At 39.6% G+C, this 65,960-nt stretch overlaps 1 protein-coding gene and 1 long non-coding RNA gene across 3 annotated transcripts; one reads left to right on the top strand and one right to left on the bottom strand.

The window, feature by feature from the left end:
• Positions 1–14,064: 14,064 nt before the first annotated feature.
• IL23R (interleukin 23 receptor) lies at positions 14,065–55,260 on the bottom strand. 2 transcript variants are annotated; one of them, XM_072419439.1, is made up of 16 exons: positions 55,161–55,260; positions 48,242–48,353; positions 44,773–45,048; positions 44,374–44,497; positions 37,569–37,729; positions 36,036–36,181; positions 32,572–32,713; positions 31,667–31,749; positions 30,429–30,639; positions 28,863–29,051; positions 27,567–27,653; positions 26,029–26,187; positions 24,993–25,115; positions 24,081–24,180; positions 18,374–18,464; positions 14,065–17,139 (listed from the first exon to the last, which is right to left on the bottom strand). In XM_072419439.1, the coding sequence occupies exons 2-16, from the start codon at positions 48,324–48,326 to the stop codon at positions 16,510–16,512; spliced, it is 2,607 nt and encodes an 868-aa protein (XP_072275540.1). In that variant the 5' UTR covers positions 48,327–48,353; positions 55,161–55,260; the 3' UTR covers positions 14,065–16,509. The 2 variants fall into 2 exon arrangements, with proteins under 2 accessions (XP_072275540.1, XP_072275541.1); XM_072419440.1 differs by lacking the exon at positions 55,161–55,260 and adding an exon at positions 48,451–49,037.
• A 2,420-nt stretch (positions 55,261–57,680) lies between these two features.
• On the top strand, positions 57,681–63,640 carry LOC140336190 (uncharacterized). Its single transcript, XR_011921826.1, has 3 exons — positions 57,681–57,731; positions 60,206–60,285; positions 63,503–63,640. It is a non-coding gene; the product is annotated as an uncharacterized lncRNA (long non-coding RNA).
• The last annotated feature ends 2,320 nt before the right edge of the window (positions 63,641–65,960 follow it).

Below are 65,960 nucleotides of genomic sequence, written 5' to 3'. Positions count from 1 at the left end.
GCTGTTTTGTCTTACTGTGCAGGGTGACTGGTCATGTCTCCGCCCCTCCTTTAGTTTTCTGCAGACAGCCTGCAGTGGGAGGAGCTGCTAGGCCCCTCCCACAGCTCTTCTCTGTGCATAGGCAACATACAGCACAGTGATGATGTCACAAGTAGATGGTAACTGGGTTTGCAAAGGTGTTTGGTGCATACAAACTGAATTTTTATCCTTGAGGATTTTATATATAAATGAACAATCTAAAGCCCAAACCTTTTTTTTGGCTAGACCTTTTTTTCCTGCTCATGATATCCCTGATGAGAAGATCGCTCTTTCTATTTGTCTATGTTGCCTTGTCCTTTCTGGAACAGGAATAAAGGGAAAATCTTCCAAATGAGGGTGCTGGTCCATGTGGCAAATAAAAGCAGAAGCACCTCTGTATAGAGAGACTTCCTTTCATTTTCTGTTGTGTCTACATGAAAGAAACAAAAGGAAGTCTCCCCAGTAGGACACAGGAAAAAAAAAAAGAACCTGACAAAGGTTTAACCCTTTCCTGCTCTATCCAAACTTACGACAAAATACAGCTTTAGAAAGACTTTAAAATGAAGCTGTGAAAGATTTTGAATTGAATTATTTTCCCAATTTATAAACAGATATTTGAAATTTTTGTTTAATCCATATTTCACTATTAGGCATTTAAATAGGGTGCTTACAGGATACATTGTTTGCATAGAATGCTGGGCTCTCTGTAAAGCAAGCCCAGCTCTAGCTCTGCACTTATTGATATGGTTATGATGGAGAATCCAGAGGGATCCTTGGTAGGTAGGAGAGGGGTAGGAAGTGTGAAAGGCAGCAGTTAAGCTTCGTACACGCGTCCAATGGTTCTCGCTCGTTAATCGTCTCAAGACCGATATCAGACAAGAATCTGGCGTGTGTACAGCGCCCGTCGTCCATTGTCCGAATGACCATCCTGAATGGACGATGAACAATCCTAATGCAAGGGAAGGGGGAGAGTGCGCAGCAGGGTGCCGCTCTGTCGTTCGCCCCCTCTCTTTTCCATAGGGCAGAAAGGTGCTGTATGTAGAGCACTCATTCATGCATCGTGCAGTCCTTAGTCATTAGAAAGGATCGTGAAAGATCCTTTCCAACAACAATAATTGCACGTGTGTGTGCAGGGGTAATTATTGCCACACAATGCCCAGTTACCAGCTGTGAGTGGTAATATTGAGAGTAAAAATTAGATAACATTTTTCATATCTCATATTTCATATCTCCAATGCTGTCCATGTCATCACTAGAAAGAGTTTCTTATAAATTGTTGGCCATACAGCACAGCGGTGGGGAATCTTAAAAGGGTCCAAAGGAAACCGAAGGTTTATGGGCATCACACTTACATGAGCTCATTGTATTACATGAGCTCATTGTCCTATTACAGCGTTTCTCAACTGGGGTTCTTTCAGTGGTTGCTGGGGGTTCAAAAGGCAATTAGCAATTTGTGCCACTCATGTCAGTTTAATTTACACCACATTCTTTCCACTGGCCAGAAATGTAAGATCCATTCTTCCCACTTACCACCACATGTGTTATTAGTAGAAGCAGCAAATACAATTAAGCCACCACACCCAAGGACTTTTGCATTTCTGTTTTTCGTTTTGGCAGTTTTTTTGGTTGCAACCACGCAATTGTTTGTACTGCAATGCATACACAATAAAGCAGTCTGGGGCATGCAAATGAATGGGATGCTAAATGGAATCATGCTCATGTGTTAATGACCCAACCATTGGTCTCAGTCAGGGGTTTTGTACTAAGAACCAGATCCCTTGTTTATGGACAGATAAGAGGAAATACAACCAGGTGAGGAACAGCACAATACACCTAGAAAGGTGCTGATTTATTACAAAACCATGGTCATTAATATGGGGGGTGTAATAGCCTCCACTCTTCTAGCAAAGCTTCCCATACAATTCTGGTGTGTCACTGGTAATTTTCATATTTTTTGAGCCTGTTGTTGTTTGTTGGATGAAGGATTGAGCGGAAACCATGATGAATATTAACACCTCATGAGAGATTTCCTTGTTGCATCAGATAACAAAGCATTATCACTTTCTTTGGAATTACAAATATTCAGCTGACTAGTCATCAGGCTATTTTTGATAGCTGTTTCCTCTCTCTTATCATTGGAACTCAGTGATTACTTTTCAAACAATTCCCTGTGGCAGAAATTATGGAATTAATACTTTTGGAGGATGTTCATTCAGATGTTTAACTGTTGCAAAACACAAATATTTTTTTTTCATAATATTTATTGATTTTTTAATAAGGGAAATTATTGCAGCATTTATAACAACATGAAAATGATACAGAGAATAGAGGTATACCATAAATTACACACTATGGGATGAATTATTTAACAGAATTTTTTGAACATGGGGAAAATAACAAAGTATAAATACATTGAAATTCCAGATTATTTGAGACAGGTATAGATTTATTTATTGTCATTCAAAGAAAGAAAAACGTTTAATTTAAACAAATAGCACACAGAAACAAACATGTTATTGGGAACGATAATGGCATACTGTAGTAACCTTCAGTGAGGCAATTGTTGTATTAAATTTGGTAATATCCACCAATTAGTATAAATTGACAATTAGCATACAATTGGGAGATCATTATCTAGAAGAAGATAGACATACCATGTATTCTGTTCAAAGGTTGAAAGGACTCATCTTCTTGTGTCTAATGGCAATGGGGCTATATTTGATTCCCACACTTCAAAAAAACCCTGGACACATGATTTCTTGGCTAAAGAAGCCTTAACCCACTCCATCTGGAATACAAATCAGAGTTTTTCCAGAAATGGTGTGAGTGAGGGATGATTTGCAGCAATCCACTTATGCAAAATGGTCTACCAGAGGGCTACCAGAGAAATTATCATCAGAAATTTACTTGGTATTTTGTTGCACCTCCTCAGGATTTTATGACAGCTTTTACCTTCTCTTTATTATCCCAAAATAAATAGATGTGTTTCCTGGACCTTAGCACTAGAAAAACACCTCTCTTCCCTAAAGGACAACCCCATCTAAACCCCAGTTAACGGTTTGACCTCACAAGGAACGCAATTTGTGATTGCCAGAACTTCTGTTCTCCACTCCTTCTCTTTCATTCTCCTTCTCCTCCGTTTCTTCTTCTTCTCTTTCTCTTATCTACTTTTCTCTTCCTCTTCTCTTCTCATCTCTTCTGCTTCACTTCTTCTCCTTCTCTTCTTCTTTTCTCCTCCTCTTCTCATTCCCTTCTCCTCCTCTTCCTATTCTCTTCTCTTCTTTCCTATTCTCTTCTTCTTCTCTTCTTTTTCTCTTCCTTTCTCTTCTCTTCTCATCTCTTCTGCTTCACTTCTTCTCCTTCTCTTCTTCTTTTCCCCTCCTCTTCTCATTCCCTTCTGCTCCTCTTCCTATTCTCTTCTCTTCTTTTCTATTCTCTTCTTCTTCTCTTCTTTTTCTCTTCCTTTCTCTTCTCTTCTCTTCTTTTCTCCTTCTCTTTTCTTTTCTTCTTTTCTAATTCTCTTCCCATCTTTTCTGCTCTTATCCTCTCCTTCACTTCTCCTTTCTTCTCTTTTTTTTCTCTTCTTCTTTTCTCTTGTTATCTCTTTTCCGCCTTCTTTTTTCCTTATCTTCTCCTTTTCTCTTTCTCTTCTCTTCTCCTTTTCTCATTCTCTTCTTCTTCTCTTCTCCTTTCTTTCTCTTTTCTCTTTTCTTCTCTTTCTCCTCTTCCTTATTCTCTTTATACCTCTCCTTTTCCTTTATACCCTATTTCACTATTAGAGTGCAACCTCTCCTCGTCTCTCCTGATGCAACTGATCCTCTTGGACATTAGCCCCAGTTTGGGATTTTTGGGCCATTGTTAGATCCCTTTTTTTACCTACCCTTGTATCATCCAGTGTCTTTAATATCTATGGATATATCATCTCCTTTGTCTCCCTTTTGATTGTTCAGATTTATTCTTCATCATTCAGCTTCCAATTTCTTCTATAGTTTTTAACAGATCAGCTTTGCAGGATGAAGCCTTGGCATGGTAGTAAAGTAAAAAGTAAAATAGCCGAAGGAACATTCTTCAAACGTAACAATTTTATCATTTTTTGCCAGTAGTTGTATATTTAAAATTTGATGGGGATAATTAATCATCCAACAACATTGGTTGCTCTGAGGTTTATTTTAAGTTTTTTTGGGTGGACTCTATGGTGCCATTGTACAATTTGCATTCAATGCTATATATTTGGGCAGGGAAAGAGAGAAGAGAGTGAATAATTTTATTAGGCTTGATTTATTAAAGCTCTCCACGGCTGGAGAGGATACACTTTTATCATTAATGCTTGGTAATCCTTGAAATCTGGAATGGACTTCTTCAAAGTCATTTGCTAGCAAATGTTTTTAATCCTGGACCAAATCCATTACAGGTTAACTGGATCACCCAGCTTTACTGATGAAACTGTATCATCTCCAGCCTTTTGAGACCTCTTTCTGTTTAACTGTTTTCTGTATTTAATATATTTATCTGTGATGACATAAAAAGGCTTTGCAAACCTCACAATTAAGAGAACCAGTGCCCAGAACTAAACCAAGTCTGTACTCACCTGATCCTGTTCCATTGCAGGTGCCGCCAACTTCCTTCTTCTTCTTTTCCTTGTTACAATCTTTGGCCAACTTTATTGGCCGGGCTGGGGTAACTCCCTCACAGGTGCAGGGGGGTTTATTCAGCCCTGACAGCTGCAGGGGAAGCCGGTATGTCCTGGGTATCCTGCATCCTCCTGGTATGTGCAGCTAAGCAAATCTGACAGTTGAAGGCAGCAATCAGGAAGGTAAGGACGGATATTGCAGAGGGGACATTGCCCATCACTTTCTGCTTTAAAGCCCAGCCTGAGTGCAATTTTTTTAAAGTGGAACTTTAGTTTTGATTTAGGTATTTGCAAATTTTAAACCAAGCTTTTTAAAATCAAACCCTTATTTCCCCTGTAGCTATATGCATTGTGGACATATTTGTCTTCAAGTTTCCCAACAGAAAGCTTAGTTTGTTTCCTATTTTATTGGATCAGAATCTTGACAGTCTGCCCGCCCTGCAAACACACAGAGGATGTTTCTACTCTATTAGAAACCACCTGACACCAATCTAGAGTCTTTTTGTCACTATTAACATTACAATGGAGGTGGCTTGTAAACTTTTTGTACTGCTTGTTAGGAATATGTGTAATAGCTTAATGTCCATGGTCTGGGCGAATATGAACTTTAGTTTCTGTTTCATAAAATAGGAACTCTGCACACAGGTTTGACGCAAACAAAGGTTCACTTCACTAAGAATGAAAGCTGCTCCTAAAAAGTGTATGTAAACACTAACAATGAACTTCTCTTATTTGCTGCTTTTTGGTCCAGTAAATATACATTTGAAAGTGTTGTTCTCTCAGCTGGATAGGTGAAAAAGCAAAGCAATACTCCTTGATCCTGCCAGAAATCTGGTGAGCTCTGTACTCCCTGTAGTTAGCTGACAACATTGCAGTAACATCCTAAATTTTGCAATGATCCTTAATAGACCTTAATAGACCTTAAACACCGTTTCCCTCAATATTACAAAGACAACCTGCTTGTGTAGTTGTAGAACACCTTCCCCCTTTTGGTAGGAATGATAAGAAGGGAAGGTGTTCTGCAGTCCTAGCATACTTCCTGTCCTGGAGTGGCAACATTCTTCCTGTATAGATATAATGCAATTGGGCTGATTTACAAACCTAATATAGATAATTCACTTAGCAAAATGAATGATGCAAGGGACATTTCACTTAGCTTACAGAATGAGACAAAGCTCTGCAAGGAAAAATTCTGTCTCTTTGCACAATCATGTGCAAGATTTCCTTGCAAATGATTGGGTATTCTTTGCAAAGTGAATTTTCCCCACGTTCACTAAGCTAAGTGAAAAACCCTTTGCTAGAGCAGTATTTCTCAACCAGCGTGCCTCAATTTGTTCCTCTCGGGTACAGGTAGTTTATTCCGACTGGCAAGCAATGTAAGAGAAATTCTTCCTACTGGCCATCACACTAGTATACTGTGATCTGTAGATAAAGAAATTATAGAAGGGGGTCCCTAAAGACCTGAAAGTTATTTCAAGGGTTCCCCCATGTTCAAAAAGCTTAATAAACACTAGAATAGACGCAATTTCCTTGCTAAATCAGCCCCAGTGGGTGAGCTTTGTCACCATAGGAAAGGAAATGTGTTAATAGTTAGGACAGCAAGTAAAAATTAAGCTAAAAAAAGCCTAAAAAAAAATAACTAGTGCAGCCACCACACCCAAGGACTTACATGCAACAATTTACATTTCTGTTTTTCGTTTTGGCTGTTTTTTTTTTTGTTGCAACCACACAAATGTTTTACAGCATGGTACTGCAATGCATAGGAATTGAAGAAAATTGGGCCATGCAAATGAATGGGCTGCTAAATGCAATGCATGTCAATGTGTTAATGCCCCAACCGCTATAAAGGGAGCCTAAGATACCCTTTAGGTTGCTCAGTAAGGAGTTTTGTACTAAGACTCAGATCCCTTGTTTATGGACAGATAAGAGGAAATACATCCAGGTGAGGAACTGCACAATACACCTAGAAAGGGTACTGAAACCATAGGGTGGTTAGCAGATGAAAGAGAACAATTTGTTCACATGGATACTTTGTGACAGGAAGGATGAAAATGTTGGTTCCATACAAAATATTTTTTATTAGAACTTCTACCTTTTTCTGGTTTATATTGCTGTTAAAATGCCAGGATTCTTCCCATGTGAGAATGAGCCTTCAAAGTGGGGTAAATAGACATGGGGCAAGGGAAAGAACAAGGGAAAGAACAAGAGGACTGGCCCAGAAGAATTACAAATATCTCTAAGGGAATTGTAAACTATAAAGTATTTTCTAGATCAGTCTTTCCCAACCTTTTTAATATTGAAATAACTTTGAAATAACTTTCCGGAACCCCTTCTATAACACTGGGGAACAAATTTTTTGTTGAGTTAGATCTTACATTTGTTGTTTACTAATTTTTAATTGGTGAATCCAGAAATGACCCCAGTTTTTTGCTATCACATCCAGTTTTTACGATACAGGGTACCCTCCATTTTTGTCAAAAACATACAAATTTTACATATAATGAAAAACTTATGAAATTCTAACTTGAATGTACCCTGATAACGTCCTTCCATGACCTTCAGATCTTGGTGGAATCGTTCACCTTGCTCATCACTGACTGCACCAAGGTTTTCTGGGAAGTTAGAAAGATGGCTATGCAGAAAATGCACCTTGATGCTCATATTGCAGCCAAGCATTTTGTAGCTCTCCAAGAGTTTCTTGACATTATCTGTGTAATTATTTGCTTGTGTGTTTATAAGAAAGTCCTTGACAATGGCTTTGAATGATAACCAAACATTCTTTTTGACTTCTGACATTGTCCTGTAGAAATGTTCATCTTTGATCATCTGTGGACCATCAAACACGCCCGCCTTTATTTTTTCGAATGACAGGTTAGGAAATGCCAAAATTAGGTACTTAAAACAGTCTCCTTCAGCTGGCAAAGCTTTAATGAACTGCTTCATCAGACCCAGTTTCATGTGCAGAGGCGGAAATATATTATTCTTTCTATCAACAAGTGGCTCATGTTGAATGTTTGGATCACCTGGTTTTAGGGCAGATTTTGGTGGCCATTTCCTTTCCACCCAATGCCTCTCACGAGCTCTGCTGTCCCACATGCACAGATAAAAGGGATACTTGGTGTATCCGCGTTGCTGACCAAGAAGGAAGTATTCCATTTTAAGGTCAACAGAGATGACCCAATTGTGTTGGTGATATTGTAACAACTCAATGACTCTCTTTATGTCTGCATATTCTTCACAAAGAGAAACTGAATGGCCAATTGGGACTGACCCAAATATATTGCTATTGTGAAGGAGGACACACTGTAAGCTCTGCTTAGAGCTATCGATGAATAGTTGCCATTCAGTTGAGTTAAAGATTGGAATTCCCAATTCCTCTATTAAACTAGGTGTGTTATGGCAATACACAAAGCCACTGTCAGTTCTAAAGTACTGCAGAAATGCAATTTCTCTGGTTCGAAAGTATAATACCTTTGTTCCTTTTTCAAGTATGTTTTTCTTACGCAGTCTTGATGCTAGGAGTTCTGAAACCTTCTTCGATAGTCCCAAATCACGTGCCAAATCACTCAACTCATGCTGATCAAATCCCTTATGAACAGAGTCCTCTTCAATTTCAAACTCTTCATCATTGTTGTGACCTAGTTCATCACCATAATCATGTTCTTCAATAGAAGGTAGTTTAACGAAAACCGGCACTGGGATTTCATATGAATAAGCCACTGGGCGTATAGCCGATGGTAGACTAGGATACTCTATGTTACATTTATTTTTCTTGTTATATCCTGAAGTTTTCAACTTTTCACTATACAAAAGTAACAGTCACTGAAATGATCTCCTGGCTCTCGCCAAACCATAGGTATACCAAATGGCATCTTATCACGTGTTCCCTTTGTCCACATCCGTAAACCCTCGACACATTGTTTGCACGCCTTATGAGGGGCCCAAGACTTATCTTGATCACCAAGTTTAACTTTGAAATATGCCAAATAGGCTTGCACTACAAATGTGCTGATGTTCGCCCCTTGACTGGGAATCATGAAACTGCCACAGATATAACAAAATGAATCAGGGTTGTTTAGGCACTTACGATGAGAAACAGCAGAGCCAGACATGATCTGAAAGAAAGGACATACGTGTGTGAGTAGAAAAATACATTTTGCCCATTCACTACGTAGAGCAGAGCAGAACATCAGACCACAATGTCTTGCGTGTAAATGAAAAGCCTATACAAATCCACGCTACAGTAATCACATTAATATAAGCAGTGGAGAAAGACCTGACGCCATAGAAGAAAACTAACTGCACTTTTAGAATTAGCATACCTATTTTAGTGTAAATAAGCTTAAAAATTGAAGTCAACAAAAGATTTGTTCAAAATTGTTCCCCAGTGTAATTTCTTTTCTATCTACAGCTTACAGTCCATTCATGTAAACGGACCTAAGAGGTCAAAATTGCTGATGGCTCAAGGAACCCCTTGTGATCTCTGAAGGAACCCTATGGTTCCATAAACCCTGCATGGGAAACACTGGTTTAAAAGATTACCACTGAAGGTTCCTCTGTCACTTCCTCCACTCCCTTTCCGGACAGAGGGAAGAATGTCACCCTTACAGATAGCCAAAAAGATCATTGGTGTCAGTGAAACTGGCCTGAGAGTCACAAATTGTTCATTGCTCAAGGAACCCCCAGCAATCTCTGGAGGGACCATGGATGAGAAATAGTGTTGTAGATGATACTCAGTACCAAACAAACTCACCAAAACACTATCACAAACTATGTGTCATACCTGGTGCCAATGGCCAAAAACTAATTGTTTCTGGACCATATATTGTTTTCTGGATCATATATTGATGTCTCCAAGAATTTCAACTGTGCTAAAAAGGCAAAACACGGAGTCCTGAGACATTCTCAGAGACGCAAATAATTTATCCTCCTAGCTGCTAATATTTCAAGTGTTAGATATTGGAAGTCTGCAAGAATTAGGCTTCAATTTGCTAAAAACAAACTAACCTGGAATTATAATCCATGAAACGATCTGCCAGCAAAAGTAATGACAAGGCAGACTTCTTGGACTTGCAATGCCTGGATCAATTACTCACAAAACTAAACCTTCTCTAAGGTTCCGGAGTTTGCAATTTCCTGGGAACAATTCCACAAAGAGATTCATGTAATATTACTTGTCCATGCTACTTCATTTGATATAATCATTTTTTAACCATCTCAAGCACTATCGCTGTCTAAAACAGTGTTTCTCAGCCTTTATATCATCAAAGAACCCTTGAAATAACTTTCAGGTCTTTAGGGAACCTCTGCTATAATTACTATATCCACAGCTCACAGTACATTAGTGTGGTGGTCAGTAGGAAGAATTCCTCTTACATTGCTGGCCAATGGGAAGAATGTCACCCTTACAGATAGCCAAAAAGATCATTGGTAACTAACCTGACAGGCACAAATTCGTCATAGCTCAAGGAACCCTTAAGAACCTTTGGAGGAACCGTAGGGTGCCAAGGAACCCTGATTGAGAAACACTGGTGTCTGAACACTAGAGGGCAGCAGAATAGCTGCAATATCTTTTAGGAAAACTCCTTGTCCCATGTGTGTCATGGATCGGGGAGGTTACACTTGTAGTCTAAGGCTACGTACACATGTCCAATGGTTATCAACCAATAATCAGCTAAGGGCCGACTTTACCTACTTACCTTCAGTGCTTCAGGGGCACTTTACTGTAATATCATTGTGTTGGGTAGTGGGGTGCAGTAAGTCATTGGTATTCTATTTTTGTATATTAAAAATATCCAACGTGGGTCAGAGGGTTCTAATTGACTAATACATATTTTGGGGGTGTAGCCCTTTCTGACTCTGAAACAAATAAGTTTTGATTTTGCATACAATTTAAAGTGTATTCACAGCCAGAACTTTTTTTTTTTAAATGTAGGAAGTTAGGGAATGTAGGGAATGTTAAATCCCAATGAGGCTATTTTTGCTGTTGAAAGAGATGCCATGGTTTCATGTCCTGGAGCTACAATAAGAAATAAAAGGAAACTTTCCCAAAGTGAGGGAAATGTATTTCTTAAAAGCCAAACTTTGGAGAAAAGTCTAACCAATTGCGCACATTTTTTTCATGTGGCCTACGTTGTGAAGCAAGATTTGCCATTCAGGTCTATTGCCTAAGCCATTTCTAGGTGCAGGTGACTACTAATCCAGCAGATGGGCCCGACACTCCCTTTACATTTTTGGCACTGACTCATCTTCTCGAAATTAAGAGAACCCCACAAATGGAAATCCAATAAAAAGTTTTTATGTCAAGTGAAACACCCACAGAAAAACACAACCGCTGCAAATTACAGATGACTCTGAACTGGATCACAACTCCATTACAACTTTAGGTAAGTAGAAAGGGCATTTAGATCTTTTTTTAATGCCAATGATTAGTTAAAGGGAGTGGTAAAAAAAAGAACCCCAGACATTAAATTTAGGCAGCTGGTACTGGCATATTTGTCCCCACTGAATGATTTCCCCTCACCTCTTGCATTAGTGACAACTTTGACATTTTGGAATTTCCCATACGTTCTTCAGTGCAATGGTCAAAATAAAAAAGTGATGAATCTCCCCAACTGGTACACAGACACCAATAAATGGTAACCCCTCACCACTCTATCCAAAAGGTGATGATTATACATACACCTACAAATGATAAAACAGACAGCGTGAATCCAACCTGAGCCTACAGCTCTGCCGCGAATCAGAAGCGCCCCTCACTAAATAAAATATTTTAGAATATTCTTATTTGTGTATGTTATATACCATGAATAGGTTGCATTGTTGCAGCTTTTTGCATCTCAGTTGTTAGGTGTACCACTTCCTTCCTGAGCTGCCCAAAAAAAGACTCTCAGATAAAAGACCTTTCTTACAATGCATGTCTCTTCTAATTCAGCTACCTTTCGTAACCGCAAAACATTCGTTTTCACTTGCGTATTTACTTTGGGTTTCACTGTAGTTGCTATTCTCTGGTTTCTTGTAAAAGACTTGCACGTCTACACACTCATTAATAAAACAGGAGAGGGTTTGTCATAATCATGAAATTTAAAGACAGATCCTGGAAATATTATTCCTTCTAAAATCATACAATCGTTATCAATAGCAAGAGTAATTTATTAAAAGTGATCTGCACACCAGGTAAAAGAATAAAGTGTGGGGAAAGTGTTCATGGGGGAAAGAGTTCTGCGTGGGTGTTGTCCATTTGGAGCTGTTCAATGGGCATACTCCAAAAGGCAGGGGGTGGGGCAGTGGCACAGAAACTGCAGGGTTTCATATATAGTCTAAATATTTTTTTGGTAGTATTTGGGTGGGGTAATTATTGTACATGCCACAAATTATTATTGTAAATATCATATCCCCTATAGAACAACATAATATAAAGAACAAGCACAACAATGGGACTTTTAAGGCATAATTAATCAATCAAACTTCACAATTGCAATGTTTTTATATATAAACTTCAATGCATTTTTTTAACACTTATCAATATAAAAACTATTTACAAAAATGAATGCCCCCAAATGTTAATCTCAGTGGAGGTTCGACGCGTTTCGTAGATAGAGTCCACTTCATCAGGAACTTTGCAGATTTACAAACTGTATATATACAAGATAATACATGTTTCATATTTATACATATAAATAAAAATATTAAAAAAGTACTATATTTAAAACATGTATTATCTTGTGTATATATACAATCTGTAGATCTCAGTCCAAAGTTCCTGATGAAATAGATTCTATCTAAGAAAACGTGTCGAACATCCACTGAGAATAACATTTAGAGGAATTGTTTTTTTGTAAATTGTTTGTTTTGTAAAATGTTAATAAAATGCATTGAATTTTCTATATAAAAATTACAGTTCTGATGTTTAATTGATGAGCAATGCCTTAATATTGTTATAGTTATACTTGTTTTTTATATTATTAATTTTATCTATCTATATATATATATATATATATATATATATATATATATATATATATATATTGTGACAGGGTCTTGCAGGTGTTGTATGGGGTATATGTAGCACTCAGACTAAGGCATTTTTTATAAAGGGCTTTGTGAAAGCCTGTTTAAGGGACCTGGAAAAAAGGAAGGATGGGTTTCTCTGGCCAATGGATTCACGTCCTGGGTTTTCACCTGTGTCTAAGGTTCACAGGTGTACTATTTAGCAAGCCAGCAAGAAGCTGGAGGAGCTCAATGGGTATAGAGCCCTGCCATGTACAACCAGGCATTTCATGTGAGTGGAACATGTTTCTTTGTTTTTACATAATGACTGCCGCGTATTGTTTCCTGAAAACTGCTGTACTTTGCTGTTAGTCAGACAGGGACTATCAAAGTGAATGTATATGGTTGCTCAGCCGAGCCATTCATATTTGTGTTAATAAACAATCAGGCCGGAGCCTGCTCTAAACTGTATTTTCAAACCTACTGTCTGTTCACTGCTACATTCTGACCCCCCGTTGCTACGAGCGATCCCACAATATCCTGTAGTGACATAGAGGTTGGTGGTAGGAAATACTAGGCGCAGCAGAGGACACAAGGAATTTCATCTTCTATAAAGATTTATTTTAATGGGTTTGCTTGAATACAGCTATGTCCAACCAATTCCTGTCACTTTCACAACATCCCCAAAATTCGCCCCTACCTGTCCCCAGAGATGACCAAACTCCTTGTAAACACACTCTTATCATCTCTCGTCTGGACTACTGTAACCTCCTTCTCTCTGGTATTCCACTAACCGGACTCTCTCCTCTACAATCTATTATGAATGCTGCAGCCAGACTCATCCATCCTTCCCTCCGCTCCTCTTCTGCTGCCTCTCTTTGTAGTTCTCTTCATTGGCTTCCATTTCACTTGAGAATTAAATTCATCTCCTGTGCTTTACCTTCAAATCCCTCCACAGTTTGTGTCCTACTTACATTTGTGACCTGATAGAAAAATACCCCCCTAGCCGTTCTCTTTGCTCCTCCAATGACCTACTTATGACTTCCTCACTCATAACCTCATCACACGCACGGCTCCAAGATTTTTCTAGAACTGCCCCGACTATCTGGAATGGTCTTCCTCGTCCTATTCGGCTTGCTCCTACTTTCTGCACATTTGAAAGAGCACTCAAAACCCATCTTTTCAAACTTGCCTACCCGGCTTCTTCTGTCTCCTAAAACCCTCACTACTTACCCACCATTCCATATGCCCCCCCTATTGTGTTCTGCTTTTGCCATCTCTTAGAGCTTTTCTAGCCAGGGTCCTCTCCTTCTCCAGTCACTGTCTGTATCTGTCTGTCATTTGCAACACCTATTTAATGTACAGTGCTACGTAATATGCTGGTACTGTATAAATACCGTTTATTAATAATATTAATAAAAAGTTGGTAGTGGAAGAGGTAGATATTTATTATCATCAACATTTGATTTTAGTGACAGAGTTGCTTTCATTGTGTTAATGTATTGTTACATTTTAAAAGTTACCACTCACAATCACCAGCTCTATGCAAGTATATGAGTATTCCATGGCAAGCTACTTTCTAGAACAGACTTGAATAGTAGTATTAATAATCAGATAGCACACATTGTACAATGGGGAATGCACTCTCTCCCCTCTTCTATTTACCACTTAAAGCTTGACTTTTACCAAAACTGTAAGGAAAAGTGTAAGGATTAGCGGTGCTACTGAGCAATAAAAAATCTCCCAAATAGAGACACATACATAATCATAAAATGAACAGGAGATTAAAACATTCCATATCCCATTCCAAATGATGGGCACATCTTGGCTTAAAATGAACCAAAAAAACATTATACTTTCCCAGCCGGTATTCTATACTTCCAAAAGTAAAAAATACTTGCACAATGTGGTACTTCCACTACTGGATGTATGAACCCAAGAGAGAAACCATGGCATCCTGCAGGGGTAACAGGTACTCAACCCACCTAAAATGTTGAACAATATCTTAGAATGGGAAGAAGTAAAGCAGCTGCATTTGCAACACAAAGGTCACCAGTATGGTAAGCATGCAACCTTTTAATGGATGTTCTTGACCTTGGGTGCTCTGGGTGTTATTGGGTGTTCTTCGCCCTGCAGTGACAGAATCATATTAATGTGAACCCAGGCAAAGAAAACAAAGCAAAAGGTTCAATTGAAGTCTATTTCTGGGCAGGTGAAAATAATAAAAGTTGTGCCCCCCTCATTTTTTTCTAAGCTGATGAAGAATCTAGTTCATGTTTTATCTAGAGGATGAGTTATCACTTAATAAAATTGTACATTAATCCACAGACCCACACAAACTGAAAATTGGATGGACACTCCTTGGTACACCCTAATTAATGCTGCATTTTGTGTTTCATTTAAAGAAAACATGTACAGAAAAATACATGAAAGCTGCCAACCCCGACCTCCTGAAATTGTGATTTGTTAGGCTCAGGATGAGAGAAATCATTTTGGCGAAACCAATTTTAGCATCAGGTTACAGTTGGACAGACAAAACAGATCCAGAATGGAAAAAAAAATATGTAAAACCTTAGGAGCCATTAAAGATCAATGTAACCTCCACCCAAAAACCTCCCAAAATAACCATTTAGAGGTCAATTTATAAATGATTTACTGACAACTCACCCAGAGCTTATCCAGAGTTCAAACAATTTACTCCACTGGATTAAAAAAAATGTAATTCAACAATTACTCACGATTAATCGATGGCGGTCTAAATAGTAAGTATTTTTAATGTCTAAAAGGTACATTTAAAACTACTTATTTTTTTAAATTTCCCGCCTGGTCCTGTCCTTTAGCCGCACGCTCACACTGCCTGACCGGCAGGCATCTACGTCACCTGCAGATGCCGGGCACAATATCCAGGGGAAGTAGATGTCGGGCATCGCTGGAGTATGACGCAGGCACGTGGGGACCAGGTAAGACTTGAGAAATCCCTGGCAAGTCTACCCGAGTGTGCCTCGGGGTTACTGATTTTGGTAGGGATAATTCAATTCAAGCCACACTCGGGATTACCGCTAGGGAGGTTAATACATTAAGTGAAAAATGTAAATGTCTTAGGCAAAAGCTGGGTGAATCTTGGATGAAAACATTTATATATAGACTCCGTTAGTGCATATCAAGCCAATTTTTATTTCTCGCCATAGTGGGAAGGGTTTGGAATACTGGTCGTGTTTTGTGGTTTCTTGTCTTGCTGACAATGGTTTCACCAAATAAAAAGTGAGGGGAATCTGCAACATTAACACAGACAGAAATAATAATCTGCCAGGGTAAAACAAGTGAATTCTGTGTTACTGTTGAGTTCCCCTCACTTCCTGTCTGGTAAAATATTGTCAGAAGGACAGGAAATTACGTGAAATTTGATATCTGGGGTAAAAACCTTGAGTAGGGACTTGGTATGCAAGGAGTAGCAAAAGCAGAATACTAAAAGTCTAAAAGCAATTTTATTCAGACTTTTGTATCATAAAAGACCCAGCACTTTATTGGGGTTTAAAGGTTTCCCTTCATCAGGGCTTACTGATAAACCATTGGAGGATCATTGAGATCCAGACTGAATGCTCCAGATGAAGGTAAAAACCTGAAAAAGGTTCTAACCCTCCCCCATTAAAATTATATATTTTGTTGGGAATAAGTTATCATCTCTGTTGACTGAAATCTCCTAATTTCAAAATGAGATAAAAATTCTAAATTTGCAAAGTAATGAAGCAAAAGGATCAGCATGGAAGCCAAAAAATGAGCATTTGAAAGAAGTCGGCATTGGCAGTCTCCATAGCTCCTCCACCTTTAAAGTCTCCCTAAAACTGTCCAATGAGAACCCCACATCACAGATATCAAGGTCCTCTTGCAAACATTTGCGGAAAATACGGATTTGTATCTTGTATTTCCCCCCTATCCAGCTGTAAATTGCAGATTGGTTGACCACCGAGAATATCCGCCATTTCTGTGATTTCGCTGCACTTCTGACCCTGCAAGGAAGCAGCTCCATCCTCCAATAATCTATCATTTTCTACTAGCAGGTTCATCCTTTGGAACAAACTGAAGTCCATGTGGAAGGCGTTGTTCCTATCTGGTCTATCAATTGGGACTTCCAGTCTTAGAGATTCTCTGTGAATGTCTAACAATTGGGAAGGGCTGCAGTAGGGGTCCTGGCTCTGGAGGTTCGATTGGGTGATCTGTGGCCGATAGCCAGACATGTGCTCTATGTCATCTGTTGTGGTCTGAAGAGATGGGCCAACCTCAACCATGGTCTCCACCAGATCGTTATCTGTTGTGGTCATTAGTGGGTCGGCTTCGGCCACGTGTTCCAGTCTATATTCTGTTGTGGTCATAAAAAGCTGGCGAGCCTCGGGTGCCCCCCTGTTTACAGGGGCGTATTTAGGCTGTATGGCTTCCTGTACATCTGTGATTTCAGGGTCACTGTATGATGGGTTGAGAAGCAATCCAGAGTCCTCAGGCTTCTCCTGCACAAATATATAATAAATATTATTTCAGAGTGTGACAAGTGTGATATGGATTTCATAATGAGTTTCTAAAAACTTCTTCCTTCAACTGTTCAACATTCAAGTGTTAGGGTCGCTCAGCTATAATTACTATATCCACAGCTCACAGTATATTAGTGTGGTGGTCAGTGGGAAGAATTCCTCTTACATTGCCGGCCAGGGGGAAGAATGTCACTCTTACAGATAGCCAAAAAGATCATTGGTAACTAACCTGAGAGGGACAAATTTGTCATAGCTCAAGGAACCCTTAAGAACCTTTGAAGGAACTGTAGGGTGCCAAGGATCCCTGATTGCAAAACACTGGTGTCTGAACACTAGAGGGCAGCAGAATAGCTGCAATATCTTATAGGAAACCTCCTTGTCCCGTGATTCCTTTCATTGTGTGTCATGGATCAGGGAAGTTACACTTGTAGTCTAAGGCTACGTACACACGTCCAATGGTTTTCGTACGATAATCAGCTAGGGGCCGATATCGGACGAGAATATGGCGTGTGTACAGTGCCTGTCATCCATCGTCCGAACGGCCGTCCTGGCAAGTCCACCGACAATAGATGATGAACGATCTTAATGGAAGCAAAGGGGGAGAGAGTGCAGCAGGGTGCCGCTCCGTCATTCTCCCCTCTCCATAGAGCAGAACAGTGCTGTACATACAGCGCTCATTCATGCATCGTGCAGTCCCTAGTCGCTGGAAAGGATCGTTAAAGATCCTTTCCATTGACAATTATTGCACGCATGTACACAGCCTAAGCTCTCCACAGCACAATGGGGTGGCTACAAATGAAGGCATTCTGAAGGGAGCAAGGAAAGTTTCATTAGACATAAAACAAATGTAAATGTGTTTTTTTTTTTTTTCTTAACTTTTGTTTAATGACATGCATGTTTCTCCATTTGATACCTCTCTGCATAAACAGACAAATACCTGACTTTTTGCTGCTCTGAAATCACAAGCAGTTTTAAATATTTCCTGCTGGACTACAGACCTCATTATATGAAAATAAGGAAAGTTGAGGTGCTCTGTAGTTTACAGGGGAGCATTTGGCAGGGCTGACAACTCTACATAGGAATTTCTTTGCAGCATAGGCAGCATTGTCAGCACACTAAGTAGTCAGATATCACACATCAGGATATACAATTTCTGGCAGTTTTGTACATACCAAATAAAGAAGGTTAAAGCAATTGAATAAAGCGCACTTACCTGTAGGGACTTCACAACCACACTGTTCTTAACATTAGGATATTCTTCACATAGATATTTAGGTAACCAGAACTTTAGTGCAGCTTTTATTCTAAAAGAGAGAATACCAAGTGACATGTTAAAGGTTTGTGATATTCACCAAGAAACACCAAAGCCTCATTCCATTCAAACACAGCAGGTGAATCTTACAGGTGCATGTGTTTTACAATTCAGAGATTGATTCACTACCAGTGAACATTCACCAATTTTAAAAGGGCAATAAATGTATTTTCAATGAACACACATTTCGAGATTTCATTGTTGTCATTTTTTTTGTGTTTTGTATTTTTAGTCATTGGGGATTTGCAAACATTAAGGTGAAAAATCGGAATGTTTGAGTTAAACTATACAGGAGATTTTTTTTATTGCAGAATCTGCAGTAACACATACTTACCTGACTTTTTTGGAAGCTGTTGTACATGCATAGCTTAGTGTATGATGCTGAGTATCCTTGTATTTTCTCTGGCTGCCAGGAAGTATTAATATTACAAAGTATTTTATAGCACCAACATATTACACAGTGCTGTACAAAGTCCATAGTCATGACACTAGCTGTTCCTCAAAGTTCCACAATGTCCCTACCATAGCCATATGTCATTATTACAGTCTAAGGCCAATTTTGGGGGAAGCCAATTAACCTAACTGCATGTTTTTGGAATGTGGGAGGAAACCCACACAAACATGGGAGGACCTGCAAACTCCATGCAGATAGTGTCCTGGCCAAGATTTGAACCTGGGACCCAGCACTGCAAAGGCCAGAGTGCTAACCACTGAGCCACCATGCCTCCCAATATAAATATAAAGTTTCATCATTTCAGAAAACTGTTTGAAGGTGGCCGCCCCGAGGAAGGAGCCAAGAACAGGTGTGTGTAATTTAAAAAGTTGTGATCAGGCAAGTAAGGATATTTTATTGCAGAAGGGACATTACCTGTATCTTCTGCAATAAAAGACCCATCTGGTCACAACTAGGCAATGTTTTCCATATTCAAGACGTAGATTGAAGTCAATGGGAAAAACAAAAATAAAGTTTATCCATAGTCATTGGGACACCAATGAGATCCAGATGAGGGTTCCAACCCTTTCTTGGCTCTATCCACAGGTAAGAAAATAAAATGTTTGGGCTATAAAAACATTTACATGTAACATTGGGCGATTTACCAGGGGTAAAGCAACCTGCAAACTTTTTACATTTGGGATTCTTATGAAAAATGTACTTTGAAATAGTTTGTGGTGCAGATAATAAATCTTAAATGTAAAAAATAAATAAAAAAAAAAGTGAATTGATGAGAGATAACAAGAGTTTCAGCATTACCAATACAATTTTATAAGCACCAAATTTAACTGACTTGCCCAGGAAATAGCTAGAAGTGTGAAAATGCTGTGGGTGAACAAATTCTGAGGAATTGCATTTTATTGCTTTTGGTAAAGCTGTGGTTTGGCTTGTGCCAGCCATTAAACAAATAAAATATATTTGGCGCAGGAAATCTCCGCTGATTCCTTAATTTGGAGTAGGTGGTCCTGGGGTCGAGCTGTATGGAACATAACTTCATGAGGCTGAAGGTCATGTCTAGAAATGACTGTATGATGTGTTGTTCCCCTGCTCCACAGCACATTGTAACAAAAAATTTAAGTGTGCCCAAAAAGTGAGCTGAGTACAAAGAAATGGTCACCAGTATGAAAGCTACCTCCAGGCATAAGAATGCTCAGTTTATTATACTCTGCAGGTAATGTAGTGTACATGCTTGGAAGGACTACAGGTGACACAGGCTGTAATGATGCATGATGGTTCAGACGTGCACATAGCTGGCATGTCTGATGGCTCTGGCCTTATTATTATTACACAGTATTTATATAGCGCCATCATATTACACAGCGCTGTACAAAGTCCATAGTCGTGTCACTAACTGTTCCTCAAAAGAGCTCACAATCTAATGTCCCTACCATAGGTATATATGTAGTCTAAGGTCAGTTTTTTTAAGGAGAAGTCAATTAACCCCACTGCATGTTTTTTGGGATGTGGGAGGAAACCCACACAAACACGGGGAGAAGCTGCAATCCCCATGCAGATAATGTCCTGGCTGGGACCTAGAGCTGCACAGGCCGGAGTGCTAACCCCTGAGCCATCGTACACATGTGTACCTAACTGGCATACTTAATGGTTTGGGCATGCACATGTGCACCTAACTGGCATGCATGATGGTTCAGGCGTGCACATGTGCATCTAACCAGCACAAGGTAGCCTATTTAAACTTAGTCTCATTCCTGCTGCCTTAATAACTGGTTTTCAGCTCTGTAGTATCCTAACCTGACCTATGTTTTGGATTACGTATGGTGACCCGGATTGCACCCTGACTTTGCACTTTGGATTACCCTTCCTTTATGTATTACTGTTGACAACCATGGCTTGTTCCTGCACCTCCCCTGTCTCCTCCCTGTCCCTTTCTGCCTGTGACCTGACCTGTTTCTGATCTGATTTCTGTATCTTGTCTACCAACATGCTACCGACCTTGGCTTAGTTCCTGACCTCCTTCTACCAGCACTCATCTCTTCCTGGTCCCAGCACTTCCTATCATCAAAATCAGGATCACTGGGACCAGATTGGCCAGAGCAATTACCCTCGTCAGGTACACAGGGATGTAGTAGAGGGCTAGATAAGAGTGGGATAGGGGATTGCAATGTATATGGTGTATATGTGTTCCTGGTAGGGACACCAAAATGGTCCTGACCAGTGTTGCCCGTGGACTCCCTGCAGCTGATCTTTTCCCCCAAATACTGTCTTATTCTGCAATGTGACACTATATAGAGATAGCCATACTGAAAGAGGTAAGACTGCACTTTCATGTTAAAGTTTCCCCCAATGAATGGAAGGGAGATATTCAGTAGGCAGCTAGAGAGGTGCAGGAATATCACAATAATTGGAGTGGGTGCAGGGAGATCCTTGCATTGCAGGCTCCTCCATTTAATTAGCAGTACCTGACTGCTACTTACCCTCCTATGCAAGTGGTAGAGATTTACTTAATATTTCACACACTGCTTGTGCATTTTGACCTAGTTTTTGTTAAATAAATAATGATACGTTATCATCATCTAATAAGACAATGGGCCTGATTTATGAAAGCTCCCCAAGGCTGGAGGGAATACACTTTCAAAAGTGGATCTGGGTGATCCAGAAAAAATGGAATGGGTTTTTAAAAATGATTTGCTAGCAAAAGTTTTGAATCCTGGACCAGATCCATTCCAGGTTTGCTGGATCACCCAGCTTCACTTCTGAAAGTGTATTCTCTCCAGCCTTGGAGAGCTTTCATAAATCAGGGCCAATATGTCAATGGGTTGTTGTTCATCTGAGGTTGTATTTACAGAATTGATGATTTTTTATTACGCCCTGGTACTCAAAACCTTGGAACTGCAAGAAGGTGCACTTTTCACTTTTCTTTTTCTCATGACTGTAAATGTTGTCAAAGCTTTAGAGTCACCAAAACCACAAAATTTCCATTGTCTGCATTTTATGCATATGATGTGATGAGAACTATCTTCCAAAACATGGGACACCCAACAAGAATAGCGGGCAGAGTCAGGTCAATGAGAAGAATCAAGGGACATTTTTACATCAGGCAGGGTGATAGGGCTAAAACAAACAAGGTGACACCCTAGATTTCAGGGTGAGTGGATATGGCTGCAACACTTACTAATGTTGGCAAGTTTGGTGTCAACACTAAAATGCACAATTGGTGGCTACTGGCCAATAAATCTACATGTTGTTCCTCATATTCATGGCTTTGGGTGACACCCACACCTCACCCCCATATACACAGGGAACCCAACAAGCTTTAAATGATGGAGTTTGGATCCCCATCTACAAATAGGGATCCTGCTGTTTCTTTTACATTGGTTTATAGAATGATCTTACATTTGAAGAGTCCAATTTGATCTTTAAAGGGTCTGTCATTGAATTAACAAAACAATAGTCCCTGATTTTGGTACGTTTTAAAAACTCGGCTTGCTAAAAAATATTCCACATCCACTACCATTGGGTGAGTCATATGATTGGTCCTCCCCTACAGACTGCTGTGGTTCCTTCCACCAGCCCCTACGTCATTACGGTGCCCTAAAGTGGCGTAGGAGCAATGGACGGAACCACAGCGTTCAGAGGGGAGATCAAGAATTTGGCACATCCACAAGTAATGGATGTAGTAAATGTATCAATTTACCATTCATTCCTCCAAGAGGGCAAACATCAAAAGTGTGGCATAATATTGACTTTGTAAGAAGACTTGCTTACAGTCCATCTGTCCAGCCCTGGCTTTTGGAGTGACCAGATTCCCCTAAATTTTCAGGGACTGTTTTAAAAGGGCTTCCTTAGTCTAAATCACTAGTTATGGCCCTAATTGTGTTTCTTGAAGCTGCCTGCGAAAACATTGTCTCTGACAGTGCACACCAGAACAAATCATTAGGGGTCTGCATGCATTTATTTTGTCATAGTGGGTGCCACCATGCATATTATTCCTTTATACCCGCAGACCTCCTGTGCATCCAGAACCATTGGTTTATAGAGCAGATGTAGCAAATCATTACAGAACTATAGACTGGATAGTGATGTTTGTTGGCCATCATCAGTGCTGGCCATGGAAGCCTGCCTTCTAAAATATTTATGCATCATTGCACAAATGATAGGTTTTCTGGATTTCACCTAGGGGAGGAATGGGTCTCTTTGATGAGTTAATGTTCTTCCCACGTTCTGTACTTTCTTCTGACGTCTTTATAAAACCTCAAGTCAAACCATAGACTGTTTTCTACGAATCTGCAATTTCTGCTTGCTTGGTGCTGCTGCTGCAGAATGGTGCCAGCCTGCCCTCTGCTGGACAAATTGCTAACTGTCCATCCACTGCATAAAAAGTCCAACTTCAATTTGTTTTGCCTTTTGGTCTCATAAAGTTACCCCGAGGAATTGTTTCCATTTCAGATTTTATAAATATATAAGTAAAGTGAGGCAGTCATATTAACTCGTTACATATCAGAGTCCTGTTCCTGCTTAGTACTGTTGCACAGTGAATGTGCTTGTTTGTTCACTTATCTCACTGCACATCCACCAGACTATCACTTTGTGATTGAGGTCTCTAATCACATGAATTGCCCACAGTGCCTCTTGAATCCCAAGATCTAGGCTGTTTTGGCATATTCGTTGCTGCCATGTGTCCTTTTGATTCATGCAGAAGCGTGAAATTTAACAACAGGTCCACTTAAAAGGCAACCTCAACTTATTTTATCATTTTGGATAGAGAGTCATTACATGTCCTGTTTTTATATGTTGTCTCTGTCTGGTGGGATTGGATATTTTCTATACATTCCATCTATTGGGATGTCCCCAATGGAAGATTTTACCCTCATCCCCTGTTGCAGTGACAACAGCAAACATTCTAAATTTCCTATCACTGGACAATGGTATTACACTAAATGTCATGTGATCACCCAGAGCCAGTCAGGACAATGTAATCCAGGCTGGAGAATTCCTTCCCATTGCAGGTTATGAGTAGCTTGGTAAGCAGGTATGTTGATTGCTCTCAGTCTCAATCATTTTGTCCAGCTGGACACATTTAGTTATAGGCTGTACATGTTTATGGGACAGGTCCACTTAAAAACTACCATAAAAAAAAAAAATTGCTATTCCTACCTTTTCCTGATCACTGATAAAGCCAAAATGAGTGTGGTCAATGTGATGCCACCAAAACATGCACCCAGCAGAGGTCCAAAATAGTTCTGCAAACTGTTTTCTAAGGATAAGAACATTGTGTTAAGGTCTAGCATGAAAGAGATGTAAAGTCACAGTTGTAACATTATGAATTACTAGAGAGATGCAAAAACATAATCATACAGGAGAAATATATAATTTATTAAATGTGTTCTTACTTTGCGAAAGTTTGTATGGTTACTCTGTGTAGAGGCTGTTGGTGGTTTTCACTATTTTTGACTGAACACTAGAGGGCAGCAAAGCAGCTGCAATGTCACTGCATGTCATGGATGTGATATGTTTGTACAATAGGGTGGCTAAAATTAAAGACATCCTGGATGCAGCATGATTTGTAGCCACAGACATTGTGGCTTTTTGAATTTCGTGTTGTTGAGGAGGTCAGGAATGGACATAGTATGCCATTGCATGAGGGTCCCAGACACTCTTCAGGCTACAGGGTCCCTAAATCAGTCCTGCACAGGGATTCAGGGATTTTGTGCATAATATAATTGGATTGTATGTGAAATCATTTCTTCTATATGACATCCAGAAACATCTGTTTAAAGTTGCTCCTTGGCCCCGTGTGTTGTTGTTTTTTTTTTTTTTTTTTTTGACTATATGATGTTTTATTAAGCCTTTGAGACATGGCAATAATGTTTGTATTCAATCAGCAAGAAATCTATAATTTTCAGTGCAAATATTGCTATTTTCTCAAGGCTGCAGGAAAACTTTGATCCTAATTTAGGGGCCACAGAAGCAACATAGAGATCAACTCACAATAAGAACCCTGGGAACCAATGTTTTTGGCTTGGCAAAGTTCACCAAACTCCTTAAAATAATTACCATTGGCCTTACCTGGTTCAATGAAAGCGCAGGAGTCAGAAGGTCCCTCGCCAGCCTTGGTTGATGCCGATATGCAAACCAAATAAGACTGATCCCGTTTATACTCATTGAATATAAAGTGTCTTGTATCTGAATCTATCATTCCACAAAAGAAACAGGAAACAGATCATTTTTTTAAACAAAATTCTTTAACATCAATTTGAACAATTCTTTAACATGTTAAATTTAAAATACAATTCTTAAACGAAATTCTAGTAAAATGTAGTGATAATAAATCAGTATGTGTTTTTCTAGCATGAGAATAAAAACCCAGCATGTGACAATGCAAGTATATTTGTAGGCTGATATGCAATTCAATATCACTGGCTGCAAATAAAATTTGCATTATCTACCCAGAAAAACTCAGCTAAATACTGATAGATTGTAAGCTCTTCGGGAGAGGGTCCTATCCTCCTCCTGTGTCACTGTCTGTATCTGTCTGTCATTTGCAATCCCTATTTATTGTACAGCGCTGCATAATATGTTGGCGCTATATAAATCCTGTTTATTAATGATAATAATAATAATAATAGTAAATAGGATATTGGCTTCTGGACAGACTTGGACTATAGGGTGTGTATGTCCTTCTTTACTGTTGTGGGATGATGAGTATGTAGGCTCCCTTGGGAAATGACCTGATCTGAATGACACTGTGACCTCTGCACTGACATTCATCATGGTTGTAGGGGACACAGATACAGAATGATTGCTATGCTTTCAATACACACTGCCATCTTGTGGACATTTTACAGATTGCACAAATAGCACAGAAAATTAATAATTTACTGCAAAAAAATCAATGTTTTACAGAATGCACACAACTCTCTATATCACTTCCAATTCATAGCATAGCCTGCAATGTCTTGTCACGGATGATATATATATATATATATATATATATATATATATATATATATACTATAAATTTTGGGTTGGGAAAATACTCTACTACTTTAAAAAGTGCAATTGAGTTATTGTGCGAATATTTGTTCAGTGATATGTCACTTACTAAATTTGTACAGCACACCGCTTGACTGTTCTGTCACATACAGTGTGTATGTAGTGATAAATCCTCGCCGCTTACACGTGGGAACTTCGGACCACTGTATTAGTAGTGCATTCAGTGAGACCTTCCCTGCCGTTATAGAATCCGGTCCACTTAGAGGTTCTGCATGAGAAATAAATGGTGATTTTAAAATACACTGTTATAGTTTAGTATGGAGTTATAAAGGGCTATATGGAGGCACAGAATGTGAGAGATTATTGGAATGAGACAGAGGTATGGGGGGTCCCCATATGGAGGCAATGGATATGGAACAATATATGGAGGCACAGGATGTGAGAGATCATTGGAATGAAGCAGAGGTATGGAGGATCATCATATGGAGACACTGGATAGAGAACAATATATGGAGGCACAGGATATAACAGATTTTTATTTGGAGGCACAGGATGTGAGAAATCATTGCAATGAGGCAGAGGTATGGGGGGTCCCCATATGGAGGCAATGGATATGGAACAATATATGGAGGCACAGGATGTGAGAGATCATTGGAATGAGGCAGAGGTATGGAGGATCCTCATATGGAGGCACAGGCACAGGATATAAGAGATCTTTATATGGAGGCACAGGATGTGAGAGATCATTGAAAAGAGGCACAGGGTCTTCGTATGGAGGCACAGGATATGGCAAATCATTGAAAGGAGGCAGATGATGTGACGGATCTTTATATGGAGAAACAGATTATAAAACAGTATATGAGGGCACAGGATTGGACAGTACATAACTTGGAAGTGCATCATAAGAGGAGGCTCTAGACACAGAATTAGACAGATAGGATGGAGGGACAGCTTATTTCACAGTGATGCATGAAGACAAAATCTTATAGCCTTATGTGGAGGTACAGCATATAACAGATCATATTACAGAAGGACACCACAAGATAAATAGGTATATTGAAACACATTATATGATGAATATTTATATAGAGACACAGGACATGAAAGAAGAGTAAATGCAGGCACAAGATCAGACAGAGCACACTTTGGAGGCATGGGATAAAAAAGTCACTAATGGGACAAAGAATAGGACCGAAGGGTGTATGGAGGTTTATCATATCAGAGCACAGTATGGATGTACAGTATATGCAAGTCACAATATACAGAAACAGTGCATGTTACATATGCATACAAAGCCATGTCTAAATATGGACTTGTGGAGGCACAATATATTACAGGAGGGTACATGGAAGCAGAAGAGATTGGATAGCAATATTTAAGAGACAGGTGGTACTATAGGGTACAGTATATAGAGGCACACAATATTACAGCAATGTATATGACAAAAGATAGCAGAGCACTATATGCATGCATAGGACAGTAAAGCAATATATTAAAAAATAGGTCTTTAAAAAGTGGAAGGTATCTGAGCTACTCATAACATGTGTGCTGTATAAAATGGACAATGGCAGGAAGAATCTGATTGCTTTTAGAAAATTTCAGGTTGATTGATAAAAAAAACCATAGGGATAAGGAGAAGAAACTCACCGAATTCCACCATGCTGGGCCGACTAACCCCAGAACTGTAAACTGCATACAGCAATATTGACACATGTTCTTCCCCTGACATTGTACCTGAAAGATAATGAGTCCAATAAGCAAACACAATCAGGTCACTGAATGAGCTGTTACCTAAGTCTGGGGGCCTAAGTAATATTTAATACAGAAATCTCCTTTAGAGAGCAGCAGCCTTCTCTCCTTTCTATGGTGGTGACATGAAGGTTGCAAGAAATTGTGTGAAAACAAGAACTAAAAAGCATTACACAAGTCTTTGGCCCCTTTTACTTTTGAAGAGAAAAGCTGAATGGTTACCTGTTCCCCAAAGCATGCAGGTTTAGCAAACCATATTGCAAGTCAATGAATTTGGATATGTTGTCTCTGCATTAGCATTGGCAGTGTGCTTCTTCCTCCAGAGATGGAAAAACAACCACATGTCCAAAAGTGACATGCTGCTTCCAGAAACCATTATGCAAGCCCACTGCAAACACATGCACAAACTGATTCCCAACCACTCTTTGGTTGCATGGTTGTACAACGCTGAAGTCAATCACAAGTCTGAGCCTAAAACTGACAAAATTAAAGACAAATGGAACCATTGGAGATGACTTTGTCTAGTGGCCCCTGTATGGAATTACAAAGTCTTTTATAAGTCTGACCAAAAATACAAAATAGTGTGTGTTCTGAATCCCAAAGGATTATATTATTGCAGTAGCTTGGAGTTCAATCTTGTAGAGATAAACTGCACCTCCTGTAAAAAATCGGAAGGCTTCTCCCTATTCTTGTTTCAGGTGACAACTATAAAGTTTTGTATTTCCCTTCACTATCTGTCATGCTGAACAAAGTCAAATAGCTGAGTGTATCACCCCAGCAAATATAAATCAGACAGGTGCTATAACCCTTCAACTATCCAAAATGGAGGTTTTGAAGATAAGATTTAAGAGTTATTTTTTATTGATCATTGGCAGAAGGGTGTTTAGTAGAAGATGGGTCCCATTGCACTATACTAGGAAGAATGGTAACTACATCAGTGGTCATTGGGTAAAATTTCATCCTTACAGATGTTTAAAAAGATCAATTTTGTCAGGTTACTGATTTTAGAAAAGAAATTGCTTATTTCTCAATGAACCCCTAACAACCTTTAGAATATTAAGCCTGCAATAAAAGAAACCAAAACGTGAAAACGCAATAGTTTGATTTCCCCACTAGGTGGCACAACTCATTAGTGTAGATTTTTTTAATTAAAGATAATGCTATAATGGAAATTCTTGTAAAAAAAATGCTTACCATTAAAGGAAAAATGTGTTCTATCCTTTAGGAGTTTCAGCCATGACACATTTCTGGGTTTCCCATCACAAGTGTCAGGATTCCACTGAAGCACATACCAGAGAAATGGCTGCCCTGTGCTGTGCGGGCTCTGCCAGTGAAGTTGCATTGGCCCAGGTGTAGCAGTCAGATTAAGTGGTGGAGGTAAGTCTAATAAAATAGAATACATAAGAGAATGTTAATCGAAGTGGTAATATTAATACCATTATTCTTCAAGTAATCAATAAAAAGGGAAGCACTTTGAAAAATCATTTGCAATAAAAGCATCAAGACCCATTTGCAATAATGTGCCGCTTTGAAACATATATGAGATGTGCATTGACATCACAATATTGCATTCTGTGTAATGCCCTGCTCATCAGCATACAAAAGGCAAAATAAACAGATTTTTTTTAAAAACACAAAAACTTTCAATTTTATATTTAACGGACCAAAAAGCTGTGTGTTGTTGTGTTTTACATTATTATTATTATTATTATTATTAAACAGGATTTATATAGCGCCAACATATTACGCAGCGTTGTACATTAAATAGGGATTGCAAATGACAGACTAATACAGACAGTGATACAGGAGGAGAGGACCCTGCCCCGAAGAGCTTACAATCTAGTAGAACATGCATCAAAAAAGCAATCCACAGAAACAGAGAATCTGATTGGCTGTAGAAGCCACCAAAGGCAGTTGTTTTAGACACTTCAGGCTGTACTTATAAATTTTTGTCCCATTAATATAGCTGTATTTTATTGCACAGCCATTCGAATCCCTGTGCAGTGCTTATTTAAATGCATATTGAAACTGAAATTTATTCTGCCACCTAGTGGCCAATTATCAAAAAGCACATCAGTCACAAAAGTAAATGTTAGAATGTGTTATTCTAACAAATAATTGCATGAATCTCAGCCAAAAAGTTTTTAAATAAACCCCTATAACTCATTCTTGTATGACCAGTGACCATGGATGCTTAGAATGTCGAATCAAATCCAGTTTCAATATGCATTAGTTAATATGACCACCTAAATAATTCATACATAATATTTTTTAGTAGCACAATAAAAATCCAACAAATAAATTGTTACTTGCAGAAAATAGACAAAATGTCAAAAAAAACAAACAATCAAAGCATGTTTTTTTAAAGATAAGCTTAAATTATATTTAACTTCTTTTGCATTGTGTTAGATATAGGTAATATTTCTAACACTACATTTCTTTGCCTATGCACAGCAAGTGCACAAAGAGAAAGGGGCGCAGTGCCATCTGCAGGGTGGAGAGGTATGAGCCAGTATGAGTTCACCAGAGAACTCTAGCCAGTATGAGTTCACCATGATTGGCAATTACAGTGATCACATGATCAGGGACAGCACTGATTGGTTCCCAGTTGTTAGTACGGGGGAGTGAGGTTTCAGAATTAAAAGCATGCTAGTACAAAAAATTGAATATCTAATAAAATTCTCCCAGCATGGGCAACTGTTTGTGGTTGTAAGATTGAAGACTTGATAGTTATTGAAAACTTAAAAAAAGGCTTCTTACCAGACTCTTCTTGGATGGGTACATAACTTTCCGGGGAGGTCCCATAGGCATTGTAGGCAGAGACAAATATCATCTTGACCCGTTTTGGGACAAGCGTGACACACTGTACCTCCTTTGAACCACAAGTCCTAAGAGTTTTCATGTTTTTGTTATCCAAGTGAAATACTTTATATCCTGAGATTGTTCTATGTGGAAATTCATCATGATCTGTCTGTGATAATAGAGGATGAAATTAGTGATAACAGACAAAAATGACCCAATTTTTTCACAGAAATCATAGAAATTTAATGCAATGTAAGATGTGTAAGTAAGCTTTTCAACTATGTTGGTTTATATGGTTGCTGTTCAGCTTCAGGTCTGTGCCAAATTCAGCAAAAACATTGGGCATTCAGCTCACAGAGAATAAATCTGAACAATGCCAATGTTTGCTGATTGGATTCTACACCTAGGAAAGAAATGTTGTATATTGTGTTTGTCATCATCTGATAGCTGGATTGACTGAGCCATGTGCACTATACCTGTAACTGTCCTATAATTGTCTAAGGCCATACGCTATATCAGTCAATTAGATATTGTAATTATAGATAATAAACAAAAACCAGGAATACAAGAAATGACATCTTTTCAATAAATTAGGTGATTAACAGTACAATTATCTTTCAAAGGGGGAAAACACCTAAATTAGTTGAGAAACCAACTGATAGCCAGACAGAGGTTTCCTACATAATAGTATGAAGTATAAGTAGTAGCTCAGGCGTGAGGAAGAAAGGGCTGTCTCAAACCCGATGCGTTCCGCCCATCGGGCTTCCTCAGGGGATTATGAGAAGCAAGCAACAGCTTAAATGTTACATTTTGGCTGTTGCTTGTTTCCCGTAATTTAACATTTTACGTGTTGCTTGCTTCTTATGATCCCCTGAGGAAGCCCAATGGGCGAAACACGTTGGGTATGAAACACCCCACTCCTCACACTTGAGCAACTACTTAGGCTTCAAACTATTATGTAAGAAATCTCTGCTATCAAGTGATTTCTCAACCAATTAAGTGTTTTTTCCTCTTTAAAGGATAATTTTATTGTTAGCCACCTAACCTCTTTTTTTGTTTCAATATCTAGCTGGGGTTCGGAGTAAAGAAAATTTTTCAGACCAGCCACACACTCTTCCAATTTACATTACCACACAGATATTGGGGACGTTGCTTTAAACAATAACCTGACATCCAAACACAAGGCCGGTCCCTACCTTTATTAGAATTGTCACTTCTTGGGTCCCATTGGGATATTCTGGCCCCAGAATGCGCCACACATTAGGAGTGCCCTCAGGAGCTGTACAGAAAAAAGAAAAAATGATGATTAGAAAAATGATAAGATGAATATCTTTATATGATTTATAACATAAATATTGCTGTATAGGGAGGGGTTGGCTTTACTTTTTTGTGTTTATATATGTTTACATTTTTGTGTGTATTTAAAATCTTGGTTTTATAAATATACATTATGAATACAAATATACCAATACAATATATATCACAGCAAGTTCAGGTGTTTCTAATGAAGGATACTGTAAATGTTAAACCATACATTTATATATTGTACACAGTGTCTGGTCAAGGTTCTTCACACCTATGGCAAAAAGAGCAACCCCCCACCACCTCCAGCACACACATACAAATTAGATTAGGTAATTTTATTTAAAAATAAAGTCTAATGCAGCCGCCACATTCTCTGGTAATGGCAAAATATATTATTTTTGCTTTTGGGTTTAAATATTCTTTATAGCATATGACATAATATACAGTTAGGTCCATAAATATTTGGGACAACTTTTTTCTAATTTTGGTTCTGAACATTACCACAATGAATTTTAAATGAAACAACTCAGATGCAGTTGAACTGCAAACTTTCAGCTTTAATTCAGTTGAACAAAAGGATTGAACAAAAGGGTTGCATACAAATGTGAGGAACTAAAGCCTTTTATTACACAATCACTTCGTTTCAGGGGCTCAAAAGTAATTGGACAATTGACTATTTCATGGACTGGTGTGGGCAATTCCTTCATTATGTCATTATCAATTAAAAATTAGAAAAAAGATGTCAAAATATTTATGGACCTTACTGTAGGAAGGAAGGAGTGACACCGCTACATACCCGATGGTGGGACCTGGTGGGGGGCACTCCAGTTACTCCAGTAACTATTTCCAATCTGTTCTTTGCATCGGACACGCAGGAAATCTGCAGTCTGGGTTTTATTGATCGCAAAACTGTTGTTTATGTAGACTTCTTGTCCAATCTGGAAAAAAAAAACACAAATAAACCACAATTTTCTACAAATTGGGGCTGTCACAAAAGAAACACAAAAGCTGTCAGTGACAACTTTCAGAGGGGAGTAGGGAACAACTTAGAGATGTCCCAAGGAATCACTTCACTTACTGAAAAGCATAGCTGAAAATTATTACAAACTGTTTTTGGTGGGGGTATAGGGTAGCTAAATTTATTTCACTTTTTTGCATTCAGTTTTTACTTGCATGCTGTCATTTTTTTCTTCTTTTCTTAACTTTTTTTATTGTCTTAATAATGAGAGTAACAAGAGTTGTTTTATGCACCATAACAGATCAAGGATAGAAAAAGGGGCTTTTCTAACCCACGGGAGTCATTTAAAACCCACTGCACCCTTAAAATGGTTGTTGGCTCCACCACAAGTCATCATTGTCTCATAGTAGTTTTAATAGCATCCAATTCCTTTTCTTATATTTCAATGTAGTGCATAATAATGGAAACATCTGTTAATCCTGCCAGTGACTTATTTGATGTTAGTTGTGGCAATAATCTGCAGGTCCATCCGCCCTTTGCAAAGTTGCCCCCTGCACCTTATGAACCTGCTGTGGATCATCCATGTCTATGGCTTACTCTGTCCTGATCAGAATGGCCCAAGAGGTGGGCAGAACCAGCCTGGCATTGGACGGGACCAGTATGCCCTTCTTTGAATTCCCGGGCCAGGAGGAAACTACTGTCAATTAAACACTCAGACCTATCAGGCTCCCAGGTGCAGGCCACCTGATGCATATTTGCATCGCAGTAGCAGATGGACTAAAATACAAATAATCTGGCATGTAAAACAGCTTCCATGTATGTAATATTAATATGTATTTATATGGTGCCTACATATTGCATACAAAGCCAAAATTAGGGGAATTTCTATACAGGGCCCAGATCAAAAGAGCTTGAATTTTGGAACGTTGGAGCTTTTAGATATAAGGAGGGGGGCCCAGAAACTTTACCTAGCATGGGACCCAGACATTTCTTATGACAGCCCTAATTACATATATACATAATCTATGGACATGTCCAAGGAGCTCACAATCTAAAGTCCCCACCAGTGTATTTATCTGCTGTCCATGAAATACAACAATTCATCATAAAAGACCAAAAACAAAAAGAATATTCACATCAAAAATAACTTTCGAGCAAACACTGCAAAAAGACTTCCTTCATATTCGTTATCATGTCTTTTAAACTGCTTTGATCCTCCTGCCAATACCCACATCAGCCTGACATCAGATAAATTTCTCTATTATTCTCCTGACGTTCACAAGATGTGGTGGTGCGAGGAGTTCCGCAGGAAGAAGACGACCGCTCTCATCTCTGCAAGGTTTGGTGTTCTCATATATAGATGGTGCAGGAGGGGAGGTTCAACATCTGGGAATAGCTGAAGCTTATCGTGGTATGCGGTCTACAATAACGGCTTAGAGGGTGCAGGTGACTCTTTTGGGGAAAAAATGTTTCACCCAAATAATACATTGGATTAAACTAGAAAACATATAAATCAGGAGTAATAATTGATTCACACGTTTCTTCAAATAAACACTATGTGTAAACCTTGTGAAGTTGAGTAAGGTGGGTGAATATTGGAATCCTGAAAAGACGCCTTAATTGCAACCTGGCCAATGCTGAAAAAGTTCACCAGTAACTCCACCAGCCCGGCCACCTGGTGAAATACCCCATAGCCCCTAGTACCAGGGAGAAAATGACATTCCCCCTGCTTTTCTCACAATGCAGAATTTTTACCCCAGCAAATCTGAAGGCTTTTAGTAGGGGAGAATTAAATCAGGAGTTTTTGTTTAAACAAAAGTTATATCATTTCCCCTAAATCCTTTTGCTTAGAACTACCCATCACATGTTGGGAAGGCAATATTTGTCACCACCATTTTTCAAAACTAATTTTTGATTGGGATGTTTATACAAAACTTTGTCAATCTCCAAAGTAGCTTTTTGTGTTCACCACTGTTGCAAGTGGCAAACAATCTCTGGCAAACTAAAGAGTGGTGATCAGGCCAATCCCTATTGTATAAATATGGTGATCACTATGAGGGATTATGGACCCTAGAAAGGGAGGATTTAAAAAAAAACAGGATTTTCTCGGTATCAAAAAAAAAGTTTTTTTTTCCCCTAAAACTAATAAAGTTTATTGATACATCTTTAAATAGATAGATTCATAATATACTAGAATATTATAAGATCACCCTTCCAGAGTAATGCTACCAAACAATAATGCTGAAATTACTGTTCACTGGGTTTCAAAGGGAACAGAATCAAGTTAGTCCCTCAACGCGTTTCACAGAGCCGGTGTGCTTCTTCAGGAGAACTTTGTAATAAAAGTTAGTTCGAAATCATGGATCTATAAAAATATATTCACAAATATATATGTGTATTTATATATACATGACATGGCAAAAGGGGTCATCTTGGAGGGAAGATATATTTCTCCTCATTTCCTCTCATATGGGAGAGATTAACCAGCAACAGGTCTGCTGGCATTCGAGACCTGGGTTTTGCATGTCACTCAGAAGTGTTCTGATCCAGGCCACAGTTTGGTTTTGTCTGGCCAATCATTTCTGCACAGCTGTGAGCAGTAGGTAATAAGGGAAGGAGAGGAAGGAAGCATGCTCTGACCTGGGGCACAGGGAAGCTGCCTGGGAGAGCCATTGTTGTACTACATGTGAGTAAAGTTTGCTGGAATGTTTGTGTTGAGTTGGCTGGGTTAGCCACCAACTAGTAGAGAGGAATCTGCCTGCTGTTTAATTAGTGCCTACTGGCTAGGATTCATTTTGGTTTGTTTTATCTTATGCAACCTTTTAATTAAACTGACTGCGGGTAAGTTTCAACCTTAACTACTGTCTCTAGTGTGCTTCATACACCTCTCCTGCAGTCTGAGAGTACCTTTTACCCAAGGAAAAGTGATCCCACAAGGGCGGTATACCACAAATTGTAAATATATATATAAGTTGAGAATTATATCTTTGTGTATATGAAACGCATATTAAATTTATGAATTTTTTTGGAAACCCTCCCTTTCTAGAGTCCCTTACTCCTTTTCTCATGCATTACATTTTGGGATGTGATAACTTTCTTATAGCTATGTTTGGGGTCCCTTTCCTAATTCATAAATGGTAATCACTAACTTTCAACAAGTGCTGATCCTGCGACATAGTTTTCATCTTTTAAACAGATTGTCTCTTTATAGATGTATTGAACTGAAAAATGTAATAGATTGGGCATAACATGACAGGCAGCAAATACAGAGAATGTGCGTACATGAACATAATTCTACATACCGCCTTCCATGATGGGTCTTTAAGAGTTTTATATTGCACGTCACAGTAGCTCCGTCTCTCCCATGTCAGGTTTCTCCAGGAAATGGATATCTTAAAAGTTGATTGCAGAAGCTGAATGTCACTGATTACAGGTGTGATGGGAATCACTGAAATAATATCGTATGTATGAAAACAATAAATGGCACAACTCCAATTGAAGAAATATTTACATGTAAATTGTTTTACCTGCAACAATATATATTATTCACAACAGCATCCATGCATCTCAATTTGTAAATCTTAAATGCTGCAGCTTCCTGTATCCATTCCCAGCACCCAGCAATGGCTACATATAATGTTTTATTTGGTAAAGCTCAATTAGTTTTTTTTATCATTTTTTATTTATCTGTGCTCTTCCCTGTACTGTAATATGCTTAAAGTTCAATCCATGCATGCTAAAGAATACAGCCTGTACACACCACAGGCTGCTGACATCATTGAGACTATAGCCTATTTGTTTTATAAGAAACCGGTGAAATCACTGGCAATGCAGCCTATCCAGTTGCTAGATATTGGCGATATTGCCAAGCCACTCACTACAGGCTGGTGACATCACTGAGAATGCGCCAATCCACTCACTACAGGCTGGTGACATCACTGAGAATGCAACCAATCCACTCACTACAGGCTGGTGACATCACTGAGAATGCAACCAATCCATTTACTACAGGCTGGTGACATCACTGCGAATACAACCAATCCACTCACTACAGGCTGGTGACATCACTGAGAATCACAGAGAGTTTTGCCTATTTTTTTCACTAGAGACCATTAACAAAACTGACAATGCAGCCTTTCTATTTGCCAGATATTGGTGATATTGCCAATCCACTCAGTACAGGCTGTGACATCACTGACAATACAGCCTATGCAATTGCTAGATATTAGTGACATCGCTTAGACAGAAGCCAATTCATTTACTGGAACCTGGTGCAGCCTATCCATTGGCTAGTGATAAGTAACGTTTATTATAACAGAGAAAATTTGCAGTATATATCCACCTACAGAATGAGTGATGGGGTAGGTGGGGGCATTTACAAACCTAATGCTTGACCTATATGCCTAGACCATGCAATGTCACTGCTGGTAGGGACATTAGATTGTAAGCTCTTCTGCACAGGGACAGATATGACACATCATATACAATGGGCCTGGTTTATTAAAGCTCTCCAAGGCTGGAGATAATACACTTCCATATGTGAAGCTGGGTGATCCAGCAAACCTAGAATGGATCTGGTCAAGGATTGAAAACGTTTGCTAACAAGTAGCTAATGACTTTTAGGAAATCCATTCCAGGTTTGCTGGATTACCCAGCTGCACTGATGAAGTGTATCGTCTCCAGCATTGGGGAGCTTTAATAAATCAGGCCCAATGTGTAAAGTGTTTGCAGAACACAGCTCAGCTATATGAAGTTTTGCAACAAACAATATTATACCCTTAGTATTTGATAAGTGACTACTACATGGAGTATGTATGAAATTGACACATTTGTACCTATATCTGACAAGCGGATCAGCATGACGTCTGATACAGAGGAATTCAGCTGGTTCCTTGCTGTGATCTGAATATGAAATGTTTTGTCCTGGGTTCGGTTCACCGGGATCTGCACAGAGTTGCCCCTCTTCTCTTCTATGTATGATTCCCCAGTCTGTAAACTGAAACACAACCAATCTGAATATAAAGCAAAGTACACACTTTTAAAAGCTGTATTGACTTGCAAATAAACCTACAGCACAAATGTAAATAAATACACCCATAGTCTGTAATTTTAATATGTTTCAATGTTTTAAAACGTTTAAAAGGAGAAGAACATACAATCACATGGACTCAATCTGTTTATCCTTTTTCCCCCTTTTTTACAGGTTAAAGTATTTTGTGTTAAAAAAACAGCTTGTCTTTGACCACTGTTACATAGTTACATAGGAGGTTAGGTTGAAAAAAGACATAAATCCATCAAGTTCAACCACTAGGGAAATAAACATATCCCAGATATAAAACCCTTTAGGACATTGTTGGTCCAGAGGAAGGCAAAAAAACCCTGGTACAATTTGCTTTAACAGGGAAAAAAAAATTCCTCCCTGATTTCATGAGGCAATTGGATGTTCCCTGGATCAACAGTCTCCGTTATTTTTACTTTAAATCCTTAATCCCCAGTTATATTCTGTGCTTCTAGAAATCATCCAGCTTTTTCTTAAAGCAATCTATAGTAGTTGCTGAAACTACTTACTGAGGGAGCTGATTCCACATTTTCACAGACCTTACAGTGAAGAATCTCTTCCTTATCCGGAGCTTAAACTTCTTTTCCTCCAGGCGCAGAGAATGCCCTCTTGTTCTTTGTAATGATCTCAAAGTGCATAATCAGGAAGAGAGATCTCTATATGGACCATTTATATATTTATACAGGGTGATCATATCCCCCCTTATATGTCTCTTCTCAAGGGAGAATAGATTCAGTTCATCTAATCTCTCCTCATAGCTGAGCTCCTCCATTCCTTTTATTAGTTTAGTTGCCCTTCTCTGCACTCTCTCCAATTCCACAATGTCCCAAAACTGGACTGCATATTCCATATGTAGTACTTTACTAGCTTTAGATATTGCAGCTTGGCATTGCACGAAGAGATTAAATTTGTTTGACAACTTCTGTCCTTCTTGAAGCCATGCTGACTATCACTTATAATATTATTTTCTAGCAGAAACTCCCCTATGTGGCTCTTTATCAAACTTTATCAAACTTTGTTAAACTAACGGGTCTGTAGTTACCTGGTAATGACTTTGCTCCTTTTTTGAAAATAACAACCACATTGGCCTTAAGCCAATCCATTGGTACCTTGCCAGTGACTAAAGAGTCTCTAAAAATTAGAAATAATGGCTTTGAAATAACCAAGCTCAGCTCTTTGAGGACATGTGGATGTAATCCATCAGGTCCTGATGCTTTGTCAACCCTAATTTTTCCCAGCAGTTTCTCAATCATATCAATTCTGAGCCATTGTGGCTCATTTAAGGCAGTGACATTGCTTTTATGAATTTGGACTTGAGCTCTACCATTTTCCTTTGTGTACACAGAACTTGAAAACACAGAAAGTGTTTAGTAAATCCGCCTTTTCACAGTTACCAACCCAGTGACCCTTTAAGGGGCCTACATGTTCAGATCTGATCATTTTGCTATTATTATATTTAAAAAAATGTTTTGGGGTTTGCCTTACTTTCCTTTGCAATCTGTGTTTCATTTTGAAGTTTTGCACATTTTATCTCCTTTTTACATCTTTTGGTATATTCTTTATAGGTTTCAAATGATGAAGGTGATCCTTCATTTTTATATTTTTGGAATGCCCTTTTCCTGTTCTTTATGGCTTTTTTAACATCTGTGAGCCACATAGGTTTAATTTTAGCCTCTTAAACTTATTACCCATTGGAATATATTTTTCAGTTTGCTTTTGTAGAACAGACTTGAATCATTCCCATTTCTGTTCTGTGTTCTTTGAGGACAATATTGTCTCCCAGTCCCAAGTTGCAGAGAGCCGCCCTTAATAATGGAAAATTTGCTTTCCTAAAATTAAATGTTTTTATCCTTCCTGTTTTTGCTTCCTGTTTACAGCTTACATTAAATGAAATCATATTATGGTCACTGCTACCCAGATTCTCTTTTATTTGCACATTTGTTATAAGCTCTGCATTGTTAGAAAGAACTAGGTCCAGCAGAGTATCATTTCTAGTTGGTGCTTCTGTAAACTGTACCATAAAATTATCTTCTAATAAATTCACAAATTTTCTCCCTTTTGTTGTTCCTGTAGTGCCATTACTCCAGTCATTGTCAGGGTAGTTGAATTCTCCCATGATTAATACACTTCCACTTTTTGCTGCTTTTTCTATATATGCTAGTAGTTGGTTTTCTATTTCTTCCTTAGCACTGGGGGGCCTATAGCAGACTCCAATCATTAAATGTGTGTTATTCAACCCACATTCAACTCGGCCCATAATGCCTCAACCTCATTGCTTGTTCCATCTGCAATTTCTTTTTTCCCATTTACTTTTAGATCACTTCTCACATACAGACAGACACCACCACCCTTTCGTTTGACTCTGTCTTTACGAGAGTATACCCAGGAATATTGGCAGCCCAGTTATGTGAAGAACAAAGCGTTATCTGTCATATGCAGTTCCAGAACATGCCACTAGATGTCACTCAAGTATAAACCAAGGAATTCTTACTGCAGGTCCAAACCTATATATATGATACATATTTAGATAATGTATCTACCTTCACATTGCCTGTGGATGAGCACCAACTTGGTCCTGATTAAGAATATTAGGCTACATTCAGATGGGCAGTGGGAACAGAAGTTACCAGGTGGCTCCTAGCAGTTAGCACCGTATTTGGGGATTATAAATTCAAAACTTAGTTTCTAAAACTTTAACATTTGCAGCGATGGTACTGAACTACGCACTTACTACTACCCCCCCCCCCCCCTTATTTACCTCCTATAGGCACTACAAGTAGCATCTCAACCATGGACAATATAAAGTGGCTCAACACTGAGACACTTATCTGAACTTATATAAAACTTAGGATAAAGTGAAACAAGTGGACTTTAGCACAGCTGCAGTGTTTCCTGGAAGCCTTTCACCATCTAAACTTACTTTACTTGAGCGTCTGTTTAATAAAGTTTTATTATTGTTGAAAACACAAAGTTTGACCTTTTAGATTGAAAATGCAGAGACGATAGGTTACTGTTGTGCTGACTCTCCGTTCTTTCCCCACCTTTTCTTATCACATAAAAATGTAACTGGGGCACCAAAACACATTGTTCCGACACATAAGAAATTCATCATGATCAAAGCTGATATGGTTTCACAGCGGCTGTGTGTGTGACCACAAAGAAGTGCAGCTACGAAGGATTAAACCGATGTCACCAAATTAGACAATTACACCTTTACCACAATATGGTCCCAGGGGGTGATAAAATGACACAAACTTGTTTTTTAATAGAGAAATATCTGGGCCAACTGTGGGTGGGACCTGAGATAGTCGGCTCTCCAAATACTGAGCAATCACGTACAGCAAGCATGTGGGGCAAATCAAGAGCCAGGAAATACGAATATAATATGAAAAATAAAGGAAATGATTATTAGAAGTTATTTTGTCTTGTTACACTAAGCTAAAAAAAGAAGGATAATTGTCTGTAGAGGTCAGGTCAACCCAGGAAGGCAAAAAAAGAATGTTATGATCTGATCTATGGGGTAAACTTCCCGGGGTCAATCATTACAGTGCATTGTCCCTAGTAAGGCCACTAGTTTTGGGGATTGTGGAGACTCGTGCAAACATAGGGAGAACATACAGACCCCATGCATTTGTATCTGGCTGAGTTACAAACCTGTAAGTATGAAGTTTCCGGAATTTCTCGCCACCATTTATTCACCCCATAGTCATAGCAATTACAGGGAGACCCCGGGTTACATACGAGATAGGGACTGTAGGTTTGTTCTTAAGTAGAAGTTGTATGTAAGTCGGAACAGGTACATTATTTAAATGAATGCAATTAGGACAGATGTTTGTCTCAACATAATATTAGGCAGTGTGGTATCAGTTACTGTATAAAATCCTCACTGTAAGTTAATCACAAACAAAGCAAAAAAAATAACTTTATGCAGCCTAGACATTTATTAACTTCTGGAGCAAGCTGTGCTTTGATATGCAAAAAGAAACAACTGCAGAGTTTGTCTTGGTCAATAAAGAGTTACAAAAGGTTACAGAACAGCAAAAGACTTCTGCAAGTCATGCAAACTGTCCCCTCTCTGTCCTACACAGGAACAGCAGGGAAGCCAGCAGGGAAGGATATGTCTGTATGTCGGACGTCCTTAATTTAGGGACTACCTGTATTCAATATTAGCAACATGAGGACCTTAAGAGATGTGCCCTGGGAAACCTCAGGAAAATATCTAGAACGTATCTGCTTTGTTTCGCTCGTCTCTCTGCTGCCAATGCTCATCAACAATTATCGGCAACGCACGGCTGCCAAAATGACAGCTGGAGCTTGCTAAAAAAAAATGCAGGTGATCCAGAGCATAATCTAGCTGATCTGGGGGAGAAAATGAAGAGAGATGATGGAATTAAGGATTGGGGAGGAGATAAAGAATTATAAAGGTTATGGAAATAAGGTGGGGGAAATGGGAAAGAGTTATGGAAATAAGTAGGGGGAGAAGGTGAGAAGGGTGTTAAACAAATGATGGGGGATGTGGGGAGGATGAGGAGGGGTTATGGAAAAAAGGGGGCGATTTTAAAGGGCTTTAGAGAAGAGGGAGGAAGGTTAGAAATGGGAAAGGGTGAGGAGATGAGAAGGTGTTATGCAAATAAGGATGGAGAGGAGATGTGGTTATAGAAATAAGGAGAAAGGGGTGGGGAGGGGTTATGCAAATTAGGAGGATTTGAGGGTATGAATTAGTTATGGAAATGAGGGAGGAGGAGGGGCTGAGAAAGGGATATGGAAATGAGGACAGGATTAGATGAGGAGGGGTTATGCAAAAAAGAAGATGAGATAAGGGTTTATGGAAATGAGAAAGGGGGAAGAGATGAGGATTGGTTATAAAATAAGGAGATTAGAGAGAGTTATAGAAATGAGGCGGGATTTTGGAAATGGGGATGGAGGAGGTAAAGGGGGGTTATGGAAATTAGGAGGGGGAAGGAGGGGTTATGGAAATTAGGAGGAGGGGTAGATGAAGGGAGGTGACAACGCTCACTGAATGTATTAGATCTAGAAAGGAGGCAGCGTTGTCACCCAAGGACAGGACTACAAATACAAACTACTTTGCAGTTTGATGACAACTGGTACACTGTATTAGCACAAGGACCTGTCTTTAAAAAAAGCAGTTTGCCACACAAAATTTTTACTTTACTGACACACTGCCACTTATCTGCTTCCTGTTCACCCCGTTATCTCTTCACCACTCTAGATGAGCGCAGCCTATAGATTGCTTCCCTTCTCATCCCCTCATCTGATTAACCAAGATATAGGGTGCCAATAGGAAGTTGCCAGTTTTCTTTACACATTGCAAAATATGAATCACTTAGGGTAAAGGTTACCGAGCGAACCTGAGAGACCTCTCCAATTGATTCTTATTAGCTGATCAATGGGATTTGACAATCACCGGGCTGATACAGCCAGAATGGGCAGAGGCATAGGGGCAGCTGTGGGAGCTGCAGCAATATAATGGAATGGTGGTTCAGTGGTTAGCACTCTGGTCTTTCCAGCACTAGGTCCCAGGTTCAAAACCCAGCCAGGATACTATCTGCATGGAGTTTGCAAGTTCTCCCCCCATTTGTATGGGTTGTCCCCAGGTACTCTGGTTTCCTCTCACATTCCAAAAACATGCAGTTAGGTTAATTGGCTTCCCCAACATTGACCCTAGTCTGTGGTAATGGCATATGACTAATGTAGCGACATTAGATTGTGAGCTCTTTGGGGGGGGACAGCTAGTCACATGACTATGGACTTTGTGCTGTGTTATATGTTGGCATTATATAAATACCGTGTAATAATAATATAGACAAATCCAGCAAAATATTCAATTAAAACAATTGTTACTCATGGTGTCACTTAGCTTTTAGGATATTCTTTTTTTCTTGTAAAATATTCTAAAAGTTAGCTTCAGCTTGTTTAAAGTGTAAAAAATGAGGAGAGGGGGGAGATAAGGAGGGAAGATAGAAGATAGGAGGGGGAGAAGGTGAGGAGGGGTTATGGAAATGAGGAGAGGAGGAGATGTAGAGAGGTTATGCAAATGAGGAGGGGAGGAGTTGAGGAGAAATTATGAAAAAAGGAAGGGGGATTAGGAGGGATTATGAAAATTGGGAGGGGTTATAGAAATGAGGAGGGCGGAGATGGGGGGTTATCGAAATAAGGAGGGATTATGAAAAGAAGGAGGGGAGGAGTTGAGGAGATATTATGAAAATAGGAGGGGGGATAGGAAGGGATTATGGAAATGGGGAGGAGTTATGGAAATGAAAAAGGAGGAGATGGGAGGGTTATGGAAATGAGGGGGAGTTATGGAAATAAGTGGGGAAGGATTAAGGAGGGATTATGAAAAGAAGGAGGGGAGGAGTTGAGGAAGGATTATGGAAATGAGGAGGGGGAGGGGATGAGTAGTGGGTATGGAATCGGCTATGTGATAGCATTGTAACCAGGTGAACAGCTCCTGTATATGTGTTTAATATATTGTTCCTCTTTCCATGCTTTCCATGGACGACACCTTTCAGACATTCTCCATGTAACCATCAAATACCAAAAAAGCTATTAACAGGACTCACTTATTAACGCGTATGTCATAGTATGTGTCCAGTTCCGTTTCTTGCCCCGTATTCCACACACAGGTCATCTCAGACGATAACTCTCCCAGAGAACATGAGATATTTGAGGGTGGATCTGGAGGATCTAGAAAGGAAATAAATGAATTTTTTTTAATTTGGAGTCTATTTATAAACCAAGGAATCTGACATTCACCAAACATTCAAAACGACCAATAAGGAAGCTCAGAAGGCAGGATGGGGGTGTGGCCAAGCTTGACTTCTGCAGGAAAAGTCAAAGTTTGGATATCATTTAGTTCTATTTTTGCATAGTAGTCCTGAAGATAGTTGTAGTCAATGATACAATGACGCATTCACATACACATTCACACAACCATACCATACACACACACAGTCACTTACATCCAACTTTTAGTTTTGCCATCCTCAATATATGCTTCAGGGTACATTCCAGGTAGCAGACGATGTTCTGATGATTTCTGACATTCGGCAGCAGCAAAACTGAAACCGTTGCATTCATCCAGTGCGGCTTTGTGTAATGGTCGTCTATACCAAACACAAACCTTCCCCTCCCACTGCAGGGGTCTGTGGTCATTGTGCAGATCACCGAAATATTGGATCCCTTTGGTACCACTGAGGACGGATTAAATATGATCTCTCCTTTCTTGGTATAAAAACCTACAAGAATAGAAATTTGGAATTTTTATATATAAAGACACCATTGGGAATGTATTACATTTTGGCTATGTTCAGATTGGTGGTGAGGTTGCTGTGTGGTTACCACTTTCTCATGCCGGAGAACACCTGCCTTTGGGGGGGGGGGGTGCAAGATGTAGCTTCTGCCTGCTGCAGCCCCTTGGAGAATGAATGGGGGCGACAGTGAGCAGTACCACTCATTGCCACCAGTTGTCAAATGTACAGCCACCAGTTCTGCGCCAACATATTACACAGGCTGTACAATAAATAGAGGTTGCAAATGACAGACAGATACAGACAGTGATATAGGAGGAGGAGAGGACCCTTCCCTGAAGAGCTTACAATCACACTTTGGGGGGAATGTCACCTCTGCAATCATGCTTTCTGGCTATATGTTTATGGATATCTATTACACCATTAGTGCCCTTCATTAGAAAGACCAGAACTTCATGTTTTGGAAAAGTATCCAGAATTCATATACTTCCCGCTGTACAGTCTAGGTAGGTGTGGGAAGTATCATACAATAGGAGGGGGATATGGAATGGTGGGAAGTAGTGATGGTTTCAAAAGACAGAAGAAGACGGGTAGGAGAGGTTGAAGCGTTGAGTTTTGAGTTCTCCTTTAAATGAGCAGAAAGTAGGAGCAAGCCGAATAGGACGAGGAAGACCATTCCAGAGAGTCGGGGCAGCTCTAGAAAAGTCTTGGAGCCGTGCATGTGATGAGGTTATGAGCAAGGAAGTCATTAGTAAGTCATTGGATGAGCGGAGAGAGCAGCTGGAGGGGATTTTTATTACCAGGTCAGATAGGTAAGTGGGACAAGAACTGTGGAGGGATAAAGGCAAAGCACAGGAGATGAATTTGATTCTAAGGTGAAATGAAAACTAATGAAGAGAACTACAAAGAGAGGCAGCAGAAGAGGAGAGATGGTAAGGCTGTGTATGGGGTAGGTAGGTGGGAAGGCTGTGTATGGGGTAGGTAGGTGGGCAGGCTGGGTATGAGGTAGTTAGGTGGTAAGGCATTGTATGGGGTAGGTAGGTGGGAAGGCTGTGTATAGGGTTGGTAGGTGGGCAGGCTGTGTATGGTGTAGTTAGGTGGTGAGGCATTGTATGGGGTAGGTAGGTGGGAAGGCTGTGTATGGGGTAGGTATCTGGGAAGGCTGTGTATGGGGTAGGTAGGTGGGAAGGATGGATGAGTCTGGCTGCAGCATTCATAATAGATTGTAGAGGGGAGAGTCGGGTTAGTGGAATACCAGAGAGGAGGAGGTTACAGTAGTCCAGATGAGAGATGATAGGAGCGTGTACATGGAGTTTGGTGGTCTCTGGGGACAGGTAGGGGCAGATTTTGGAGTTGTTGCACTGGGGAAAGTGGCAGGACTTAAATGTCAAGAGAAACTTTGTGGCAGATTACCTGTTATTTCCAGCAACACAAATGTAGCATCTGCATGGACCTGTATGGACAACCACCATATCTAAGAACTGGTAATCACCTCTCCACATGAAAGGACATTGCCCCATTGTCTTTGTAAGGGCAAAATGATTGATATGGCTGTTTGATTGCCCCCCATCCTAGCCAAGAATACCCCCATCTCCATGTTCAGTCCTGACCTCCTCTGCATAAGTCCGATCTATGAACTGTCATCATCAGATGGATGAAGGTCCTAACCTTCTGCTGCTCAATACCAAATATCTGACTGCATATGGGCTTTATGGTTGAATATTCACCCACTGACCGTGAATCTAATTTAAATGGCACATTGCATACTAGTACATAAGGTATTTCACAGGTTTTCCAAAACAGATCTGCAGTCATTTGCAAAATCCATGTTAACCAATTTTATTGCCATATTTTTGGGTTTAAATTGTGTGCATCTTTATAAATACAATTGTGCCCCTCTACTATCATATAACCTGCATTTTATAAAGCCAGAGTGTATTTAACATATATGCACCTAAGATATGTCTGATAAGGACAGTCACTGTTTGGATGATTCAGTGGACTTGATTTACTAAAGGAAATGAATGCAAAAAAAAACAGGAGCTGTAAGAATTTATTTTTCTATAAAGGAAGTCAATGCAAGCAGCTAAATACACAGATTTATTACATAGACGAAAGCTGTTTTCTGATGATTTGTAGGTGCGCGGTTCTGCTCCTGTTTGGTGACCTGCTTTTTCTCCTCTGTGGTTAAGCGACACTTATAGGTCTTGTCCCTCCTCCAGTCTGTAAATGGATAGGGAAAGGAAAAGAAGAACGGAGAAGAAAGATAGGCTTCTACCAAGGCACCCTAAGTTTACAATAATTATGTATAAAACAATATAATTTTATTATTCTTCAATTACAAAAGACTTTAAAACAATGATAAACTTATGTTACAAATTGACATAATAATGGGCTCTGTTAACACTATATAGGTAAGTATTGGATTTTGCAAACTTGCATATGGCTCCTAAAACAAAGAATGGGTTCTTATCCCGATGCATTTTGTAGACACCCCGGGCACAGAAGATGAAAATCCCCTGAGGAAGCCTAGGTGGGCAAAACGCGTTGGGATAAGACCCCGTTCTTTGTTTCAAGACTTATACGCAAGTTTGCAAAATCCAATACTTACCTATATAGTATTAACAGAGCCCAATATAATGTCAATTTGTAACACAAGCTTATCATTGTTTTAAAGTCTTTTGTAATTGAAGAATAATAAATTTATATTGTTTCTTTACATTATTATTGTAAACTTATGGTGCCTTTGTAGAAGCCTATCTTTCTTCTCTGTTCTTCTTGAAGTAGCACAACTTTTGTACACTTAAGACTTTGGCATCCGGACCAATTGATGGGATATTGTATCTCCAAGGGGTGACTGATGCTCAATTAGCTATAGACTTTCACTAGTTTAGGGAAAGGAAAAGCCACACACTTATTGGTTCAGCTCTCTGTCACTTTCTGGCTCTTTCAATCAGCAATCTTTTACTAGAATATGAGAACTGCAGCACAGCCAGAAGTCTATTTTTGTTATTTTTCTCCCACAATCCAAGCTCCACAGTGCTTGCATTTAAATAAAAAAAGTAATTTACTTAAAAAATTTCAAAAGTTACAAAGCTGCATTTGTGTCTTTTTATATTTGCCTGCAGTTTAGCTTTGAAAAATCCCATGATCAGTTAATAATGTGAAAAGTTCATCTTACCATCGGAAGCTTTCATTGTGACCAAATAAACCATGCAAATGACAGTCCATGTGGAAGGCAAAGCCCCCATATCTGAATGTGGCATCTTGTGTTACGTCAGGCATCTTTACTCCTAGCAGAGAAAACATAGAAAGCAAAACTTGAGATTGGAATAAATCAAAATCTGTGGTCACTGCATGAGAAAATCTATTTTTTTTTAAAAAGTGCACCTGTCATTTCTACCAATGAAGCTGATTCACCAGCAGGTCTTCTTTTATTAGGAAATAATGCAATCAATGTATTGAAAGCCAAAAAAGTTTTGTTTTTTTCGGAGGGAGATATTAAGAAGGTTAAAACTCTTCTATTTATTTTACATTTCCTGCTTCAGAGAAACAACAAGAAGTTAAAGGAAATCTCTCCCACTTTAAAGGAAAATCCCCTTTTAGTTCTTTGTCATTGGAACCGCTTTGTTCATTCTGACAAATTGCACTTTTCTTCCTGTTCTGGTAAACAGTATTGCAACATTTTGGATTTTTTTCTCTTATGGACACAGACAACAATTAAACCTGACAGCATTTCTAACTCTTAGACACTTTATTCAAGATAAAGAAAAAAAGTTTTTGCTTTTCACATACTTATTATTGTTAATAAACAGTATTTATATAGCGCCAACATAATATGCAGCGTTGTACATTAAATAGGGGTTGCAAATGACAGACAGATACAGACAGTGACACAGGAGGAAGAGAGGACCCTGCCCTGAAGAGCTTACAATCTAGGAGGTGGGGAAGTATCACACTTTGGGGCAAATGTCACCTCTGCACCTCGGCTTTGTGGTAAATCAACCAGCTGGAGGAGGCAATTAAGAGGAAACGCCGTAGAAAGTTGACCAAAGGGATCCTTTTTTTGCAGGACAATGCACCTGCGCACACGTCCAATGCTGTGGCTGCGAAATTGAACACCCTGGGTTTCCAATTGGTCCCCCATCCCCCCTACTCACCTGACCTGGCCCCTTTGGACTATTATCTGTTCCCGAATTTGAAGAAACACCTGAAGGGGCAACGATTTGGGACATATATGACGTCAAAGATGCTGCTGGGAGCTGGTTTGCGGCCCAACCAAAGGACTTTTATTTGAATGGAATTTTGTTATGTCTTTCATTTTAATTTGTCTTTAATTTCTTCTCTGCTTCTTCTCTTCTTTCATTTTTATTTGAACGGTCTAGAAAAGCTGCAACTACGCTGTACCAAGTGCATTAGTCTCAGGGAGGAATATGTTGAATAAATTATTATCATAAGTTATTTCATAACTCTGACTCTCTTCCTTCTGGGCAAAGCCAGGAACTTCTCAGCACCCCTTTATATTTAAAAACTTGCAATCAGACGGAGTAGAGGGGACATCACCCGCATAAAATGCCTGATCACAATTTTAGTTCAACTTTACAAAACACGACTGGTCTCTACCCTTACACAGCTCTGTTAGAATATTATGAAACATTTCCTATATCGATTTGCCCTTTAAGCTCAGTAAACACAGCAATTGAGGAAACTCAAACATTTTTCTTATCAGTGCTGTTTATCTATCTGCTTCTTTTATGTTAGATACAACTATATCTAGCAGGAAATTCCAAAAAAAGTGTAGAAGAGGAAACTGCAAGGAGGAACTAGAGCCAAGAACAGAAGTCTGTATAAAATATATAAAATTTCACAAAAGAATTTATTGTTCTTTGACTTCCTGCAGCTTTCCAGGAGATAGTACTATAATCTGAGAATATTGCTAAACCCGTACTCTGGGCTCTGTGCAGTTCCCCAGCTTTGCAAGAAGTAACATTTCTAGTTGTCATAAATCATTGTTCTCTGAATAAATCATCACCTACAGAATGTACGGAGAACTATTCCAGGGCTACTAAATGGTGCTGCTTGAAAATGGAACTTATTAACTAAGCCTGTGCTTCTGTCTGCCACTCCTCCACCAAGAGCACCATATTGGCCATGACCTGCTTTCACCTCCACAAACCTTTTCATAATTCACCTCCAGTAATTTTGCTGGGCTTCCCCTTTATTGTGGGACTCCCCATGCTATTCTATACTCTCTCACCCCTTGAACCTTTATTTGCATCTTTAAAATAAACATTTTTACAGAGAAGTGTTTCTCAACCAGGGTTCCTCCAGAGCTTGCTGGGGTTGAGCAATTGCTTGAGCAATTTGTGCCTCTCAGATCAGTTTAGGTGACACCAATGATCTATTTGGCTATCTGTAAGGGTGAGAACGTTCCTACTGGCCAGCAATGTAAGAGGCATTCTTCCCACTGACCAGAACGCTAATATACTATGAGCTGTAGATATAGTAATTATAGAAGGGTTCCCTGAAGACCTGAAAGTTATTCTAAGCGTTCCCCTATTTTAAAAAGGTCAAAAAACATGGATCTAGATTTTGTATTTATGTTTTTATGCTTCCTCCTAGAAATCTGTACACACTATAACATCTGTGGCTACTGTGTGTTATATTGTTGTCTGTTGTGATGCTGCCCCGTTCAATACATTTGCATTGAACATCAAACGAGATTGTCAGTACCTGGGGGATCCAGTAAACCTTGAATGGATTTCATCAAAATAATTTTGGTATTAGCAAATGCCTTCAGTCCTGAACCAGATCAATTCCAGATTTCCTGGATCACCCAGGTTTTCCCATGATTGTCTATCTTTTCTAGTCCTCGAGAGCTTTAATAATTCAGACCCATACTGAGATCATCTCACCTTATATATAGCTTATTGCTTCCTCCTTCATAATATGATAAGACATATAATCACCTTGTATACATCACTGCATTGTCCTTAATATATTACAAGCGCGCACTGTCACCTTATACACAGCTTACTGATCTGGCACTGCTTCTTTCTCCTTTATGTGACACACAAAGGCAACTCATATACATCTGACCGAGACTTTTTTCTGCACACATCCAAAAGAGATTATAGCTGACATGAGAAGGCTTTTTGTATTTATTTTGCTGCAGTTATATGTATTCAATATCATTACCAATTAACACTTGGTGGTACAAATGGTACCATACCATGAATAATAAATAGAAGAGCAATCAATGGAAATTTGTGAAGCTGAAGGTAAATGAGGGAAAGAAAGAAAAGAAAGAAAGAAAGAAAGAAAGAAAGAAAGAAAGAAAGAAAGAAAGAAAGAAAGAAAAGAAAGAAAGAAAGAAAGAAAGAAAGAAAGAAAGAAAGAAAGAAAGAAAGAAAGAAAGAAAGAAAGAAAGAAAGAAAGAAAGAAAAGAAAGAAAGAAAGAAAGAAAGAAAGAAAGAAAGAAAGAAAGAAAGAAAGAAAGAAAGAAAGAAAGAAAGAAAGAAAGAAAGAAAGAGTTACCAACATTAAGAAGAGATCCATACAATATACCTGCAGCCATTCTGTAGATATCAAATGTATTAATTGAAGAAAGAAAGACTTGATTTTTTTTTAATAAGGAAAGAAAGAATGAAAAACTTGAAATTATTTTCAATTAGGAAAGAAAGAAAGTAAGAGGATCTCAAGCAACAATGAAAAAGTTACCAACATTAAGAAGGAGATCCATACAATATACCTGCAGCCATTCTGTATATATCAAATTTAATATTGAAGTATAGAAATCTGCTTTACTTTTGACTGTATTGAAGTTTTTTCCTCGAGCTTCAGTTGTTTTGCAAACTTTTATTCTGGTCCTAAATCTAATAGGTTGTTTATTACTTGCCTATCCTTGCCTGTATACTGTGTGCTATTTTCTATTTACAGATGTTTCGCTGAGACTTGTAGTGCTTAAGAAATAGAGAATATTCTACAGTCTGAACAAATCAGCCGCATTGATACTGATAGGACTGATATTCCCAAACAAAGAGTATTGGAACAAAAGTATTCTTTCAAGAAAGCAAATTTTATATACATACTTTTTTAGGAACTTTTTAGAAACTTCATCCTACTTTGTAAAATATCTATTAATGGTCTGATGAGGAACTTTTTGTCTATTTGGCTAAAGCAATTCTTTTTTGCTTAAGAGCCATCCTTATTCATCTGATTTTTTTTTTCATATTCATTCAGATATTCATGGACTGTATAAGCTAAGAACTTTTCTCAAAACCCTTGAAACACCATTTCTCAATTAGAAGTTCTGTGGAACCCTCCAGAGCTTGCTAGGGGTTCCTTGAGCTGTGGGTGACTGGCCCTAAATTTGCTGGTATCTTGCTATCTTGAGCCAACACCATTTGGCAGAACCAACAGCATGACACCAGAGATTATTATACCCGGTAGCTGTCTGTAAGAGCCACAGACCCACGGAGAGACTCATCCGTGCGCAAATCCAAATGCCCAAGGAGCGGTTTGACATCACGGGTCCAAAAGGGACCTAAGGGTGTCATTCACCCTTCAACTGAATAGGGAACTATCTTCCAACCAATCACTAATATAAGGGCTGTTTATTCCATTGACGTCCATTTTTTTAATTTTTAGCAGGGATTGCCTGAGATCTGGAAATTATTTTAGGGGTCCTTTGGGGTAAAAGAGTTCAGAAAAGCTGCCTTAGAATTTCTAGTTAATGTTTTTGATTGACTTATATTCTCCACGTGTCTACCTACAAAATCTACACCTTAAATCAATATCAACATCTGTCATTGCTACTAGGTGCCTAGAATTGGTTAAGTGGCAACATAAAAGTAAAGATTTGTATATATGTAAAAATTTTTATTTCTCATGGAACACCAGGATAACTTTATCACAACATGCCTTGGTATAGAATAGAAAATGTGCCTGTCTATTGAATTGGAATTAAATAGACAGAAAAAATCCAGCTCCCCAGACCAATTTTTGCAATCTGTTGTTAGTAAGGCTTAAGTAAAACTTTCACAGTTTTAATAATTGCTGATCTCACATTTTATAAGATTATTATGGTATATATGTGGGAAGAATAAATAAATTAAAGATTAATTAAAAAAAATAACACATGGGAAACATCACTCCTCTTCTTTCCTGTACAAAGAAATCATTCTCACAGAGGATGCGAGAAAACGAGAAAAGTTTGATCAATGCCGGGGAGTTTAACCAGAAAGTCCCTTTCAGTCATTTGGAGGTTCTATTAGTGGGATCCCTGAACTTTGTTCTTTGGGCTGATCACCTGTTGTGCCTATTATGAGAGGTCCATCAATCCGTGTGCCAAGTGCCCAGGTAGGCACACCTGCTGTGCCCATTATGCAGTGCTCCCGCCATCCCCATGCTGAGTGCCCAGGTAGGCACACTTGCTGTGCCCGTTATGCAGTGCTCCCTCCATCCCCATGCTGAGTGCCCAGGTCTAAACACCGGCTGTGCCCATTATAAGTGGCTCCTTTCATCCCCATGCGGAGTGCCCAGGTATACACACCTGCTGTGCCCATTATAAGTGGCCCCTTCCATCCCTGTGCTAAGTGCGCAGGTCTACACACCTGCTGTGCCCATTAGAGGTGGCTCCTTCCATCCCTATGCTGAGTGCCCAGGTCTACACACCTGCTATGCCCATTATAAGTGCCTCCTTCCATCCCCGTGCAAAGTGCGCAGGTCTACACACCTGCTGTGCCCATTATGAGTCTTTCTAATCATCTCTGCGCTTAGTTCCTGGGTCTTTACACCTGCTATGTCATTAAAGGTGGCTCCTTCCATCCCTGTGCTGAATGCCCAGGTCTATGCACCTGCTGTGCCCATTTTGAGAGGCTCTTACCAACCAATTCATTGGTCTGATTACCTGCTGTCCCTATAATGAATTGAGATCCTGGGTTTGCACAGGTGCCGTGCCCATTATGAAGCATTCCAACCACCCCTGCGCTAAGTTCCTGGGTCTTTACACCTGCTGTGCCCATTATAAGTGGCTCTCTTCATCCCTCTTCTGGTTTGTTGGTCCGCGCACCCGCTTTGCCCAATATGAAAAACTTCAATTATCTCTGTGCTGTGTTCCTGGAGTTGCCTAGAAATGTCTGCTGAATTTTTTGCTATCACTTACCTTACATCTACCAGGCAAACGTACCCAGCGCTATAGACAGGAATCATTTGCCTGGCAGCTATCGTACATGCTCACCAACAGCAAACTACTAATCAAACATACACCCAGTCCTAGCCAGAAATATGGCACCACATGGGACAAGGGGGTGGAAAAGTTAAATAAAGCAAGAGATCCCTGACTGCAAGGATTAACAAAGGTGGAACTCTCCACATGGAGTTTGGATTTTATCCTCATATCTAAATTGGCTTCCCATGGGCAATCTGGTTTCCTCCAACATAGCAAAAACATACTGGAGGGTTCATTGGCTTCCCCAAAAAACGTCCGTAGACTACATTGGAAAAAAAAAACTATGACTGTTGAGGTGACATAAGGTAGTGAGCGCTTCTACGAGACAGTTAGTGACCAGACAATGAAACTTGTAACACGCTGCAACAATGCTAAATAAACTAATTAACTAATAAACTAATTATTATTAATCTAATATATAAATTATAGAAATCTCCCTGATATTCATTGATTATAATAATTATCAGGCAGATCTCACTGTTGGGTTATCCAGGACACAGAAGACAATAGGAATCTGGTGGCAAATTAACCACCGCGCTCTACTTATACCAAAAATCCCAGCTTTAGCTGCTTTGATCTTTTAAAAGTAATGCAAACTATTTTAGTAATTATATCCTAAATAATATATCTGTACACCACTGGTTGCTCAATGCAATGCAGATCTTTATTGGTAGCTATATGATACAAATGCAGTTAAGCCATCAATACCAATAGAGATCTGATACCTAAATAAAATACAAATATAAATTTCCAAAATCATTCCAAAATGACAGCCGGCGTACAGAGATGGACATGGCATTTGGTTTAGGGTTCCAAAAAGCAACCCTGATCAGCAGCAGTGTCAATATATCAGTTGTGATTGACCTACCTTCATCTCTGATTGCTGTGGAGCTGTGCAGAGCTATGTTGGCTGATTTCCCCTTTTATCTGCTCGCTGTCACAAAACCTCCCGCCTACCTGTGTCTTCCTTTAACTATCTGAAACTATACTAAAACTCAGACTGCAACTTTGACTGCTTTTCTGTGCCGTGCACCAGATACACTCAGATACCTGACCTCAATCTTACCAATCGCATGACCTGAGGATCTTTGTCCCAAATCAGCTAAATGGTAACATGCGCATGGAGAGGTGCATTGTGGTGGATTTGTGCATGCGCTGCAATACATTTTGGTGCAAGGATTTCCCATCATGTTTGCAATAAAATGATGACTGTTGCATCTTTTAATGCACACCAATGCAGCTGATTTTTTTTCTGTTGACCAGAGCAGTCCCACTATGATGTAAACAAATCAATCAAAGCATTTGCATGAGATTAAAAGGTCTATATTATATAGATAATTATATTATCACTGATTTAACGGGCAACAAACTCAGAAAAATACCATGCAAGCCCTAAAGTGTATGGAAGGCGCGCATAACGTAGGGAATGGTTAAAACCTGGATAAAACAGAACTCATCATCTTCGCTCCATCACATTCCAAATCTCCCCCCGACATATTTCTAACTGTTAATATCTCTGTTATGTGTCTCTCCCCTCAGGCACATTGTTTTGGCATCACCTTCAATTTTGCCCTCTCATTTACCCCCCATATTCAGAACATTTCCAGTTCCTGTCACTTTCATCTATACAACATCTCCAAAATACGCCCCTACCTGTCCACAAAGACCACCAAACTCCTTGTACACGCTCTTATCATCTCTCGTCTGGACTACTGTAACCTCCTCCTCCCTGGTATTCCACTAACCCGACTCTCCTTCCCACCTATCTACCCCATACACAGCCTTCCCACCTACCTACCCCATACACAGCCTTCCCACCGCTCCTCTTCTGCCACCGCTCCTCTTCTGCTGCATCTCTTTGTAGTTCTCTTCTTTGGCTCCCATTTCACCTGAGAATCAAATTCATCTCCTGTGCTTCCTTCAAAGCCCTCCACAGTTCTTGTCCCACTTACCTTTCTGACCTGATAGAAAAATCCCCCCCTAGCCGCTCTCCCCGCTCCTCCAATGACCTACTAATGACTTCCTCACTCATAACCTCATCACACGTGTGGCTCCAGAATTTCTCTAGAGCTGCCCCGACTCTCTGGAATAGTCTTCCTCGTGCTATTCGGCTTGCTCCTACTTTCTGCACATTTAAAAGAGAACTCAAAATCCAACGCTTCAACCTCACCTACCCGTCTTCTTCTGTCTCCTAAACCCTCACTACTCACCCACCATTCCATATCCCCCTCCTATTGTGTGATACTTCCCCCTCCTCTTAGATTGTAAGCTCTTCGGGGCAGGGTCCTCTCCTCCTTCTGTGTCACTGTCTGTATCTGTCTGTCATTTGCATCCCCTATTTATTGTACCGCGCTGTGTAATATGTTGGCGTTATTTAAATCCTGTTTATTGATATTATTAATAATAATGGTTGAAGCCTCTGTTGAGGTTATTACTGTCCAGGTATATTTGTCCCCCTCTGTTTTTTCCTTTTGGTCATTGTCACTAAAACAGGAAGTGTGGAGAAAGCTTTTGAGTTGTCATCGCAGGCTAATGGAGGGGAAAATGCTCCAATGGGGACACCAGTTCTAGGAACAACTTTCTGGGATGAATATTTTTCTCTGGAATGAATCTTCCAATGAGGACACCTGTCCCAGGGAAAGCATCAATCTGTTGCTTCTCCATTCACTGTCCAGGCACAATCCATTCTGCAATAATCCCTCCTACCTGCCCGATCATGAAGCGTCAGCTTTGGTGGCCAGGATACCCGGTATTCCCAGCCCGGACAGATTATTAAATTCCCAGCCGCCTGTGCAGGAGTTATGTAATCCCAGCCCAGCCAATCCAAATGTCTGAAGATTGCAAGAAAGAAGTGAAAAAAGGAGAAATGAGGGAACAGAGACAGCTTTAAGCAAATAAGCCCGGAGTTCAGCTTTAAGCAAATAAGCCTGGAGTTCAGCTTTAGGAAAATTAGCCACCATAGACCAAATGTATTTGGCAGGGGGACACCAAGCCAATTCTGCACAGGAGCCCACAGTTAGCTTCTGATCAGAACAATGATACAGCACCCCCTCCCAATAGTAGCAAATTTCAGGCTTTGCTGTGTCACCAGCATTGTTTTATTATCTACAGTAACAATCTTCACATTGCATCAGGCTGGAATTTCAAACTTTACACAAGCACAACTTCTAAGCTGGGAAGCTGAAGAGCCGAAGCTGAGAAGTGATAGCAGGAGTTGCTGGGACTTATAGTTCCCCAATGGCCCCAAAAACAAAGCTCCCCCTATGAAACTTTTTCAGAATTTGCTTCTTACAGTAGCGCCATCTAGTGGCGGTTTATGGAAGGCGTGCTGGTGTCTATGGAGACTGGAAGGACGCAGCTTGGCAAGCAGAAGGAGATTCACCCAGAGTGTGGCAATGAGCTGAAGATCAGAGGCTTGTGCAGGTGTTCACATGGACAGGTATACCTGGGGGGGAGCAGCTCACAATGTCATGGCTGCTCATTTCAATACAAGGGGGTAATCATGTATAAAAAGGGAAGGGAGGGTGTGGAACAACTTGCAATGTCCACTGCTCAATGTTTGCAGACAGATCAACTTGTACTAAAAGGATTATACATGGCTGTAGCTGCTGAGCTTTGCTTTTTATAAATGCAAGTCATCTGGCAACTTTAGCAAAATTAGAGCCATGGAAGATTATGTGACTGCTATGGGGCCCATAGGGACAAGGGGTCCAGAGCTGTGCAAATACATTGTGATTTAAATAGGATAAAATCTGAGTGTAATATCTACAAGGGATCTCTAGGAAGGAGCATAGGGTCCTATGACAATCCAAGGGCCCCAGCTACAACCTTTATACTCATGTAGTAACCAAAGGAAATAGAATGTGCTAGGGTTCAGCACCTGCTCGATACTTTACATTCTGCCTTAATCCCTGGAGACAAGGGTTTATATACCGGTCAGAAACATCTATAAGATTGCTATAAATGCACATCGGTCTATAGGGCATTTACGAAAAAGAAAGAGAACGCCTATTGGGAGCATGTTCATTATCTGGGTTCCCGATGGGGTCATTTACCCTAAGGATGACACACATTAATATTATTAGGATTTATATAGCGCCAACATATTACACAGCGCTGTACATTAAAGGCACCGCAGCTTTGCCTAAACTCAGTAAAATATAGATGGAATGAATTCTTTAAATCTCAAATTAAATAGCAAATTAACTAGATGTTTGATTTCAAATGATATTAAAAAAATATATAACTACATTAAAGCTTGGAAACTGCAATATTGGGAAATGGTTTTTATACTTACCTGTAATTTTACTTTTCTAACAACTTCTCCTGGTGCACAATTGGATTAATTCTGCCTGATGGTGCGCTGGCAGGAGGAGTGCCAGGGAAGGATTTGTTAGCGGATGTCTACAAGTGTTTAGATCTTCCCTTGAGCAATATAAAATTGGAAACTTGGGGCAGGGTATTTATCCATTACAGTTTTTTGCACCCAAAAATTTTGGCACACAATAGGAGGGAGATATGTAGTAGTGGGAAGTAGTGACGGTTTCAAAAGACAGAAGAAGATGTGTATTTTTGTCGCTGGAAATGATCTTTCTTTCATGATTATTTCCTGAGGAAAGTGACAGATGAACGAACAGCCATTCTGTTCAATGGAGAGGAGAGAGGGGAGGACTAGCGGCACCCTGCTGTGTTCTCCTCTATTGATTTGTATGGAGTTTGTTCCCCTTTGGTCATTTATGGATCTGTCCTGATGGATCCATGTACATCACACGATTGCCCGAGACTAGCACAACCGTGCGATAATCATCGGACGTGCGTACATAGCCTAGGTCTACGTGCAGACAGGCCGTTATTCCAAGCGGTATTACGTTAGTTCAACCCCCTTCCAGACCTAATCTGCCCCAAATCCCTGATTAATAGTGGAAGTGGTTTAAAAACCTTTTGCAGGTGGCGCAGTTTTTTTAGAAGCTTTATGCAGTGTCTTGAGGCAGCTACTATTAATAAACTGCCCTGTTCTTCTCAACCACATTACATACAGAGACAAAGTGGTTGAAAGTGTTCAGGAGGACAGCAGATGAATCTTTTTAACATAGGGGAACCTATGTTAAAGACTGTTGAGATGTTGAGATTAACCCCCTGAGCGGTAATCCTGAAAGTGGTAACCCCGAGCCACACTCAGGGTAGCTAAAAACATTAAAAGAACACTTACCTGGTCCCATCGGCGTCCTGCCTGTTGGATCCCATCCTCGAGCCGCATCCTCTTCCTCCGATCTTCCCCCAGAGATTGCACTGACGGCCACGCATAGGCAGAGAGCCCGCTGGTCTATAGACGCGAATAATGCCGGGAATTGTAGTAGCAGCGCTATTTCAATGCAGCGGCGGGCCAGCTGTAGGTTATATTTAGGATTCATTTGGGGGCCAAAAAAAAGGACGTTGGGGGCCAGATTTGGCCCCTTGGCCAGAGTTTGAGACCCCTGGCCTAAGCAAAGTCATTGGACTGAAACTGGCTGTTTAATGGCTGTTTAATTATAAAAGAAAGAGGTTATTTTAAATTATCATATTTTTGCACTATACAGTGACATCAGGAATTTTTTTATAATGACATGCAGCTGGAATGTTACCGCCTGCAATTCAATTCAATAAATTCATTTGCAACCCTGATTTAATGTATAGCGCTGCATAATAGGTTGATGCTGTATAAATCCTGTTTAATAATTATTAATAATAATAATAATAATAATAATAATATTAAATAATGGCATAGTAGCATTTGGTGCAGCAGCTCATAACATCCTGCAATATTTTATTATATAATATACTTTCATACAATGATTGACATATTAATAAACATCTCTTGGTAATATTGAACATACTCTTGACATTCATCTGACATATTCTGTTTCTTTTTTAAAGTGGAAATGACTCAGAGGATCTTGCTTGAGTTTGATGCCTTAGATAAGTATTCTCGAGACATCCTGGCTAAGCACGCAAAGGTAGGTTATAGAATATAGACTGCAACTGTCCGTCCTAGAAGACAGCCGATTCTACCTCTGCTTTATGTATTGCCTGATTATAACGTGGCAATGTGAAAACCAGATTCACACAACAATATGCTTGCTTCTCTTAGTGCTGTGGAATATTTCTATATCTGATACAAAACTCCTCCACGACCGAACATCTTTATATGTCATATGTATATGGGTTAGATCGAATATTATAAGTAAGGCTTAAGGCCAACTCCAGCCTTCCAGTCTTGCGCAGTGGTAAAGCTCTTATCCTGGTCTGAAACTGTTTTCTTTGATTTCACTGCACACTGTGAGCTTTGCACAATGTGCATTAGAAGCAGCAGCAAGTCAGGTAGATCAGGAGGATGTCCTGCATCAACCCTTTCTATTCCAGCCTGACTATCCCTGCACTGTCCTTTCACTGGGATTCAAGTCTCAGCATCACGTGGTTCTGCATGCAAATCCCCCCTTTTCTAGGAATATCCCTTCTCATCCCATAAAGGCATTTTAAAATTTGAATGCTTGCATCAGGACTCTTGGAAGGAGTACTGACAAAGGGGTCCATGATTTTTTCAGAAAGTCAACAACAGCACCCTGCTGGCCCTTCCGATCTGCCAAAATGTGCCCATATTGCATAGGAAGACAAAGAGAACCAGTCATGACGTCACACGCACATACATCAGGGGTGTAATGAACACAGAAAGAATCATGCTGGGAAAAGGCAAAATATCATTTCAATTCAGCCACGCCTATAAAATATTGCAATCTGTTGTTTTTTTCTGTAAAACAAACCCCAGTTTTGTCTCTGCAATGTCAGTATACAGAGAACTATATTAATAAAGGCTTCTTTTAAATTCTACCAAGCCGTGCTGTTTCCCTTTCTCTTTTGGCAGGTTTTGTATATACAGGGCAGAGGTATATATGTGACACGGGTAATATATTCTGTCTGCAGAGCGCGGTGTGTGCACATGATGTGTGGGTGTCTCAGTGTGACCCAATTATTGCACCATGACGCAACTTGCCGGGTGCTTGGCCCCATTTCTGACCATGACATCCTGCAGTAGTCAGGCAGAAGCATGCTTTGATGTCCCTGGTTTAACTTTAACACACAAAATATAGTTTTTGATAGCATGAGGATGGATACAAGACTGTTGGGTTGGTTTATTAAAAAGAATTCTCCTCTCTTATGGTCCCATTGACTGTGTAGCCTCTAAAACGCGTTGGCATGTCATATTGTACACAAAGCCTATTCTGTACTTTTGGGGCCCTTTATGACCTATATAGTTTTCTACAAACTTCTGCTGTGCAGCCAGGAGAAAAATGCACGGCGAGCAACCAGATTTGTGGCTGCAGCTTAAATCTTTAAGCAACAACCATGCAGTCAAAAGTAAAATGTTGCTTTTGGGAACCACAATCTGTCATAGTCGCAGCCTCATGCAAAACAACCTCATAAATAATGAAAGACAAACCTTCTAGTTTTTACATGGCCACATCCCTATTTTATTAAACAAACTCATCTCCCCGATTCACTTGACTGACAGGTTGAAACTGTGGTTTAGTCAATAGCAGAACCTTCTAACTCAATGGGGGTATGAAATGACCTCTACAATCTCAGTGATTCTTAGGGACCACCCTAGAAACGTGACTAAAGGAACTACCAATCTACACTTACCTCTCATCATGTTATTGTCATTGGTTATTCAGTATGATTTAGCTAATAATTTGTATCTTACATGATCCAATGTTGATACTATTATTATGTATGAATATATTTGTATGTTTATTACTATTATTATGTATATGTTGCATATACCAATTATGAATACTTTCTATGACCATTTAGAGTAGCGGTTGCCAACCTTTTTGGTCCCGCGGACCTCCAAATTACCGGCTCCTGACCGTGCATGCGCGGGAAGCCGGTTGTCAATCAAAGGGGAGGAACCTCCCCCATAGTGATGTCATAACACCATAACTCCGCCCACTCTGTCATCTCAGATCTGAGCCTGCGAAAGGAGAGTGGGCGGGTTGCGTCGTGAAACACAGCCCGCCCACTTCCCTGAGCCAGGGATTTGCATGGCGGACGTGGTCCTCAGCTCTGGCCAGTGTATTACCCCTGGTGGGGTCCTTCCCCTGACCCTGCTCAGGGGTGCACCGATTGGAGCCGCGGACCCCCTAAATCTTCTCCACCGGTTGGCGACCGCTAATTTATAGTAACCACGTCTTACATATACCCCTGAAGAAGCCAAAAGAGCGAAACGCGTTGGGTTGCAAGACCCTCTAGAATATAATACATAAGCTTGATGAATGCTGTATTGCTCAGCAGTCCATATCCCATGACGTCGCAAATGGGCTTTGGACAAAATATTGAAATATTTGTACAACGCTCAGCAGTCCATATCCCATGACGTCGCAAATGGGCTTTGGACAAAATATTGAAATATTTGTACAACGTTTTCTGCCATGCGATTGAAAATATGTGTATTACTTTCAGGCAAAAACCCCTTCTTCCCCCCTTTTTTTTAAATCCTACAATACACAAGGGGTGGCCGCCTGAATATTATCTGAACAAAGAGAGATTAGGAGATATATGTACAATATTTACCTAAATAGTAAAAATAAACTACCAGTGACATCATCAATGGGCAGTACAAAGCCTGCACAGAGGACAGGGCTGTGGGAGGGGCTAAGCAGATTTATGCCCACTAAAGCCAATGAAAAAAGGAGGGCGGAGACAAGACCAGTCACCCTGCACAAAGAGGGCAGCAGTGACCAAGATTTAGGTAAGAATACACCTAGTTCTTGTATTTATTTTTTTATTTTATGTTTTTATTTTAATTAAATTTAATCATTTTATTCTTTTACCTTTTTGTTATTAAAATCCTATTTTATACACAATCATTAAATATTATGTCATTCATTACTCAAGCAAAGTATTCAGAGTTTTCAAAAATGAGAGCTCACCACTAGCTGATTCCTTATTACACTTCATATGGTTCTCTTATGGACAAAGGAGGAAGTAAATTATTCCTCTGATTCATCAATCATGTGTCATTTGAGATTGAGCTATTGTGCTCTGTAAACAAGCTTGTTTCAGTAAAGAAGTTGGCCTGGTGATTGTGAAAAAAATATTAGTACAAATAAATATTTGTGTGCAGTTGAAGAGTAACGTGTAAGTAAATAAATGTGACAATGTTTTGTTTTCCAGAAACAGACCCTGAACTACCTGCAGGGACTGCACTCCCTACAAATTCCCCTGACCTTTGACTCTGGGCTTGAATGGGATCAAGGCAAGGAAAGAGAGCCAGCCAGCAGCAAGCGCCCCCTTGAAACTGAGACACCTGCAGCTTTATCTCCAAGGTTTGAGCTGATATATGGATGCCATTGGTCATTCACTGCCTTCTGAAAATGCTATTTGCTTGTCTGTCCCAAATTTCAACACATTTCTTAAACCAGAACAGATCAAAATTGCACTCAATGAAGTCAGACATGATTTGCTTTGGTTCTGGGTCAGTATCTCATAAAGAATTAAAGCCATTCGATCACCATGATAGCCAACCAATGAGCATTTAAGACAGACTCTAAGCAGGAGTATTTTATACTTTTGCAGATTTTAAGGATAGCTGAAAGACATTAATGCCAGCTGCTGGCTTATAGTGCCAGGAGCTATTGCCTACCACACATTGGGTCTGATTTATGGAAGCTCTCCAAGACTGGAGAAGATAGACTATTATGGGCAAACCTGGGTGATCCAGAAAACATGGAATGGATCATGAAACCATCTGCTATCTAATATTAAATTATTTTTTATAAATCCACTCCAGGTTTGTTGGATCACCCAGGTTCTTCCAGTTTATCTTCTCAAATCAGGCCCAATGTCTGTACCCTTTATATCTGCCTTGCAGCCTAGGAGGGGCGTGGGATGGAAAGTGTGACCGATGTTCATTAATGAACCTTGGGCTCAGTAAATTAAGGCTTTATATTTAATATATTTTATGTACATATATATGTATATATATTGTAACAGCTGGCCAAATAAATCACACAATATATATATATAATATATACAATTACATAATATATATAATTATATTAATATATATTATGTTTTTGCAATGTATAATAATTTCTATTATTTATTTTCCAAGGAATAAAGTCTTCCCTGACTATGCCAACCCAGTGATACGACCTTTCTCGGCCACTGCTGACCGCACTTTGCACGAAGGTAAGTTCTCCATCTAAAAACCCGGATTGTACTTCTTTATAAACAGAGATTGTTGACCCCGAGGTGATCGGGCCAAATTTAGCAGCAATATCATATGCTTGTTACCTTGACCTTAATTTTTATTATATTTTGGCCATATAAAGCATTCACTTGTCTATTGTTTATAACACCCTGCTCTGTTTTTCCATCATGCGATCATGGGAGAACCTTGGTGATCCAGCAAACATGCAATGGATCTGGTCCAGGATTCAGCATTAGCCATTATTTTTACGAAATCCATTCCAGGTTGCTGGATTTCCCAGGTTCTTCCATGATCATCTTTCTTCGACAGTCTTGGAGAGCTTTGATTAATCAGACCCAACTACAGAAATACCAGAACAGAAAGGTAAATGCTCACAGGATTTCTGGTATTATATTTGCAACCAGATATAGCAACATGCTTTTTTTTGTAAATGGCATAACTGAGAAGTTCACTTTGCATATTCGGCATTTCACCATTAGCAGGGCAGAGCTCAGCGTGTTACACAGAGGACTTCCTGTAAAGATATAACGGTTCTCCTCCCAAATTTCATTCTCAGATAACATTCTCTGATGGGCGATTAGCAGATAATTTGTAATCAATTCATCTTTTTCTCTTACTTGGTCTTTCACCGCTGATTTACGAAAGCTGCACGCAGCAAGATTTGGAGATTGGTAACTGCAAAATCGCTAGAATAGAAAGTATGGGTCATCAAAAGAGCATCGGGTGAGGGAGAGGAACATTACTAATCAAATCATGAAAATGTCTCATAATTTCTATACACATTAAAATAAAATTATTTATAGGATCTTAAAGGGAAAGGCGCATGCTCAAAGGGAAGGCAAAATGTACTGGTAGTTTGCAGATATAAAATAACTTTCAGGTAATGGGGATCCCCCTTTCAAACAAACAAACCCGACAACTAAAGGGACTTTCTGACAAAAGAAAAAAAATTCTTTCTTATAAAACTTTTATTCCCATCAATAGATAAAATGCAAAAAATAATAAATCTACACAATAAAACCAATTTAAGGAACAGATCTTCAATAGACAGAGTCTAAGATGGCGTGCCTGTCAACATGGACGCAGCACTAGGACACAAGTTATCAGAGGATTTCCCTTTTTCTTCTACTATTTTGGGACAAGTTTTTGAGTCCATTTTGGAGCATCTCTTTGGACCGAACATGATGCAAGGGGATCCCGCTTAAGCTGCGTACACACTGCCAATTTTTGTCGTTGGAAAGGATCTTTCACGATCCTTTCCAACGACAAGGGAGTGCACGATGCATGAACGGTGCTGTACATACAGCACCGTTCATGCTCTATGGAGAGGGGAGGGGGGGAGCGACGGAGCGGCACCCTGCTGCGCGCTCTCCCCTTCCCTTTCATTACGATCGGCTGTCGTCCATCGTCCGTGGATCT

The sequence above is a fragment of the Pyxicephalus adspersus genome, chromosome 8 (genome assembly GCF_032062135.1).
Source record: "Pyxicephalus adspersus chromosome 8, UCB_Pads_2.0, whole genome shotgun sequence".
NCBI lineage: Eukaryota > Metazoa > Chordata > Amphibia > Anura > Pyxicephalidae > Pyxicephalus > Pyxicephalus adspersus.
This window is presented reverse-complemented; position numbering and strand designations above follow the sequence as displayed.

Bases quoted from the DNA above. Each gene is read 5' to 3' on its own strand.
- IL23R (XM_072419439.1), bottom strand. From the start codon at position 48,326: ATGCCACATTCAGATATGGGGGCTTTGCCTTCCACATGGACTGTCATT. The intron at 25,116-26,028 runs GTAAGTGACATA...GTGGAATGATAG, and splicing joins CGGTGTGCTGTACAAATTTA to ATTCAGATACAAGACACTTT. The intron at 24,181-24,992 runs GTAAGGCCAATG...TCTTATCCTTAG, and splicing joins CTGCGCTTTCATTGAACCAG to AAAACAGTTTGCAGAACTAT.